This window comes from Leucopleurus acutus, assembly GCF_964270905.1.
Source record: "Leucopleurus acutus genome assembly, chromosome: 17".
NCBI classification, from domain to species: domain Eukaryota; kingdom Metazoa; phylum Chordata; class Mammalia; order Artiodactyla; family Delphinidae; genus Leucopleurus; species Leucopleurus acutus.
The window spans coordinates 68,307,871-68,362,098 of NC_139159.1; the positions used below are offsets into that span (position 1 = coordinate 68,307,871).

General features: G+C 43.4%; 2 protein-coding genes across 3 annotated transcripts in view; both read right to left on the reverse strand.

Annotated features, from left to right (window-relative positions):
- Nucleotides 1–11,778: 11,778 nt before the first annotated feature.
- Nucleotides 11,779–35,849, reverse strand: LOC309974048 (uncharacterized protein C8orf76-like). The gene is made up of 6 exons (XM_082858491.1): nucleotides 35,725–35,849; nucleotides 32,437–32,532; nucleotides 31,580–31,723; nucleotides 26,661–27,118; nucleotides 16,195–16,327; nucleotides 11,779–12,059 (listed from the first exon to the last, which is right to left on the reverse strand). Exons 1-6 carry the CDS (start codon nucleotides 35,839–35,841, stop codon nucleotides 11,862–11,864), a joined length of 1,146 nt encoding a protein of 381 aa, XP_082714617.1. The 5' UTR covers nucleotides 35,842–35,849; the 3' UTR covers nucleotides 11,779–11,861.
- Nucleotides 35,850–48,226: 12,377 nt separating this feature from the next.
- The window catches only part of ZHX1 (zinc fingers and homeoboxes 1), a 25,144-nt gene continuing 19,142 nt past the window's right edge, over nucleotides 48,227–54,228 (reverse strand). Inside the window, exons 3-5 of one of the 2 annotated variants that reach the window (XR_014326880.1) lie at nucleotides 52,588–54,228; nucleotides 52,105–52,201; nucleotides 48,227–50,073 (exon numbers count right to left, since the gene is read on the reverse strand). The exon at nucleotides 52,588–54,228 is cut by the window's right edge and continues 1,209 nt beyond it. Coding sequence is in view for 1 of the 2 variants with exons in the window: in XM_082858982.1 (XP_082715108.1) it covers nucleotides 52,591–54,228 (1,638 nt within the window). In the remaining variant the exon portion in view is untranslated. The remainder of the gene's footprint in view (nucleotides 50,074–52,104; nucleotides 52,202–52,587) is intronic. The other variant, XM_082858982.1, reaches the window with a different exon arrangement.

Below are 54,228 nucleotides of genomic sequence, written 5' to 3' on the forward strand. Positions count from 1 at the left end.
TTTAAGCCACTGAGAGTTGGGGCTGTTTCTTACTGCACCATGATCCAGCCTAGCCTGACTGAGAAAATCTTGGGACCCACTGATGTGAGGCTGGGCCATTCCTTTGTGGGACTGGACTCTCCAGGGCCCCCAGCCTTGGGCTCCTGTCCCAAAACATTATTTCCACCTGGGGACTACGTGGCTTTTACACACCTGGCAAGGCAGTGCTTGAAAGCCAAAGCAAGTCCTTATCCAAGTTTCCAATCCTCCCAAACCCAGTTTTGCCCAGCTTTAATTCTGCTCCAGGCGGGACTCACACCTGCAACTGCCTTGGCAGGCCTGTTTGCTAGGGGCCATCCTGAGACGTACAGAGTCTCTCCTACGGTGTGAAATTCAACAACAGCAGTGGAGTGCCCACCGTGTGCACTCAGCACACTCAGCAACAGGCAAAGAGACCCAGCCTCACATCAGTCCTGGAGAATGCCAGAGTCAGCTGGGGGCGGCGCCCACAAGAACCACCACCGTGAAAAACATGAGAGAATGGGAATTCCCTGGTGGTCCAGTGGTGAGGACTCTGCGCTCTCACTGCCGAGGGCCCGGGTTCGATCCCTCGTTGGGGAACTAAGATTCCACAAGCTGTGCGAGGCGCTGCCCCCCAAAAAAAGAACATAAGAGAATGAAATTGTATGATGGTCATGTTCAGGGGGGGACACGGTGGAAACACAGTCCCCAACCAGGGATCAGGGATACTATTACCCACCTGTAGGGTTATCAGCCAGGACTGGGGTGTTGATTGGAATGAGCATCCCTTCCCCTCAGGCCTCCCTCTCCTAGAAATGATCTGTGACATTCATTGGTCCTCACCAGATCTCCCTATCTGTATTGTAAAAGGCCCCCCATGGGTGGTCCCGCACACAATGGATGCTAACTGACTGGTCAAGGAGCTTTGCTCCTGAGGGGGTCAAACATTCAGACACCCCAGGATGACCTGTACTCGCCCTCACCTTGACCTGGGCTCCCTGCCTCTCCTCTGCTGGCCCTGCTGGCCTGGCCTAGAAGTGCTAGAGCCGCATCTTCACATGATTCATTTTCTGGACTCAGTCCAAAAAGCTGTTGGACACAGAGAAACTGTCACTCATTTTCTCAGCTTCCTCCTGAAGAGGAAAAACTGTCATCAGAGAATGCAAATATTGCAGACACACGTACGAGTATAAACGACCTTTTCCCTGGTTGCTCACTGCGTGTCCACTGAGATAGACATGCTGCCTCCCAGGGGCTCCATACTTCACTCCTCTGCAGGGTGTGGTGAGTGAGGGTGTCCACACGATGATGTGCCAGCCTGAGTGGACAGAGAGGCCCAGAGGAGGTGGCGTAGCATGAGGCTGCAGTGTGTGCACAAGGCCAAACGTGAGGGGAGGGTGGAATCCAGCTCTCATAAGTGTGCTTGCCAAGGCCACCTTCCTCCACTGCCTGCTCACCGCGCCAGGCAAATTCACACAGACACCTTCTAGGCCGGTGGGCTGGGCTCTGAGAACAGAGTTTCTAGACCCACCCACTGAAATGGTTGCTAATGAGGAAGCTCCAAGCTCTCTGAACCTCATTTTCCCTGTGATCCTGAAGTGCACAAGCCAGGCCTCTCCCCTGACTTTTCAGAAATGGTGAGGACCTGTCCATCGGGGCTGCTGTAACAAAATACCAAAGACTGGGTGGCTTATAAACCAGACATTTCTCACAGTTCTGGAGGCCGGGACTCCAAGATCAGGGTGCCGGCATGGTTGGGTTCTGGGGAAGGCCTTCTTCCTGGTTTGCAGGTGGTCACCTCTCACTGTGTCATCACGTGGTGGAAGGGACAACCTAGCTCTCTGGGGCCTCTTTTCTAAGAGAACAAATCCTACTAATGAGGGCTCCATGCTCATGACTTAATCACCTCTCAAAGGCCCTGCCTCCTAACACCATCACCTTGGGGATTATGTTTCAACATGAGAATTTTGGGAGGACACAAACATGCAATCTATAGCAAAAGGTCATAAGCATAGAAGGTATCTGAGAGGAAAAGAAATGAGTAAGAAGTCCTCTCAGGGGATGGGAACATCCCTTGTTTGGAAGAGAGTGTATTTATTTGCCAGGGCTGCAGTAACAAAATACCACGGACTCGGTGACTTAAACAGCAGACGTTTATATTCTCACAGTTGTGGAGGCTGAAGTCCGGGATCAAGGTGTCAGCAGGACTGGTTTCTCCTGAGGCCTCTCTCCTTGGCTCGCAGATGGCCATCCTCTTGCTGTGTGCTTATGTAGTCTTTCCTCTGTCCATATGCATCCCTAGTGTCTTTTTTTTTTTTTTTTTTTTTTTTTTTTGCGGTACGCGGGCCTCTCACTGCTGTGGCCTCTCCCGTTGCGGAGCACAGGCTCCGGATGCGCAGGCTCAGCAGCCACGGCTCACGAGCCCAGCCGCTCCGCGGCATGTGGGATCTTCCCGGACCGGGGCACGAACCCGTGTCCCCTGCATCGGCAGGCGTACTCTCAACCACTGCGCCACCAGGGAAGCCCCCTAGTGTCTTTTTGTGTGTGTCCAAATTTCTTTTCCTTATAAGGACACCAGTCAAATTGGATTATGAATTTAAGGAAATGAAGTTGACCAAGTATGGACTTTTGATGGCTTATTTTATGTGTCAACTTGACTGGACCATGGGGTGCCCATGTATTTGGCCGAACATTGTTCTGGGTGTTTCTGTGCGGGTGTTTTTGGATGAGATAAACATTTAAAATGGTAGTGTAAGTAAAGCAGATTGCCCTTGCGAACGCGGGTAGGCCTCCCCAATCAGCTGAAGACCTGACAACAAAAAGGCTGACTCTCCCTCAGGTAAGAGAGAGTTCCTCCTGCCTGACTGCCTTCAAACTGGGACATAGGTTTTTCCTGCCATCAGACTCAAACTGAAACACTGGCTCTTCCTGGGGCTTGAACCTGCTGGTCTTTAGAACTAGACCACTGGCTCTCCTGGGTCTCCAACTTGCCGACTCAACCTGTAGGTCTTGGAACTTGACAGCTTCCACAACTGTGTGAGCCAATTCCTCATAATAAATCTCTCTGTACATAAGTAGCTATAGATATAGACAGATAATATAGACACAGAGATGCAGATACACATACAGCTATAGATACACACATCCTATTGGTTCCGTTTCTCTGGAGAATCCTGACTAATACAGATTTTGGTGCCAGGAGCTTAAAGGTCTTATCTCCTAATACGGTCATATTCTGAGGTACTGGGTTAGGGCTTCAACGTATGCCTTTTAGGGGGACACAATCAGGCATAAGAGGCAGGCCTCCCGTGTCGGCCCACGTGGCCAGAGGAGCCCCGGCTCTGTACACCCACCTACAGCTGCTCGCCCTCCGCCCCCACACACTCCCCGGCCGCGCTGCAGGACAGCGGGCACCTGCGTCACCTCAGCTGGGCCTCCGGAGGTGGCCCTTCTCAATACAAACTGCTCCTCTCTACCAGCAGAGCCAGCACTTGCTTCTGGTGGCCGGCTGCTCTTCGAGAACGGCGGCCCTAAAGTGGAAAGGTCCCAGGGCCGGCTCCCCGATTTTTCCCCCCAACGCCCACAGCTGTGCTGTCCTCCCAGCGCAGCTCCTGTGAGAGGCACACCAGCACTGCTGCTCTGGGAGCCCTCCCTGTGGCCACGGTATGAAGCAGCATCCAGTTCAGAGTCCCCTGGCTGAATGATTCTGTCCCCCGTCCTTGGAGGCCAGCCCTGGCTTCCATTCCCAAAGGGCCTGAATTCATGTATTTAACCACACGCTTGCCCCCAACCCTGTCCCCCAGTATGCCAGGGGCTGGGCAGCCCGCATGGGTGGAAACAGCGGTGTCCCAGCTCCCAGAGGGCTTATGTGATGGTGCCAAGAGCCTCCCTGCCTCCAGCGTTTGCAGTTCCCTGATCGGTGGTTTGCTGGGTCTACAAGGGAATGAAGGCGGAAGGAGAGATCGAGCTGAGACCTGAAAGTAAGGAGGACTCACCTGTGCACAAGGCAGGAGGGGCAGTGGGCAAAGCCGTCAAGAGTTTGGCCTTTTCCAGGTGGGAAAGCCCTTCAGGGTAACAAACTCCGCAACAGTGTGGATTCCCCAAAGCGTTGGAAGCTCTCAGTGACTTGAGTTCACCTCCACCCTCCACGTTAGTGCTCGTTATCTCCTAGACCCAGAAAACACATATTGCACGAAGCTGAAAGGTTGTTTAACACGTAGAAAGTGAAACCAGATTTATCGGCTTAAAGCACAACCCTAAACCAGCCATTCCCGGGCTCAGAGACCTTTCACAGCTCAGTATATCCCACGCCAAGTCAAGTTTCCTACCAGGCACTCAAGATCATCCATCATTTGACACCGGTTTACCCGCCCAGCCTCATTACCCACCACATCCCTTCACACCACTAACCTGGATGACCAGCCTTCATGTCCTCCAGGCCTTGGCTGCTCTCATCCCTCCACTGCGAAACCTCGCGGGCCTGCCTTCCATTCTCTGCAGAGGCTGCTACAAACCACCCCCTCACCAGGTCCAGCTCAGATGTTACCGCCTTCGTGAAAACCCCCTTCCTCTGCACTCCTGCGCTGTCAAGTCCTCCCTCCTGACCCTTATTTGCCACTTATGTGGATGTCCTATTACGTCTACTAGAGATGGAAGCTCCTTGGAAATAGGTCTTGTCTAATATGTATAAAATGGATAACTAATAAGAACCTGCTGTATAAAAAAATAAAAATTAAAAAAAAAAAAAGATGAATTTCTCAAGCTTTTTCAGTCCATGATACCAAGCCAAGGCCCTTCCACAAACTTGGGCTCTATTAGATGACTTGCCAGAGACAGAATTATGAATTCCTGGTAATTACTAATGAAATCAGAAATGAAGTCCTTACCATTTGATTCAAGTCATTCCAATTCTGAAGACTAACACCAGTTATAAGAACAGATCAATGATATTCTGAAACTTTGTTTTTTTAAAAAAACAAAACCAAAAAACCTCAGTTACTAGGAGAAAACCGATCCCCTTTAGCCATGCAAAGCATGAGAAACGACCTTAAGTCCTTGGTTCTCTGTCAACCTTACTGTTCTCTAGCACACCCAGCAGTCTTTGTTCACAGCAAAGCTTAGACTCTTTACTTACAATCTCTCTCTCACCTGTGGATCACACCTGAGTAGGAAAACTCTTGCACCTTTTGTTTAGGATAAAGCAATTCTGTGGTCCTTCTCCCTAGGGATTCCATTCAAAGTCTCATTTCCCTCCAGCTTCTATAGAGATTGCCTTACTGTCAGTAAAATCATTCAGCTTTTGCCCTGGATTGATTATGTATCAAGGGCTATGTTTGATGATTCGGAAAGAAAGGAGACATTGTCACTATCCTCATGTAGCTCACTGCCTAATGAAAAGGACAGAAAAGTTAAACGTGTCACAGGTGGAATGTCACAGGTAAGCACAGGGGGCGTGTAGAAAGGGATCCAAACTGAGACTTAGAGAGACAGGAAGTATTCTGGAGAAAGGTGATGGCTAAAATAAATTCTAAAAAAAAAAAAAAAGGTATTGTGTCTTATCTTTGGTATCTCCTACAGCGATGCTCTATCAAGGTTTTACAAAAGAATGTCATTTAAAAAAGAAATAGCCTTCTGAGACACAATGTCTTATTCTAAAACCAAGATTGAAAGGACCCAAGTGGTCCATACCAGGATTCTTTGGTTGCAAGTAGCAGAAACTGAAACTAGCTCAAGCAATCTTAAGTTATGGGTAGGTTACTTTGTATATTGGTTTCCGATGGCGGCTATAACAAATGACCACAAACATCATGGCACAAAACAACACAAATGTATCACCTTATAGTTTCTAGTTCAGAACTCCCACATTGGTTTCACTGGACTGAAATTAAGGCATCAGCAGGGCTGTGTTCCCCCCTGGACACCCTAGGAGAGAATCTGTTTCCTTGCCTTTTCTAACTTCTACAGGCCGCCCGCACTCCTTGGCCCATGGCCTCTTCCTCCATCTTCAAAGCCAGCCGCACAGCATCTCTCTGACCCTGACCCACTCCTTCTGCCTCCGTGTGATGGCTAATTTTATGTCAACTTGACTGGCTAAGGGATGCCCAGATAACTACTAAAACATTATTCTGGGTGTGTCTTGAGAGTGTTTCTGGAGGAGATTGGCATTTGAGCTGGTGAATTAAGTAAGATCACCCTCCCCAGTGCAGGTGGGAACCATCCATTTGTCAAAGGCTTGAATGGAACAAAAAGGCAGAGGGAGGATGAATTTGCGTTCTCTGCTTGAGCTGGGACATCTACCTTCTGCCCTTGGACATCGGCACTCCTGGTTCTCGGGCTTTTGGACTCAGATCAAGACTTACCCCATCAGCCCCCTGATTTTCAGGCCTTCAGACTTCAACTGAATGGTATTATTGGTTTTCCCCGTTCTCCAGCTTGCAGAAGGCAGCTGGTGGGACTTCTTGGCCTCCATAACCACTTGAGCTAATTCCTATACTAAATCTCCTCTCACATGCATCTGTATCAGACCTATTGGGTCTGTTTCTCTGGCAAGTCCTAATACACTCCATCTTCCATTTGCTAAGATCTCAGTGACTACACTGGGCTCACCTGGGTAATACTCTCTATTTTAAGGTCAGTTGATAAGCAACCTTAATTCCCCTTTGCATTGTAACCTAACATATTCACAGGCTGGGACACCCTGGGGGACCAGGACACCTTCGGGAGCCATTATTTCGCCTGCCACACTCCAGGTGTTTCGTGGAGGCCTCAGCCAAGACTGTAGCTGGGCCTACAGAACAGGAAGGGCCTGGAATCAGGAGGCAGCAGAGCAGAGACTGTCCCTCTGCCCCTTTCTGGGCATCTCTTTCATCATCCTCTTTCTGCAGACCTGCTCTGTCTATCCCCCATTCCATTTGGCAAACACAGCCACCCCCCAGTTTTGACTCAGTTTCAGACACGAGAAGACTCACTTCTACATCTCTAGGGGAGATCCCGACTGGCTCAGCTTAGGTCAGGTAAACCCTGCTTCCTCTCTCCCATCATTAGGGTCAGTGAAGACAAATATGGCTGCCAGGTTCCCAGAGATCCCAGAGATGGGGGGCAGGGTGGTCGTCAGCTCAAGGGCTGAGCAGACACAACATCAAACTTTTAAGTGACCAAGTCATTCTGTGCCGAGGAAGGAGGAAAGGATAAGGAACAGTAGGCCCCAAGCAGACAAATGCCTGTCCTATTTCTCTGACCTCATTAGCAAAGTCACCTGGTGGAGACACTTCGATCACGAAGACAGGACTGGAGCAGCCCTAGGCTGTGACTCATCAGGACCATTGTTTCTCGAGCTTTGAATTCTTTTGTATAATCCTCTCTGGTTTTTGTTTGCTTGTTTGTTTTCACGATTAAGACCTTGGAAAGTCGTGTATAAATTACTTTTATAGATGAAATTTCAAAAGCACTAGAAAGCTGCTATTTAAAATAATCATTTTTATAAACAGCGGCCTTGGATTTGTTTCATAGAGATTTCTACCCTAGGTTTTCCTAAAATGAAGCCCATCTTTGTTGAAATGCGGTACCTCACAGACAGGGGGGTGCACCTGTGGCGCTGGCAGTGGAGCTCTGTACGGACTGGCTGCGGGCTCACTGGGCTTCAGGCCGTCTCTTCAAGTGCCTGGGGCTCCAGCAAAGCAGCACTGGGCAGAAGTCACGGCATGTCCAGGAAGCTGAGCTCCGCCATGAAGGGGCAAAGCAGAGACACAGTCCTGGAGCTTATGGCGTAGCCAGGATTCATACAAAGAATATTCAATTACAATTCCATTAAGCACCTTGCGGGGGGAATAAAAAAGCAGGCGCTCTGACAACATTTAAAGGGGGGACCTGAGCAAGTCTGGACTCAGAATCATCTTGTCTGAGAGTGACCTTTGCGCTGGGATCTGTAGGAAGGGCAAGTTTATGGCAGGGTTGAGGGACCACAGGGAGGAGTGTTCCAAGTAAAGGTAACTGGATGGGCATAGGGCTTGGGTGGGAGGACACTTGCCGAGTTCAAAGACATGAGAAGAAACCAGAGTGAGCTGGGGTGAAGTGGGCCAGGGCCAGACCACACGGGGCCTCCCAGGCCTCAGGGGAAATCACTGAAGGACTCTGAGAGCAATCTTTATTTGTATAAGATCTCTCTGGCTATAGTATAAGATTGCAGGGGTGTCAGCATATGAGAGACAAAGGACTCTCAACAGCTCAAATTCTGGGCATGGCCATGCCCCCTTGGGAGAAAACACTGAAGACAGGCCTTTTGAGTCAAGAGAGGCAAGAACTGCCCTTGGGTCCCCCCCCACCCACTGGAGGGCAGACAGACATCTCTGTGCTTCACATTTGCTCACCTTCTGAGTGATTCATTCACCAAGAGGGTGGGGTTAGGAGGCAGGCTCAAGGCGTCTTTACCATAATCATTGCTCAGTTAATTACCTTCACCATCTGTGCTGGAAATGATCAAGATGACTTGTGTGTGATGACACCCAGAGATGCCCAGGCTTCCTGGGTTGCCCTTTCCTGTCCTGCGTTACAGCTCCGGTATCGGGGTATAGGGGGCTGGGTTCTCACGTGGGTGGACGCGCTGCTGCCAGGAGAGTGAGGTGCGGCGGGAAGTGAGGGTGTGGGCAGATCCATGGAGACCACTCAGCGGTGCAGGACAGCGTTGATAGTGGGTCTGGGAGGAAAGCCAAGGGGCTGCAAGCCAGAGGTCTGGGCAAAGTTAGAAGGGGACTAGGATGAGACAGGAAACCTAGAGAAGTTACGAGGGAAAAGGGCATATCCAGGAGGCTGAGATGAACGGGAGGAAGGGCTTTCAGCTACAGAAAGAGAAATGGGCAACGTTTCTGAGCGGACTGCCTCAGCACTGTCAGACCTTTGAGGTATTAACCTTTTGTGCAAACAAAGATGCTGGCCGATTAATTCAGGGATTCTTCTCCACAAACATCTGGCGAGATGCCAGGTGTTCTGCCCTCGGGATACAAATATGAACAAGACAGTCCTGATTTTACAAAGTTTAAAGCATCTCATGGAAAACAAACAGGCTATGACAAGACAGCATAATAAGGGCCAATACGGGGGTCAAAGAGCAGCGCGAAACCTACCACCACTTGGGGATCAAGACTTCTGGAAGCTGAAACCAGGCGGAGGCCTGTGAGCCGAATATGAATTAGCCACATGAGGGCAGTGGGTGGGGAGAGGTTCCAGGCTGAGTTGCCGGCCTGAAAGCTTAAAGGTGACAAATAGGGCACATTCAAAGGTTGGGAGCGGGGAAAGACGAGAAGCCCCTGGGAGCCAAAGGCTGTGTCGTGAAGGGCTTGGCAACCACGGTCCCTTTGGGCTCTATCCTGCAGGCCACCCACAACCAGACCATAAACTCCACAGTAACCAGTGTCTCCATGGCAACCACACAATGCCTGTCCCCTAACAGGACCCAATAAGTGATTATTAATGACTCAATGAAGGGATGGGGGGCAGTGGGGAGCGGTAAAGGGGTTTCCATACTTTTTAATGGTTCCTAAAAATTGAAATGCCTGTTAAATATACAGTCTTTTGTTTCACATTAGAGATAAATGACTAAACCTGCAATTGCTAGTCATGTTCTCACTCATACTAAAAGAGTCTCAAACTGTAAACAAAACCAGACCTTCGTCTGTTTTGGGAAGGGGCCTGGGAAAGGGAGAAACGAGCTGGTGAAGTGGATGGGAAATCCTGATGACTTCACCTTTTTGCCCAGGGCTGGAATTTTCTTCCCTCTACTGAGAAAAAAAAAAAAAATTAAAAGCTGTGTGGGACTACTGGGCATATACCCTGACAAAACCATAATTCAAAGAGAGTCATGTACCACAATGTTCACTGCAGCTCTATTTACAATAGCCAGGACATGGAGACAACCTAAGTGTCCATCAACAGATGAGTGGATAAAGATGTGGCACATATACACAATGAAATATTACTCAGCCATAAAAAGAAACGAAATTGAGTTATTTGTAGTGAGGTGGATGGACCTAGAGACTGTCATAAAGAGTGAAGTAAGTCAGAAAGAGAAAAATAAATACCATGTGCTAACACATATATATAGTATCTTAAAACAATGTTTCTGAAGAATGTAGGGGCAGGACAGGAATAAAGACACAGACGTAGAGAATGGACGTGAGGACACAGGGAGGGGGAAGGGTAAGCTGGGACAAAGTAAGAGAGTGGCATGGACATACATACACTACCAAACAGATAGCTAGTGGGAAGCAGCTGCATAGCACAGGGAGATCAGCTCGGTGCTTTGTGACCACCTAGAGGGGTGGGATAGGGAGGGTGGGAGGGAGACGCAAGAGGGAGGAGATATGGGGATATATGTATACGTATAGCTGATTCACTTTGTTATAAAGCAGAAACTAACACACCACTGTAAAGCAATTATACTCCAATAAAGATGTTAACAAAAAGAATATAACATTGAAATGTAATTATAATAATTTACAAAGGCATAAACATTTTTATTTATTTTTATTTATTTATTTTTGGCTGCTTTTTGGTTCTTCGTGGTTGTGTGTGGCTTTCTCTAGTTGCGGCGAGCGGGGGCTACTCTTCGTTGCAGTGTGTGGGCTTCTCATTGCGGTGGCTTCTGTTGTTGCGGAGCACGGGCTCTAGGTGCACGGGCCCCAGCAGCTGTGGCACGTGGGCTCAGTAGTTGTGGCTCACAGGCTCTAGAGCGCAGGCTCAGTAATTGTGGCACACGGGCTTAGTTGCCCAGCGGCATGTGGGATCTTCCCAGGCCAGGGCTTGAACCTGTGTGCCCTGCACTGGCAGGCGGATTCTTATCCACTGTGCCACCAGGGAAGCCCATAAACATTTTTAAAGAAAATAAAATATTAGCCACGGGGGAAAAAAAAAGTTATGTGGGACAACACTTGATGAAGTTTTTGGTCTATTACTAAATTTCACTTCTCATAAGGGAGCTCTTCCACCCTGGATAATTCAAGTAAGCCTTTTGCATTTGAAGATGATGTGGCTGAAAGGAGAGGATAATCACCTGAGACAGAGCTCCATGGGTCTCGTGTTTCTGTACATCTTGTGAGCAAGGCACTTACAGCCCTTCATTCCAGACTATCCTCTCAACAATGCTTGCAAAGTAAACACCCTTAAAAAAGAGAGAGTGTTCTCCCCTGGAGCACACGGCAGGCCTGCTTACTGTTCGTTATAAAGGATCTGCGTCTCCTAAGCTCAGGGTTCCTCTCCTATAACGCACCCCACTGCACGTACACTCTTTCGTCTGGGCTCATGTGTGTCACGTGCCTTGGGACTTGGAGGCAAAGGAACTGATACAAATATGCTGAAGCTTATCCTGTTCCCTGGGCCACGAGTAATCAAGTCTCCTGCAGCATCTATGACACTGGCAGGTTAATGTGCGGGCTGACAGGCGTGGTAAAGTCTCGGAGCCTTCGCAGACCTCGACGCACCCTTCCTGGAAATGGTTTACTATCACACTGTAGCATTCTTGGTCATTCTTGATGGATTTACCTAAACAACGTAATACTTACATCGCTGATTATAATACAATAACTGTTTTTAAAAGACAATAAAATCTGTAAGTCTCTTTTATACACTTTCCCAACAGATTATCTTCTAAAGGGGCAGTAGGCCTCACGTAAGTGAATGACAAAAATCTAAAAAGAAAACAAAAAACCAAAAAACTGAACACAGTAGAAATAAGCTGGAAGAGAAGCCATTTTTATAAGACATAAATAATTGTTTTTAATTCAGTATATTCCATGATTAGCAGTGGATTCTGTCTGAAGTAAACCAGCACAATTAATACAAGATGTTTTGTTCTGTTTTGAAAGGGACCACTAAACCAACATCTGTATCTCTGTATGGAACTGATTTTCAAAGGGACAGAAGTGGTCTTTGATCTTTCTGAACCACTTGTCTTCAAATTCTTTCGAAGACGCGATCACCAAGGCAGTCAGGGCTGCAGGGCCAACACACTTCACCTCTGTGTGAACCTCATCTCTTATTTTTTCTGGGACGATATCTTCACCCATAACCTGCAGTAGGAGGGGAAAAAAAAAACAACCCTGTCCCAATAACAGGGGAAGCAGACACGGAATGACGGGATGAAGACCACGCTATTTATCAAGTGTAAATGATTTCGTACAGAAGGATTTCTTTAGCAGCCAGGTGACAACTCTAGCAATTCAACATATCGAAAGGATGTTTATTCAGAAGCAGTGATCCAAGACCACATTTGTAAAACATCCCCTACTTCCAGTCTCGTCTTCCCCTGAGCAAACAAATCACCAAAGCACTAGCATGGCAGCAGTACCGTTCAGGCTACAGGGAGAGAGAGTCAACCTTCTTATGTCATATTGAGCATCTGCAGCTGACAAGAATATGCACCACCAGTGATCCTTCCTCCTTGTAAACGACAGAAAAGCAGCGCTTGCACAGAATGTAACTGCTGCTGTGTAGAGAGCACAGATCCCTTCTCTTAGAAGTTCTCCAAAGAAGTCAAAGGCAGCAAACAGTCGAGCAGCAAGTAGCTGAGTCCACACTTCCCTGATCCAGAGAGACTCCATCCCTCCAGAAAGGTTACCACAGCAACCTCAGGGACTTAAGAGCATGCCCCGCACTCTAAAGGCACAATACTGCTCCCTACTGGTCAGATCCAGGTCCAGGTTCTGCGTTAGCTTCTCTTTGACAAGACACCCACAAAGTTAAGTTTGTAAGAAGCTTGCATCTGAACTCGCTAAGTGATCAGCCCACCTTTGGTAAAGGACAGTGAACTAAAATTAAGTCCCAAAACATTTCCCACGATTCGGCATGAAAAGTTAGGGAGCCATCTGGCAGGGATGTTGTAGAGGGAATCTGTCACTTGGATTTGGACTAGATGGTCCCTAGGTTTCCTACAAACCCTGAGGCCCTATGTGTCCATGAATACTCAAATTATAATGGATTAGAAACCCACTCAAAGAACAGGTTCCACTGGCTTTAAATCTTCAAAGACTACTTATTGTTTGAGGCTAGAGCTGACAGGATGAACAGCAAGCAACTGTCAGGATTTATTAAGGCATGTTATTTTCATCAATTCAAAGACAATTTTTGGTTTTGTATTTTAACATTTCTGAAATCAAGATGTATCTTATACTCACTGGTGTGTCACAGTGTAAAGAGCATCTTGTTTTTCTTTTAGTGGCACATCAAATAATTATGTTTCTTAATGACTGATGACTGCTTGGACTCAATGAAATACAGTATTTTAAAATCTGGGGTATAACACCAAAAGTGTTTTTTTTAATTAAAAAAAAAAAGAGGGGCTTCCCTGGTGGCGCAGTGGTCGAGAGTCTGCCTGCCAATGCAAGGGACATGGGTTCGTGCCCCGGTCCGGGAGGATCCCGCATGCCGCGGAGCGGCTAGGCCCGTGAGCCATGGCCACTGAGCCTGCGCGTCCGGAGCCTGTGCTCCGCAACAGGAGAGGCCACAACAGTGAGAGGCCCACGTACCGCAAAAAAAAAAAAAAAAAAAAAGAGAGAATTGAATAATAGTAATACTCAAACAATGCAATATTCCAAAACGCAGGCTCGGCAGGTATATCATTCACAGGTGTCAAAAAATCTGCAGAAGTCTTTGGCCAGATAAAAATTTAAACTTCTATATATCAAAAGTATCATAAACTTCAGAAAATACTGAAATACTGTATTTATAAATACAGTATTTATATAAACAACATATAAAAGGTTAGTAAGCCTAGTGTAGAAAGAGCTCTTAAAATTAATAAGAAAAGCAGAAACATATAAATAACGAAGAAAAAGCATGACTAGGTATTTCACAAAATATAAATGGCCAATGAATGTGTGAAAAAATTGTTCATTTTATTAGTAATCAAATAAACAGTAATATTAAAAAGCGCTATTTTTACCAATGAAAGTACAGATTTTAAAAAGTAATAATATTAAGTTGTTCAATATAAAATTCTGGTTTTATGGTCAAAATGATTGAATATTGACAATTTCACATGGTTCAACCTAATACCTAGGTTTGGAGAAGGAAAATCAGTATTCTCATATGCTGCTGGAGGATATATAAACAGAACCAACCTTTCTTCTCTTTTTTTTTTGGCCACACCGCGTGACTTACGGGATCTTAGTTCCCCAACCAGGGACAAACCCGAGCCCTCAGCAGTGAAAGCGCAGAGTCCTAACCACTGGACTGCCAGGGAATTCCCGGAACCAATCTTTCTCAATGACAATGTTTAAAATGTTCATATACTTTAACCCAGTGATTCTATTTCCAGTAATCTATTCTAAAACAAACACAAAAACTGATTTTTTTTTGCAAAGACTTATTAAAGTCAGTACTGAATATTTGTTAAATGTCCAATATAGGACTTAAGTAGATAAATGATAGCTCATCAAAAGCTGTAACTGGACTACTATCCAATCATTAAAAATTATGCACTCAAATAATATTTAAGGATACAGTGTCATGATCATACCAAAATGTTAGGTAAAAATATCAGCCTATAAAACAAAATGCAGTTTGGCAGTTCCTCAAAAAGTTAAACACAGAATTACCAGATGACCCAGCAACTCCATTCTTAGGTAGATGCCCAAAAGAATTGAAATCAGGAACTCAAACAGATACTTGTATGCCAATGTCCATAGCAGTATTATTCACAAAAGCCAAAAGGTAGAAAACAATGCAAGTGCCCATCAACAGATGATGAATGGACAAATAGGATGTGTGTGTGTGTGTGTGTGTGTGTGTGTGTGTGTGTGTGTACATACACACAATGGAATATTATTCAGCCATAAAAAGGAATGAAGTTCTGATACATATGGAAAAACCTTGAAAACATTACGCTAAGTGAAATAAGCCAGACATAAAAGGACAAATATTGTATGATTCCACTATTTGAAATATCTAGCACAGGCAAACTCATAGACACAAAAAGCAGATTAGAGGTTACCAGAGGTTGGGGTAGGGTTAAAGTGTTTCTATTTGGAGTGACGAAAACGTTTTGGAAATAGTGCTGGTGGTTGCACAACATCGTGAATGTAACTAACGCCACTGAATTGTACACTCAACAGCAATTAAGATGGCAAATTTTGTTAGATATATCTTTTATCACCAAAAAAAAAAGAGGGGGAAGGGGAACTGTTATAACATTAAAGAGATGTAAGAGACAAACATAGTATGTAGACCTTATATGGACCCTAATTCAAATAAAACAACTATAAAAAGAAAAAAGTATATAATTAAGAAATATTTAAGGATACAGGGTCATGCTCATGTCACAATGTTAAGTAAAAGTAACAGCACAAAATGAAATGCACATTATCATCCCAAAGAGGGCCCAGACATTTCCTTTTTAAAAAGCTATTTTAAATGCAGGTATTTCCCATGCATTGTCCAGGCAGAGGACTACTATTCCAGTCACACATGGGGAAGAATATGAAGATGTTTAAGACACCTTGTAAGGATGTCTCACTTATAAGGAACTTAAAATCTAGCTGAAAAGATAAGACATTTTTAAATTTTGGGGGGGCCCCACAGAGCTATCTAATTCCAGCAATCACTCTCTGAGTTCAGAGAGAAACTGCCACAGACCAAGTTAAAAAAAAAACCTGACATCTGAATTTCTCTGCAACCATCAAAGTAGTAACAGGGTGGAGCAGAGAGAAAATGGCCTTGGAGCTGGATGGGTTCCAAACTAGTTCTGCCACTTAAAATCTGACCTTAGGGCAAGTCACAGCCTCTATGAGTCTCACTCCAGCTCCCCCCATCCCCCAGGCTGTTCTGAGGATGAACAGGAGAAAAAACAGACAAAAGAGCTGCCCAGATGTCAAGTCACTCATTCATTCATTCATTCAGCAAGTCACTCATTCATTCATTTATTCAGCATTCACAAATCAATTACCAGGCATTTCTGATGTTCAAGCAGGCAGGTACTAACAAGCACTGAGAAGTAAACGAAACACAGCCCCTGCCTCACAGCACGCTACTGCTCAGAGGGGATGAAGAGGCCACTTTCGGGGGTTAAGTGATCAAAAGCACGTAAAGGAGGGAGACAGAAGTCCTTCAGAAGACGCGATTTGGCCCTGTTTTTTAAAAAATGGTCTCGGAGCCAGGAAAAATATCTATGATACTTTGTTTCACATAAACCCTAGAGGACACACTCACCTCTGCTATCAACAGCAAAGTGTCTTCTTTGAAGCTGAACCCTTTCATTTTAGCTTCAATTTCCTGCTGAGTCTTTAAGTTCCTCTCCAAAGCAAACGATGTTTGCTGAGATTGGGCGAGCTGAAGCAAAAGCCTGAAAAACAGAAAGTCCCAATGTGTAGGCTCACATAAAGGACAGCAGTGAGGACATGTTCATACGCAGCACTGGAACTGGGCTGGATGTGAGTCCAACTCGGCTAAAGAGAAGGTCCTCACCTTCATTTGAATCCTGAAAGCTCCTTACTCTCAACAAATTGCCCAACTTTACACTGGAGAGTTATCTGTTCTAAAATTCATAGACCAAAACTTCTCAAAGGAATCTTTAGAGAGCAAACCTCAAAAGAGCTTCCTGTGGAAGTCAAGTGATTGAAAAGCACAAACAATGCAGAGTGAAAAGAACAAACCTCCCCATCAAAGGCTCCTCCCAGAAGTGTCAGGATGTAGCTCTCTGAAGTCGGTGCTCTATGACCCTTCCATCTCCCTGGGCCTCAAGGACTAACAGGATCTCTAGCACGCTTCCGTTACCCACAGCAGGGCCATCCCCTCCACGGCCCTCGCAGGGCCACTCTGCACCTGGCTCACCCCGGTCTCCCCGTCACGGTCCTGGCCTGGTCTCCTCTTCTCTCCTCCCACACCTCCTGCTCTTCTCTGTTTTCTAAAATGCTGACTGCAGATTTTTCCAATTCCCCTCAGGCCTCACTGCTACGTCCAGAAGCACTCAGCTCTCCTGTTCACTCACTTCCTGCCTTGAGAAACGCCCCCCACACTACTCTAGGCATTGAGGGACGTTGGTGAGCAAAACAGACAGGTTTCTGCCTCAAGGAACAGAAGGAGAGCAAAGCACAAGCAAACAAGATCACCTCGGGCAGTGACGAAGACTATGAAACAAAAACTCAAGACGGGGGGACGAAGCGCCCACCTCAGACGGGGCAGTGATGGAAGGCTCTTCTGAGCTACCGCTCAAGCTGAGGCTCAGATGGTGAGCAGCCAGCCGCAGGCTCACGGCGGGAAGAGGGCTTGGCCAGGGGAAGGGGGCCCTGCCAGAAGAACCAGCTTGCCGAGTCTGGAAATCAGGAAGATCTCTGTGGCCGGAACACAGCCAAGAAGAAAACAAACTGTAGTGAAAGAGGAGAAAAAGACAGGCAGGGCCAACTCACATAAGCCCCTGCAGGCCACGGAAAGAAACGTGGAGCTTACCTAAGTGCAATGGGAAGCCGCTGGAGTTTTATAAAAGAACATGACCTCACTGGCCTTCACTCTGACTCTTCACATCACCTTACCTGGCCTCTGGAGGCACTTAGACGCGTGGCCTCTTTATGTCCTTGCTTTCTCTCTCTCGCTCCTGAAGTTACCTGAAAATACAGCTTACCCTTGCTGCCTCCATTTCATGTTCATTCACCCTCAGTCCTCTGCAGTCTGCCTTGTCACCGCATCGCTACTGAAAGTGCCTTCTCAAAGGTCTCACAAGACCTCTCGCCTTCAAAGCTTCTTCTCACTCCATCTGATCGCTGATCTTTCCTGGAGCTCAACCTCTACACTTCCCTTCTTCCGAGCTCAGCTCCCACTTCTAATGGAAAACTCCAGCTGGATTCCCACCCTCGATCCGCTCTGCTCTCCAGCCCTGTCCTGTCTCAGTGGAGGCACCAGCATCCACCCTCACCCACAAGGCAGACTCTTCAGGGTTGTCTGACTCTTCCGTCCTCCCCTCCCCACCCCGGCCTACCCACACATTCAGCTCGTCACCAAGTCCTGTCTGTTCCACCCTCAGTGCCATCCATTTCCCCTTTTGATTCTCAGCGCACTGTGCTAGGTCAGGGCCTCGGCACCATCCACTGATTGGTCCACAGCCCCTTCCCTTGTGTCCCTGGATCCAAACTCCTTCCTCTAATACGTCCTCCTAGCCACCAGATCTCCCTCGAAATCAGAGCTCTTGTCACGCCACTTAAACATTTAAATATTCTTCAGACCTTCGGCATAAGGACCAAACTCTTTAAGATGACACTTAACACCTTGTGCTAATAAAAACAAAACAGCAGAAGTACAACATTTACCAAATGTTTACGCACAATGCATACTACAATAAGTGCTTCAGATACTTTAAACCTCACAACTCTACAAAGTAGGCATTTCCCCCGTTTCTCCATCTGTCAAGATGAGGAAACTGGAGATCGGAGAGCTGAAGTAATTTGTGCAAAAAGGTCAGACGGTGAGCGAGCAAGCGCAGAAGTCCAGGCTAATTCCCTCAACAACAGCGATTTATTAGGTCCCTTAAAATGGGATCTGACTCCAAGGTCCTGCCTCCTGCTCGTGACGCTGTTCTGGTCTCGGGGTCCACAGCCCACCTCTCGGTCTCCTGCCACCAAAGCTGCTCTCACTGCACCGGACCACGTGACACCACCATGCTACACCAGCCCTTCCACTCCTTGGGCCGTGCTTTCTCTCTCGCAACATATCCTGGCAAGAACACAGGCTCTGGAGTCAAAGATCTGGGTCCAGATCCTGGCAGCACTTCACAGCTGCGCGACCTTGGGCATGATTCCAAATCAGCTCCCCAGTCTGTACACTGGGATCCCAACATGTACCCCAGAGAGTGGCGAGGGTTAAAATGAAATAATGTATACACAGCATCGAGTACATTCATCTACACAACTGACAAATGTTCCCAGGAGCCCCATTCCATCTGTGGAGGTCCTTCTTCCTGCCACTCTGCACAGCTCCCAGGTACTGGTCCCTGAAGGGTTCTCTGCCACTGACACACTGTTTAGCACCTGTGCTGCTGGTCACCGACTGCACATATGTTTTCCTCAATACACTGAGTAGTGTAAGGAAAGGGACTCTTTTTTGATGATCTTTATGATCCCAGGCCCCAGCAGGTGCCTGGAACCCAGACGTCGTTCAATGCACTTCTGAATTAAAGTGATATAGGCAATGCTAAATAAACATCCGCTGAAGGAAGTTTAAAATCTGCCAAATAGATAGCGCTTTTCAGTAAGACTCACTGTTAACATCAATACTTCTTGAATTCTTCAGAGTTAAATAAAAATAAACAAAACAAAACCCAATGCTATGTTTTTGGTATCATCTGAGACCTAAGAGAGTCTGTTTCTCTCATAAATTACAGAACTGGTCCAGTGTACTCTCCCCTCTCCCTAAACTCTTATACACTATGGATCCAAAACCATGGGAGTCCCTGAACCATGGGAATTCCCTGTAGAATGAATTAAACGTTGTTTATTTGTGTTATTATTAATGATTTTAACACACAAGCAGATTTCCTTCTTCGGTAGCTTTCTGTGGAATGTGAGTGAAAAATTCCTTCTTTAAAATATCGCTTCCCCTGTGTGCAAGCACAGGTCACTATCCACACCTCCCCTCCTGGGAGCCTGTGCAGCCCACCACTGCAAGGGTCCCGGGATCCAGGGACAACTTCCCCGGGAGAACACACAGTGCGCCTCACGCTGATGCAACGTCATGCTGGCCTCTGCCGCCCGCTCGCCCTGCAGCCGTACCCCTTCCTCCCCCACGGCCTGAGTGAGCCAGAGCCACCGAATCAGCTGCTCCTTTAACCCCGTCCTGTCTGAGCGAAGAATAGAAGCCTGAAGGCGACCTACACGCAGAGGCGGGGCCAAACCCAAAGCTGAACCCAGGGAGCTGTGAGAACAAAGAAGAGAAAGGGAAATCCCTCCCAGCAGCATCAGGAGCAGCGGATTAAAGCTCCACAATCAACTTGATGTACCCTGCATCTCTGGAATACATGAACAGACAACAAATCATCCCAAATTGAGGAGGTGGACTTTGGGAGCAATGATATATACATATTTTTCCCTTTTTCTCTCTTTGTGAGGGTATATGTGTATGCCTCTGTGTGTGATTTTGTCTGTATAGCTTTGTTTTTACCATTTGTCCTAGGGTTCTGTCCGTTTTTTGTTTTTTAATTACTTAAAAAATTTTTTTTAATAATTATTTTAATAACTTTATTTTATTTTATCCTCTTCCTTCTTCCTCTCTTTTTTTTCTCCTTTTTTATTCTGAGTCGTGTGGATGACAGGCTCTTGGTGCTCCAGCCAGGTGTCAGGGCTGTGCCTCTGAGGTGGGAGAGCCAAGTTCAGGACACTGGTCCACAAGAGACCTACCAGCTCCACGTAATATCAAACGGCGGAAATCTCCCAGAGATCTCCATCTCAACACCAAGACCCAGCTCCACTCAACGACCAGCAAGCTACAGTGCTGGACATCCTATGCCAAACAAGTAGCAAGACAGGAACACAAACCCACCCATTAGCAGAGAGGCTGCCTAAAATCATAATAAGGCCACAGACACCCCAAAACACACCACCAGATGTGGACCTGCCCACCAGAAAGACAAGATCCAGCCTCATCCACCAGAACACAGGCACTAGTCCCCTCCACCAGGAAGACTACACAACCCACTGAACCAACCTTAGCCACTGGGGACAGACACCAAAAACAACGGGAACTACCAACCTGCAGCCTGCAAAAAGGAGACCCCAAACACAGTAACTTAAGCAAAATGAGAAGACAGAGAAAAACACAGCAGATGAAGGAGCAAGGCAAAAACCAACCAGACCAAACAAATGAAGAGGAAATAGGCAGTCTACCTGAAAAAGAATTCAGAATAATGATAGTAAAGATGATCCAAAATCTTGAAAACAGAATGGAGAAAATAAAAGAAACGTTTAACAAGGACCTAGAAGAACTAAAGAGCAAACAAACAGTGATGAACAACACAATAAATGAAATTAAAAATTCTCTAGAAGGGATCAATAGCAGAATAACTGAGGCAGAAGAACGGATAAGTGACCTGGAAAATAAAATAGTGGAAATAACTACTGCAGAGCAGAATAAAGAAAAAAGAATGAAAAGAATTGAGGACAGTCTCAGAGACCTCTGGGACAACACTAAACACACCAACATTCGAATTATAGGGGTCCCAGAAGAAGAAGAGAAAAAGAAAGGGACTGAGAAAATATTTGAAGAGGTAATAGTTGAAAACTTCCCTGATATGTGAAAGGAAATAGTTAATCAAGTCCAGGAAGCGCAGAGAGTCCCACACAGGATAAATCCAAGGAGAAACATGCCAAAACACATATTAATCAAACTAACAAAAATTAAATACAAAGAAAACATATTAAAGGCAGCAAGGGAAAAACAACAAATAACACACAAGGGAATCCCCATAAGGTTAACAGCTGATCTTTCAGCAGAAACTCTGCAAGCCAGAAGGGACAGGCAGGACATATTTAAAGTGATGAAGGAGAAAAACCTACAACCAAGATTACTCTACCCAGCAAGGATCTCATTCAGACTTGACAGAGAAATTAAAACCTTTACAGACAAGCAAAAGCTAAGAGAATTCAGCACCACCAAACCAGCTTTACAACAAACGCTAAAGGAACTTCTCTAGGCAGGAAACACAAGAGAAGGAAAAGACCTACAATAACAAACCCAAAACAATTAAGAAAATGGTGACAGGATCATACCTATCAATAATTACCTTAAATGTAAATGGATTAAATGCTCCAACCAAAAGACATAGACTAGCCGAATGGACACAAAAACGAGACCCGTATATATGCTGTTTACAAGAGACCCACTTCAGACCTAGGGACACATACAGACTGAAAGTGAGGGGATGGGAAAAGATATTCCATGCAAATGGAAATCAAAAGAAAGCTGGACTAGCAATTCTCATATCAGACAAAATAGACTTTAAAACAAAGACTATTACAAAAGATAAAGAAGGACACTACATAATGATCAAGGGATCAATCCAAGAAGAAGATATAACAATTGTAAATATTTATGCACCCAACATAGGAGCACCTCAATACATAAGGCAAATGCTAACTGCCATAAAAGGGGAAATCAACAGTAACACAGTCATAGTAGGGGACTTTAACACCCCACTTTCACCCACGGACAGATCATCCAAAATGAAAATAAATAAGGAAACACAAACTTTAAATGATACATTAAACAAGATGGACTTAACTGATATTTATAGGACATTCCATCCAAAAACAACAGAATACACATTCTTCTCAAGTGCTCATGGAACATTCTCCAGGATAGATCATATCCTGGGTCACAAATCAAGCCTTGGTAAATGTAAGAAAATCGAAATTGTCTCAAGTATCTTCTCCAACCACAACGCTATAAGACTAAATATCAATTACAGGAAAAAATCTGTAAAAAATACAAACACATGGAGGCTAAACAATACAATACTAAATAACCAAGAGATCACTGAAGGAATCAAAGAGGAAGTCAAAAATTACCTAGAAACAAATGACAATGAAAACACGACAACCCAAAACCTACAGTATGCAGCAAAAGCAGTTCTAAGAGGGAAGTTTATAGCAATACAATCCTACCTCAAGAAACAAGAAACATCTCAAATAAACAATCTAACCTTACACCTAAAGCAATTAGAGAAAGAAGAACAGAAAAACCCCAAAGTTAGCAGAAGGAAAGAAATCATAAAGATCAGATCAGAAATAAATGAAAAAGAAACGAAGGAAACGATAACAAAGATCAATAAAACTAAAAGCTGGTTCTTTGAGAAGATAAACAAAATTGATAAACCATTAGGCAGACTCATCAAGAAAAAAAAAGGGATAAGACTCAAATCAATAGACTTAGAAATGAAAAAGGAGAAGTAACAACTGACACTGCAGAAATACAAAGGATCATGAGAGATTACTACAAGCAACTATATGCCAATAAAATGGAAAACCTGGAAGAAATGGACAAATTCTTAGAAATGCACAACGTTTTGAGACTGAACCAGGAAGAAATAGAAAATATGAACAGACCAATCACAAGCAATGATATTGAAACTGGGATTAAAAATCTTCCAACAAACAAAAGCCCAGGACCAGATGGCTTCACAGGGCAATTCTGTCAAATATTTAGAGAAGAGCTAACACCTATCCTTCTCAAACTCTTCCAAAATATAGCAGAGGGAGGAACACTCCCAAACTCATTCTACAAGGCCACCATCACCCTGATACCAAAACCAGACAAAGATGTCACAAAGAAAGAAAATTACAGGCCGGTATCACTGATGAACATAGATGCAAAAATCTTCAACAAAATACTAGCAAACAGAATCCAACAGCACAGTAAAAGGATCATACACCATGATGAAGTGGGGTTTATCCCAGGAATGCAAGGATTCTTCAATATACGCAAATCAATCAATGTGATACACAATATTAACAAACTGAAGGAGAAAAACCATATGATCATCTCAACAGATGCAGAGAAAGCTTTCGACAAAATTCAACACCCATTTATGATAAAAACCCTCCAGAAAGTAGGCACAGAGGGAACTTTCCTCAACATAATAAAGGCCATATATGACAAACCCATAGCCAACATCGTCTTCAATGGTGAAAAACTGAAACCATTTCCACTAAGATCAGGAACAAGACAAGGTTGCCCAATCTCACCACTATTATTCAACATAGTTTTGGAAGTTTTAGCCACAGCACTCAGAGAAGAAAAAGAAATAAAAGGAATCCAAATTGGAAAAGAAGAAGTAAAGCTGTCACTGTTTGCAGATGACGTGATAGTATACATAGAGAATCCTAAAGATGCTACCAGAGAACTACTAGAGCTAATCAATGAATTTGGTAAAGTAGCAGGATACAAAATTAATGCACAGAAATCTCTGGCATTCCTATACACTAATGATGAAAAATCTGAAAGTGAAATTAAGAAAACACTCTCATCTACCACTGCAACAAAAAGAATAAAATATCTAGGAATAGGACTTCCCTGGTGGCACAGTGGTTGAGAGTCCGCCTGCCAATGCAGGGGACACGGGTTCGTGCCCGGGTCCGGGAAGATCCCACATGCCGCGGAGTGGCTAGGCCCGTGAGCCATGGCCGCTGAGCCTGCGCGTCCGGAGCCTGTGCTCTGCAACGGGAGAGGCCACAACAGTGAGAGGCCCACGTATCGCCAAAAAAAAAAAAAAAAAAAAAAAAAAAAAAATCTAGGAATAAACCTACCTAAGGAGACAAAAGACCTATATGAAGAAAATGATAAGACACTGATGAAAGAAATTAAAGATGATACAAATGGAGAGATATACCATGTTCTTGGATTTGAAGAATCAACATTGTGAAAATGACTATACTACCCAAAGCAATCTACAGATTCAATGCAATCTCTATCAAACTACCACTGGCATTTTTCACAGAACTAGAACAAAAAATTTCACAATTTGTATGGAAACACAAAAGACCATGAATAACCACAGCAATCTTTTTTTTTTTTGCGGTACGCGGGCTTCTCACTGTTGTGGCCTCTCCTGTTGCGGAGCACAGGCTCCGGACACGCAGGCTCAGCGACCATGGCTCACGGGCCCAGCCGCTCCGCGGCATGTGGGATCTTCCCGGACCAGAGCACGAACCCGTGTCCCCTGCATCAGCAGGCGGACTCTCAACCACTGCGCCACCAGGGAAGCCCACCACAGCAATCTTGAGGAAGAAAAACGGAGCTGAAGGAATCAGGCTCCCTGACTTCAGACTATACTACAAAGCTACAGTAATCAAGACAGTATGGTACTGGCACAAAAACAGAAAAATAGATCAATGGAACAGGACAGAAAGCCCAGAGATAAACCCACGCACATATGGTCACCTTATCTTTGATAAAGGAGGCAACAATATACAGTGGAGAAAAGACAGCCTCTTCAATAAGCAGTACTGGGAAAACTGGACAGCTACATGTAAAAGAATGAAATTAGAACACTCCCTAACACCATACACAAAAATAAACTCAAAATGGGTTAAAGACCTAAATGTAAGGCCAGACACTATCAAACTCTTAGAGGAAAACATAGGTAGAACAGTCTATGACATAAATCACAGCAAGATCCTTTTTGACTCACCTCCTAGAGAAATGGAAATAAAAACAAAAATAAACAAATAGGACCTAATGAAACTTTAAAGCTTTTGCACAGCAAAGGAAACCATAAACAAGACGAAAAGACAACCCTCAGAATGGGAGAAAATATTTGCAAATGAAGCAACTGACAAAGGATTAATCTCCAAAATTTACAGCAGCTCAATATCAAAAAAACATACAACCCAATCCGAAAATGGGCAGAAGACCTAAATAGACATTTCTCCAAAGAAGATATACAGATTGCCAACAAACACATGAAAGAATGCTCAACATCATTAATCATTAGAGAAATGCAAATCAAAACTACAATGATATCATCTCACACTGGTCAGAATGGCCATCATCAAAAAATCTAAAAATAATAAATGCTGGAGAGGGTGTGGAGAAAAGGGAACACTCTTGCACTGTTGGTGGGAATGTAAATTGATACAGCCACTATGGAGAACAGTATGGACGTTCCTTAAAAAACTACAAATAGAACTACCATACGACCCAGCAATCCCACTACTGGGCATATACCCTGAGAAAACCATAATTCAAAAAGAGTCATGTACCAAAATGTTCACTGCAGCTCTATTTACAATAGCCAGGACATGGAAGCAACCTAAGTGTCCATCAACAGATGAATGGAGAAAGAAGATGTGGCACATATATACAATGGAATATTACTCAGCCATAAAAACAAACAAAATTGAGTTATTTGTAGTGAGGTGGATGGACCTAGAGTCTATCATACAGAGTGAAGTAAGTCAGAAAGAGAAAAACGAATACCATATGCTAACACATATATATGGAATCTAAAAAAAAAAAAAAAAAGGTCATGAAGAACCTAGGGGCAAGACGGGAATAAAGACACAGACCTACCAGAGAATGGACTTGAGGATATGGGGAGGGGGAAGGGTAAGCTGGGACAAAGTGAGAGAGTGGCGCAGACATATATACACTACCAAACGCAAAATAGATAGCTAGTGGGAAGCAGCCGCATAGCACAGGGAGATCAGCTCAGTGCTTTGTGACCACCTAGAGGGGTGGGATAGGGAGGGTGGGAGGGAGGGAGATGCAAGAGGGAAGAGATATGGGGACATATGTATATGTATAGCTGATTCACTTTGTTATAAAGCAGAAACTAACACACCATTGTAAAGCAATTATACTCCAATAAAGATGTTAAAAAAAAATATATATATGTATCGCTTCCCCCTTTGTCAATGTTTTATACATTTAATTTTCTTTCCTAATTTTAATGGCTGCCAATTTTAACCTTTTATCTTGAGTGATGATACAAGTTGTATTTTTGAGCAAACATAGTTTTGTTTTTAAATCTTACATGCTAAAAGGATGCATTCAAAGGATTCTATCTAGACCATGGGAAAAATCTTAAAAACATATACTAAGTGTGTGGCCTAGAATTTTTAGAAGCTTAAAATTAGAAAAATAAAACCTTTACTCTGAGCTTAGCACCATGTGTGTTTAATTCACTCTTAGCTTACCTGGTTCGTATAAAAGAGGCACAGGCTTTCATCTGAGTTTCTAGCAACACTGCTGCTCTCTCTTCTGCCATACAGTTTTGAATATTTTTTAAAGCTTTCTCATTCTTCTGGTTATTACCACTGCTCGTTTCCACAGATAACGCAGAGCTCTCGGGCAACATTTCAGGGAAACACAAAAGACAGTCTTTTCCTGAGTGGGGACAAGAGGATTTGATAGCCTTGTCACTCGAGGTGAAATTGTTCTGTTTCTGAGATGACGCAAGCAATGCTGCAAGCACTGGCTCCAGATTCAGGTAAGCCTCTCCCAATCTGCCCCAGTTCCAAGGATTAAAGGGATGCAAAGAAATCAGTTTCTGTAGGCAGAAAATTGTCTTCTCCAAGTTCTGCAAACTTGAACAAATAGCAAACTGGAGGTAGAGTACAGTGGTTAAATGGTCTGTGTTAGTTGCCTTATTTTCCTAAGGAGAAAAAAAAAAGATTAGGAAGTTTAAACTATGGAATGTTTCCCATATAAAAATGAAGATGCCTAAAAATCCAAGTTGTACATGTTAGAAATGACAAGTAGCCACACAAGTAGGGTGAACTAAATATTTTTCAATAGATCTCAGTTCAAAACCATAAACCTAGAGAAATATAAACTAACCTAACAAAATAATCACCAGTCATTCCCAAACACCCTAATGTCACAACAGTCACATAATCCAGGTGATAGTGGCCTGGCAAAGTTCAGCACCAAAAACCTCTGTGTCAGTTTATTTTCCATTTGTATTATAATCTTTATTGTCTTCAGCCAGATATCTGAAAGACTCAAGCCAACTTTTTTATACCCTGTGCTAATGGTTCCATTTTAATATTCCAGGCTTTCTAAAAATCCAAATCGTAATTTCCTTGAGGATTCAAATGGACTCTATTTCCAAATTTTACTTGGCCTAGATATCCTAAACAGGATGGCCCTGCAGCTCTCAGTGTTTCGTGATGCATAACTGAATCCAAATGCCCTCTCTGGTAACTATTAGCAGGGCCAATTATTTCTGGCTGGAGGGGATTGCTTGGTTTCCTTCTGATCAGAAAATCCTTTTCAAGTCTCCTTAATCAGAGCCATCACCTCTTGCCTAACTTGCCAAATGGCAAAAGCCCTGTGGGTTAGGGAAACAAGCCTCCTTTTTCTAAGTTAAAGTCTGTAGAGATTCAGTTCATTTTAAGTCTAAGGAAAACCTGGCCTACTAGTATTCAGATCAAGCCCCTGCATAGAACTGAGCAAGAAATATGAGTAAAACTACCCAGCATGGGGCTTCCCTGGTGGCACAGTGGTTGAGAGTCCGCCTGCCGATGCAGGGGACACGAGTTCATGCCCCGGTCCGGGAAGATCCCACATGCCGCGCAGTGGCTAGGCCCGTGAGCCACGGCCGCTGAGCCTGCGCGTGCGGAGCCTGTGCTCCGCAACGGGAGAGGCCACAACAGTGAGAGGCCCGCGTACCACAAAAAAAAAAAAAAAAAAAACCTACCCAGCATGCAGCTGGAAGAAGCTGGCTGACCAGTGAGTGAAAGCTTGAGGAGGATTCTAAGTATTCATATATTGAGTGAAAAGACAGGAAATAAAGCCTCATGTAACCTATTCAGTCATACTATACCTTCCCGATGACAGATCTGATCTGGTTTTATTATTACTATTGTTCAGTATTCTGTCCTTCCCCAGAGACCATTAAGTTCCAGAAGTTTTTGTTCAATGCTGAATACCTAGTAGAGAGCACAGCACCTCAGACATAGCAGATGTCTAATAACTGTTGAGTAACACATCTTTATGTTTTTTATTTATAATAGTGAAAGCAACACGTATAAACTACCTACAGCAAACGCCACCTTTCCTCTACAGTCTATAGCGCTCTATACTGTTTACAAACATTTTCAGATTGCGGAAGCAAGTATGTGGTGGGGTAGGGTGGAGCACGCAGACCATGGTTTTGATGGCCTAGCTAGTAAAGAACTCTCTGGAAACTACATTCCATTTAAACGAGTTTGTGTGCACAGTACTGCAACTCCTTCTATAATGCAATGATGATGACGAGAGTTAACATTTACAGAGTGCTTACCATATGCCAGACACTACTCTAAGTGCTTTACTCATTTACTCCTCAAGACAATCCTTTAAAATAGACTCTACCACTATCCCCATTTTATAGTTGAGGCAACTGAGTCCTAAGAGAGAAGTCAGATAAGCTGCCTGACGTCACACAGCTAGTAAGTAGCAGAGCTACAATCGGTCCCACTAGAAGTCACAGAATAAAGGTACTTCAGAAGAGCTGACGCGTGTTAGCTGGCTTAGGATTCTCCCACTAGACACTAGGCCAGCAATGTATGGGCAGGGTATGGACATGGTTTTCTGTCTCCTTAGCACCGAACCCAGAACTGCACACATGGTAAGACTGAAATAAATGTTTGTGAAGTGATAAATGGAAAAAAAAAGTCAGTAACTGTCAAAAAGCAGTTTCCTTACCACAGTTTATCACATGAGCCTATCAGCCGCTATAAGATGTATAAACTGTTTGTTTAAGAAATAAGTTCCAGGGCTTCCCTGGTGGCGCAGTGGTTAAGAACCCACCTGCCAATGCAGGGGACATGGGTTTGAGCCCTGGCAGGGAAGATCCCACATGTGGGGCAACTAAGCCCGTGCGCCACAACTACTGAAGCCCGCGAGCCTACAGCCCGTGCTCTGCAACAAGAGAAGCCACTGCAGTAAGAAGCCCGTGCACTGCAACAAAGAGTAGCCCCTGCTCGCCGCAGCTAGAGAAAGCCTGCACACAGCAACAAAGAACAAAATTTTGGCTGCACTGGCAGCCAAAATAAAATAAAAGAAAAAGAAAGAAATAAGTTCCATTACAAATTTTATCCAAAAATGATTAAGAAGAGAGGTGAATAAACTTCAGTAGAAGTTGTGAGCATAAAGTGTTTATATCCTGCTGGGCACTCCAAGACTCACTGTGTTTTGTTCAATGCTGGGTCATGACCTGCCCACTCCAGAGCACGAGGGGGCAATAACCACTGGGACAAAACCCAGAAATGGGCCGGAGCGAGTAACAAGAAGAGGGCCTACAAGTAGGGAAAAAGAAAACAAAACACAGGGCATCAGGAAATGAGAAAACCATGCAAATGGGCAGGCTCCACTGAGATCATGTGAAGAGACCCAAAGAAAGGGGTGAGACCTATTAGCCTATGCTGCCATTTCTTCCCCAACACTCCTGCCCACCAGGGTGCCCAGCAGCCCAAGGACCAGTTCTCAAAGTCCTGACAGAGGAGCTGAAGGTCTTCTGACTGGTCCTTCCTCCTGCCTGGTAACTATCCCAAGCTCTGGATGGCATCTGCTGGCAACAAATCCTTCTCTGAGCCACAACAGCAGAGACTCACTAAGCTAGAAGAAACCAGAGAGCCAGTCCAGCCCCTGACACTAATCCACCTGTCACTGCTTTCGGTGGTCTAGGGGGGGGAGACAAAGCACAACAGTGATATGGAGGTGATGTGAGGAAGAGAGAGGCGATGGGAGAGCAGAACAGTGAGGAAGGACGGGTGACTGATGTCTAGAAAAAGCAACTGAAAGAACCGAAGTTGCTGTTAATTTTCAGACCAGGGAGACTGAACACCATTAAACCCCGCCAAGTTCACTGTGTTCATGCCATGTGCTTCCTTAACAGGGTAATCTTATCTCCCAGCTTAAGAATTAACCCACAATTAGTAGAGGGGAGAAAAAGAGTGAACAAAACACAGCTGTTTTCCATGTTCCGAAGACAATTACCACCAAGGGTTCCTCTCACTGCAAGAGGCTGAGGTCCTATGCAATGAACCCCGGCAAGCAAACTGTGGGATTTCTCTTAGTTAATGAAACGGAGGAGGACAACTCAACTGGCTGCGTACTTCAGGCTGACCTCTGGTCAACGAGATCCACAGGATTCAAGATCAGAGCCTCAGTGCCTCATGAAGTCCCTCTGAGGAAGAAAACTGGTCATCTACAAACTAGGACTGGTCGACTTAGACTCGTCCCCATATAAAATTTACACTGAAAACTGTAGGTGCTTTAATCTGAAAACAAAAACAAGCAGGATACAGAATTGCAAAAAACCCTGCTTTTATTAAATTCCTTAAAAAAAATTCTGCAGACTCCATTTAAGAATAAAAAGGATTAAGCTTGGCCTAGTATGATATTTAGTCATTTTTTGGTAAACTTTTTTCCTGTTTATAAAAGTAATATATGTTCATTGTAGAAATTTTAGAAAATAAAAATCTAAACAACAACAAAACACCTAAAGAAGAAAACACATCACATAATCCTTCCACTCTGAGTATTTACTCCTAACAAGAGTAAAAACCTTTGCAAGTGAGACTTCCACGGTGGTCCAGTGCTAAAAAGTCTGCCTTCCAGTGCAGGGAATGTGGGTTCGATCCCTGGTCGGGGAACCAGGATCCCACATGCCGCGGGGCAACTAAGCCCGCACACCGCAACTACTGAGCCCGCGCTCCTCAACTAGAGCCCAGATGCTCTGAAGCCTGTGTGATACAACTAGAAAGAGAAAAAAACTGCACACCACAACTAAAGAGAAGTCCGCACACCTCAATGAAAGATCCTGCATGCCGCAACTAAGACCCGACACAGCCAAAAAAAAAAAAAAAACCTTTGCAAGTGAGATTTTCAGGCAACGAAAAATTTTGAGCATAACACAGGAAAAAATATTACAAGCAAATGATTATGTCTAGACCTCCAAACTGTTCATCATAATAAAGTTCTTCCACCACTGACAATTTTCTTCTGCTTATCCAAACACACAGATTTAGCTGCAACAAGTTGTCTTTTGTTTTGTTTTGTTTTTTACAAAATAAACCATTCAGCCATCCTAGGGAAGCAAATGGAAATACACACAGAAACCACTCACCAAGTTTGTAGCAATCTCCAGGGCTTCCTCGTGCCTCCCCAGGTGAACGAGACACCGAGCCTGGCCTTCCTGGACATCCCTTTTCATGGCAAAATTCGTAGACGGCAGTTTTTCTGAGATACTGGAATACTCCTGCAGTGCTTTCTGGCAAATATTTGTTAAATAAAGGAAAATGAAGGGAAGGGATGAAAAGAAAGGCAGAAAACACAGTAGAAAAAAGAATTCAGTCATGGGGGTGACATGTTTCCTAGGCAGAAGGTAATGTTATAACTGACCCTACAATGAACTAAAGGAAGACTTGAGCATTTTAGTCAATACTCTTTTTCTGAAAGGTAGAGAAAAAATGGCTGGAGACTATAAATAAAGCATTCTGGAGCCCAAAAGACCAGAACTTGAATCCTGGGTTTGCCACTAACTTGCTGTATAACCTTTTCACCTCAGCAAAATAACAACAGGACTCTTGTGAAGATGACATGAAGTCTCTAAATAAAGCAAGCTGACAACTAATCTAGTTGTTAGTTCTTTCCTTTCCTTACACATTTTCGGGTGCTTTGTTCCTGTGGCCCCATGAGGTATCTGTGCTAGAGGTTCCCACATAATTAGGAGATACAGAACCTGGGGAAACAGACCTACAAGGATCCCAACAAGCTCTCTATACTGGAGTTACAGGAAACAAAACAAATTATACAGAGCTAGAAACTTGGGATTCTAAGATTACAAACACATATCACAAAAGATTAAATTCATCTTCACAAACAACACACTCCTAACTTAGTATACTCTTATTTAAATATACTGTAATGGACAGAACAAAAGTCCATTTCAAGTAGTGCAGTCTTCTATATGTTAAATTCTACCTGATACTCCTGCCGTCTGTAGGCCAGGTCCCCTTTGAATTTCTGGATAGTCAGAGCTTCCACATCATCACTGCTCCCCGTTTCTTCATAAAACCACTAGAAATTGTGAAAACAGCATATTATAGAGAATGAAACTACACTTTTCCACCCCCTACTCAGAAGCAATTTCCCATATATAATTAATTAAACCTCAAAAAAGACATAATTCTTCAGGATAAGACTCAGGAAAACATCTGACAAAGAAGAATGACAATTCTAATGGTGGCCCAGTTTTTATGAAAATTATCACAAGTAGTAAATATAGCATTAATACAATACCTCTTAACTAAAACACAAAAGTATATGGTTTTATCTACAGCATTTCCAATTTGGGGTTGTGATGCTTGGGAACCTACATTTAACTAGCACAGTTCACAATGGTTCTTTAGACTGAGATGTTTTCCTGCTGAGAAATTTTTAGGGTGGATGGAATAGGGATTGACAACTCTTTACGGAGAGGACACAGAAAAGAAGAACTGTCATTATAGTGCTATTATGAAAGTGTAAAAGCCAAAAGTAGAATCGACGCAAAGAGGAAATAGAGATGAAGGCTGAAAGGTGGCTTCCGTGCAATCAAATGCCAAAGTGCTATAGGAGAAAAGTCTCAGGAAATGCCCATCTGGAATATTTTATTCACTTTTCTACTGATTTAAACCCTATGGATAGAAAGATCTTTTTTGATTATTGCATAAAGAACATTAAGATGAGAAAACACGAATGACGAGAAGCACTGTGTGCCAGTTTTCCAGCTCCAAAGAAGTATCTCATCCTCCCCTCCTCCCACCTTTTTAAAAAAATGTTTTTATTTCTGGCTGCATTGGGTCTTTGTTGCTGTGCATGGGCTTTCTCTAGTTGCAGCGAGCAGGGGCTACTCTTCGTTGCAGAGCACAGGCTCTAGGCGCGCGGGCTCCAGTAGTTGTGGCTCACGGGCTCTAGAGCGCAGGTTCAGTAGCTGTGGCACACGGGCTTAGTTGCTCTGCAGCATGTGGGATCTTCCCAGATGAGGGACTGAACCCGTGTCCCCTGCATTGGCAGGCAGATTCTCAACCACTGTGACCTCAGGAAAGTCCCCCATCCCCCCATTTACTCAGAGTAAAACACACTGAGGCTGAATGAAGTCAGTTACACACTATTTTTTTTTTTTTTTTTTTTTTGCGGTGCGCGGGCCTCTCACTGCTGTGGCCCCTCCCGTTGCGGAGCCCAGGCTCCGGACGCGCAGGCTCAGCGGCCATGGCTCACGGGCCCAGCCGCTCCGCGGCATGTGGGATCTTCCCGGACCGGGGCACGAACCCGCGTCCCCTGCGTCGGCAGGCGGACTCTCAACCACTGCGCCACCAGGGAAGCCCCCACACTATTATTAATTCAAACGTAACTGCATTTGTGATGGTTCCACCATCACATCAACATTTCTTGGTTCTATTTCTAAAAGAGTTACTTGGGTATCACTGCCCCCTGTTAATTAGTAATATCGTTAATTAGTAAGCGTTTCCCTCCTTAGCCTGATTCATCGTTGTGGAGAAAGCTGGCAACCACTGTTTTTCTGTTCCCCCTGAAGTACTGTGTAACCCAACAACAGCCTATACACTGAACCCGTAATTTTCCTTTGCACTTTATTGCTCTCCAGTCACATACGCTATTAGATTATCAGCCAATCCCAACTTCTTGAACAATAACTGAATAACTGCAAACCTCCATCCAATGTTCATCATCCTACTGGGAAATGATCAAGCAAAACTGGCTTTCAAACGCAAGAGCGCAGATGGGGATGGCTTTAAATACCCCATTCTGGTAAGAGTAGGAGGGAAAAGCTGTGAACAAGGGTGAGACTAAGAAGGGAAGTGCTGGTAAGGCAAAACACCTGGTCCCACACCAAATAGGTAGGGAACACAGATCTTCTAACCCAAACTCCTGGTTTTACACTTGGGGAAACCAAGAGGACTTGAATGGGGCCTGAATTTATGAGCAGTTACCATTTACCAAGTAAATTCTAATGACAAGTGATTTTGGGATTTTACTTTATAAGTATACAGCATACCACACCTGGCGACGTATTATCTCATTCCACTCTCACAATAAACCTGGGAGCCAGCAAACGTTATTTTTTCTCAAATGACAAATAAGGAACTGACACTTTGAAAGGCAACCGGTAAAGCCAGCGCTGGAACACAAGGGTCCTATCTCACACCCGTGGCTTTTTAATGCGGTACCCCATGACTTTGAAAGCCCATTCCCCGCTTTTAGTCTACACGATCAAGTACTAAAGGTCACTCTGAAAGACTGCATGTGGCAAGGAGAAAATGTAAGTGAAATAAAGCAAGCATACAATTCAGTAATTTCTGAGTGCCTGACATCTGTAAGTACAAGGGTTTTAAGGAAAAATGAGACAATACGTGTCAAGGAGCCCTGCCCAGTGCCTGGAACACTACCTGATAAAAAGGAATTATTATTGGTGAGATGACATTTACACACATGAAAGAATACCAGGTTAATAGTCTACTTATTTAAAATATTCACGGAGTTCCCACTATGAACAAAAACTGCCAGGCACTGTGGAGGACATAAAGTTAAGCACGCACGCTCCTGTGATCATTAAGCATTCTGGGTCTAAGAGTTTTATGAGATACTGACAAGTGCTTTAATAGGTAAAAGAGGGAAAAGGAGTCAAAACAAAAATATGTGGTTGGAAGGGGGAATCAGAAAAGACTTCTTGGAGGAGGTGGCATTTAAGGTGCGCCTTGAGAAATGTCTATAATTGAACGATTGTGACCATCTGAACGGGGTTAACATGGGCAGGGGGAACTTAGTGAACAAGGGCAGGCCCGTGGATGGGACGTCACGGTTCAGGGAGCAGACAACACTGAGGTCTGAAAAGTAGGCGGGGGCTGGATTTCTGGGGGCCCTGACTGCCCGGCAGCAGAAGCAGCGAAGCTCCACGGGAGCTACTACAGATTTTAGAGCAGGGGCGTGAGGCCAGCGAGCCTCCGGGAGGCAGGCCGAACGCCAGGTGCGAGTTGATGGCCGACGGCGCGGGGATTCCCTCGGGGGCAGAGGGGGCCGGGCCCAGCCGGCTGCGGCTCGAGTAGGGGAAGGGACACCAGGGAGTCCGCGTGGACGCAGGACTCGTGCCGGGAGGGTTCGGGTTCGGGGGTAGGCCACGCGGCCTTGGGGCGTCTGAAGCGCTGTCGGGCCGGGACCCGGGAGCGCGAGGCCCGGGGGCTGGGATGAGGCCGAGAGGTCCCGCTTTCTCACCTGCGGCTCGCAGAGCTTGGCGCGGTAGGACGCAAGCGGTCCAGGCCGCCTCTCCCGCCTCTCCTCGAACACCGAGTCCTCGAACTCGCCGCCAAGCAACCAGCAGCCGGTTTCCATTGCGCGCCCAGGACAGGAGCATCGAGAGGAGGCGGTGCCTAGAGCGGCGCCCACGTGCGGGCCAACGCGGAAGGGGCGGGGCCGTCGAGGCCCGGCGAGCGGCATGCTGGGACTTGTAGTCTTTGGGCGGGAGCCAGACCAGGACTTGGCCCACGGCAAGTTGGGAGTCGTTGAGCTATTTTATCTGGTTCACGACGCGAGGACAGAACTTGACTTCTCTGTTTCTGGAGATGGACAGAGCGATCCTTACGTGCACGCATGAAAAAGCACTAGCCTCAGGGTAGCTGTTCAAAACTGGTAGGTACCAGTTTTTCACTATTGACCATACTCCTAGCACTGTGTTAAGCACTTTTTTTTTCTTCCATTTTACTGTATCCTTTCCTAACAACCTCTGAACGGCACGATGATTCTCATTAAAAACTGGGGCTTAGAGAGGTTACGTATCTTGCTCAGGATCAATTATTACATGGCAAAGAGCTGGGAAAAAAAGAATTCAGTCAGTAATACCCCCGTGTCTCCATAGAAGAGACACACCAATAATAAAGACCAGGGTACAGTAATTCACGCACTTGTAAAACAGAGGACATGGAGATTTACTCTGGGGACTCCATCAGGGAGCATTAATTCTGCCTAGAAAAACACTAAATCCCAGAATTCTAACACCAACATTTACTAGAATTCTTATACCTTCAAGATGTTCCTTGAGACAAGAAGGTAGAGATTGTTGACAAAATACCGGCCAGTATTCCACAGCACAGTATTACTGTGCCATTATTACACAGAAGGTAATAGACATGGAGGTTTTCTCTGGTTTTCCTCCTGTTTCTCCTCACTCTCACCAGCTCCTCTTCCACCAACTGTCTTCCAGGATTCTTTCCTCAACCCAAATTTCTACTCCACACATTCACCCTAGGGGAACCTAATTCACTCCCTGATTTTTCAGAATCCATCTCTCTGCCGATGACTCCCCAAATCTAGAAGCAGCTCATATATCCTTGGTGGAAAGCTCCACCAGAACAGCCTCCAGACATTAACTACTGATGAATCCATCCATAGAAAAGCCATTAAGAAAAAGTTCCTAGGAAAAATTTAGAACTTATAGAAAAGTGAAGGAAAAAAGGTATCTATAATATTGTCACCGAGAAGCAATGACGTCTAAAGAAGGTAAACCTATTTGCCCTAATTCTAATATGCCCTTGTCCTACCAAAAGGCAATACAGTATAGTGTCAAAGGGCCTCAAGCACCAGATTTGTCTGGATTCGTGGTCCTGGTTCAGTTATTCGCCCACTGTGTGACCTGATCCGTGAAGTGGGCATTGATTAAAATAATGCATGTAAGGTGCCTGTCAGCGAGTGAGTAATACATGTTCATTCAAAATTCCTGTTCCAAGTGCAAAGAGAAAAGCAAAGGCGGGCAGGGAGATTTTTTTCAGCTTTCTCTTTTTGAAGGCTCCTTGGTTTTGGAACTTCCACCCTCTCTTGTTCTGAGGTGCCCCCAGGTCTGACCTCCTCCTGGCCCAACAACTAACTGAGGTAGATATTTTGCTGAAATGGTCAGGAAGTCACGGAAGGGCAGTTTACGGGTAAAAGAGAGTTCTTTGCCCTTTGAACTCAGGCTTCCTGAGCTAAGGGGTTTCCAGCTTTTTTACCACTAAGAACCCTTTTAGTTATTTTCCCCCAGAGTAGTGGAGGATTTGTGTATGCAATAAAACTGTATTTATTAACCAATGCTTGCTTCATTTTCCTTTACAAAAATAATTGAATCCAAATCCTGTATAACAGCCAATCCAAGCCTCTGACCAGCCTGAGCCTATCAGCATTGCCTCGCTGTGTGTTAGAATTCTATGAAAGTGAAGAAGTAACTGCCAAAGGACCCTGGGAAGCCTGAGGAAAGGTTAAACGTGATTGATGTTGAGTCTTTGGCAATAATGAAAAGAGCTCAAAGACCCCTATCACTGTTGAGGACCCGGGGTCTGGGACCCCAGCTTGTAAACCACCACCTCAATTGATAGGCCCTGGAATACTTTTTTAAAAGAGGAGAGCACTCTGTAACTGTTAAATATATCTTACATACCTAGGAAATGCCAGGTGTTAGGGAGTAGATGGAAATTCTGTAAGCATCTAAAATGGTATGGATGGTGATAAAAGTTGCTTTCTATAGATTTGTATCTATAAAAATCTGAATTTAGATAGAGGGGTGTGATTGAGTTTCCCCAGGCAAGGTAGCTATCACCTCCTCGAGGCAGCCCGCCTTCCTCTTTCCTGTAATTTCCCCATGCTTCTATCCACTGTGGCATTAATCACACCGTGGACTGTTGGAGATTGGAGACTGTGTCTTTTTCACTCTTGTAAACTCAGCCCCCAGACAGGGCTTGGCCCAGAGCAGCTCAATCAATGCCTGTTGCATGGATAGAAATGGCAGAAGGAGAAGACAGGAGCATTTCTCAGTTGTAAGTCACATGTTCATGTCCTCTCTATGAGTGGGGGAGGGGAGAACATTTATTGAGCATCTGTGACGAACTAGGTTGTGCTATGGGCAACCTATTAGCTTTATTTTAATTAATCCTCACAAGCTCCCTCTCTCTGAATTAGACGTTATTATTTCCATTCAAAGAGCTGAAGGCTCTGGTGCTTTGCTGGTTGCTCAGAAGAGGCTGTGGGGCTGGGAGGTGACAGGGAAGCCAAATAGACATAGATGCGTAGTCTACAGGATTTACAACCACTGGGATCTTTGCCTTGGCCTAGGCTGGGAGGCCCTGAGCACATCACTCTTAGGGGTGCTTCCAGGGACAGGACTGTTCTCACTGTACTTAGCAATTGCAGTCCTTCACGCCCCTCCCAGTATCGGGACCCTCTCAATTTCCACCTCTGCCTCTCAAAGGCACTCCCCTGCAGAACACCAAAATATCATCTTTAATCAAAGGTGGGAAGACTGGTTGTCTTCAGAGCACTTCTGGAATTGCCCAGAAATACAGACCTTCTGTGAGGCAAGAGGGAGCCTGAGGAAGTTCTTATCCAGCCCTCAAGGATGGGTGTCTGAGGTTAGCACTTTCCTCCCTGGCCCAAAGGAGATGTTGGAGGTGCTTTGAAAAAGCCTGACACCTTTCTAACTACGCACCCCTTAGCTAGGCAATCAAAGCCATCTACAACCTGTTGCCAACCTAACCAATACTGTTTCATTATTATTATTTTAGTGTTTTAGTTTTTACAACTTTATTGAGGTATAATTGAGGAACAGTAAACTTCACACATTGAAAGTGAGGAGTTTATATAAGTATACACCTGTGAAACCTTTCCCAAAGTCAAGGTGATGAACACGTGCATCACCCCTGAAAACTTATCCCCGCCCGCCTCTTCCCCATCCCCTTAACTGAATCATTGCTCTACACCCAGGCTGGTCCTACCCAGACTCCGCCTCCCAGATTCTTCTCCCTGAGTCTTTCCCTCATCCTGCAACCTTCCCTGCTTACCAGGTTTCGGCTCACCATTTCCTTTATCAGGGAAGTCCCTCCCAGTGCCCTCCATCTGGCTGACTCCCTGGAAGCCTTTCCTGGTCCCCTAGTCTGGGCTACATGGCCCCTATCTGGGTTCACATAGTGCCGCGTGCTTTCCTCTGACAGGGCGCCTCTCATCCCGGAGAGCTCTTGTCCAAGCTTGCTTTCTGGCCCTTGCTCACTTGTCCATCACCTGCAGGAGACGGTGAGCTCGTTCTACGCAGGGACTGCGTCATTCTCTCTGTGTGTGGCACCGAGCAGTGTCTGGCACCCAGTAGGCCCTCACTCCATGTTTGTTAAATGGATTAATCATTAGCTGTTTGCACAGAATTCTCTCCCCTGTACACTGTCCCCTCGTCCTCTAGGGAAACACTTGGTCCACAGTATTCACTTCTGCATTCTGTGTGCCACCCAATATATTGTTGAGGGCCTGCTCCGTGCCAGGGGCTGAGGATACCACCCATGGTCCCTGCTCTTAACGAGCCTAAATTAAAGTGGGGAAGACAGGTGATAAACATGTAAGCAAGCAAATTATTTAATTACAGGTTGTGGCAAAGTGCTAGGATAGAGAATAACAGGGCTTAGCAGGTGTAAAACATCTTCCATGATGAAATCACATCTCTTCCTCTCCTTTTCTTACCCAAGCAGTTTACCTCTGACCTCCCTTTCTCAGTTTCCATGGATATTTGTAAATATTGCTTTTCCTCCTTTTCCATCTCTTTTGGTTTCTTTTGAGCAAAGCATACCCTTCCATTACTGTTATGAGTTCCAGCCCACTAATTCTCAAGTATTTATTAATTTATATTACCATATTGAGCTTGCTCATTTATTTCCCATATTCTGTAAGTTTTTATAGTTGGTACATTCATTGATTCAACTAAAATGTATTGAGTACCTGCTATAAGCAAGGACTGTTTTCAGAGTGGAGGATACAGTGATAAATAAGACAGATGAGATCCTTGCTCTCATGGAACTTCAGTTGTAGTGGGCAGACAAATAATAAACAAGGAAGTAAACGAACAAGGTAGTTTTAGACCATGTTAAGCACTACAAAGAAAATTTGAGGGATGATGTATAAGGGACTCCTTCATGTAGGGTGGCCAGGGAAGAGGTGCCTCTGAAGAGCTGAGCCTGGAGTGAAGAGAAGGAGCTGGCCAAGAGGACATCTGGAGCAAGAGTATCTGAAAAACTGCAAGGCAAGAATGAGTGGGAGGCGAGCCACGGCGCCGAGGCCGGGCGAGCGTGCAGCAGAGCTTGCTGTGTGGCCTGAGACGGGAGGGTGGGTAGCCAGGCAGGGAGCAAATCGTGTGCACAACACATGTTTATTGAAAGAACGAATGATCTAATGATCCCAGACTTCAAGTATTGCATCTTACTAGCTTCTTGGCTGTATTTTTTTTTTTTCAGTTTTAAAATTTTTAAATTTGTTTCAAAGTTAAACCCAAGACACATTGACTTCATAGGAAATCCACTGAGAAATGTTTTTCTAGGCCGAACACCTCTTTCCCTTTAGTCTCCCCCAACAGAGCATGTACATGTTACTTTCATTTTATAATCACTGCTGTCCTACCACTATACCAAGATCAACTAAACTCTGTGTGTAGTATTCTGAATGTTCTTAGTTATACCGTAAGTTCACTGATTGCAAAAGATTTTCTGGGATAACGTGTCACTTGAATTCTCTGGCTACTTTTGAAGATGAAGTCCAAAGAACTGTTAAATGATTCTCCTTTTTGGGGGTGCGTGGTATTTTATAGGCATTAGCAACTAGCACCTGGGGCTGTGCTGATCCCATCTGGCATCACTGGGAGACCCTATAAAGCCGAAGAATCATTTGATGCAGCAGCCAACTAAGTGACTCAAAACTGAAGGTTAAATTTAAAGAGAAAACTAACTTAGAGAAAAAACGGTAATCCTAGAGGAGCCCATTCTAAGCAGTCAATCATTATGCGTGTGTGTGTGTGTAAGGCACAACCAGATCGATTCAGTGCAGCCCGGTAGGTCCCAGATGACACTTCTTTTTGGGAGACAGTGGTCTGGGGGAGCAGAATCTGGCAAGTGGCCAGTACCCATAAGCTTCTTGGCTGTACTTTATTGTATTTACTGTGTCTGGTGCCCATGATGTCGCATTATTTTGCCATCACTCCCTCGGTTGTCATATGATCTGACTCTGTAGCTGAATTTTGGCCTCTTTCCTCTTTCCCTCTACAAAACTCAATTTCATGCCCTTTTATTCAGGTCAGCAACTCCTGAGCCAAATGAAATTTTCTCAGGACTTGTGGAGTGTACTGTCTCTTGCTGAGATCATTTCATTCCAGTATCACAGGCTGTTGCCCCAAAGACAAACACTGCCTGCCAACACCGGCTATGTGCACAACCAGCCGGCATTGCTTTTTTCTCTCCTGGCTCCCAAACTTGCAATCTTCAGTGCAATTTGATGAACATTTACTGAGCAACAATTTTGTGAAGACAAGGCTAGGCACTAGAGGCAGTGGTTAAGGGTGAGAGCTCTGGAGACAGTTCATGTTTTATGCCTCCAACACTTACTAGGTATGTGAATTTGAGCCTTTGTGAGGCTTGCTTTCCTTATTTATACCGTGGGGGTAATAATAATATCTACCTCATGGATCATCCATGGATTGAAATAAATCATGTAACTCTCTCAATCCAGTGCTTGACACATACTGTTCAATAAATGTTAGCTTAAAAAAATTTTTTTTTAAAATGTGGTTTCTGCCTTCAAAGTGCTATAAGCTAGTGAAATAGATGTACATACAGAGTCAACTAGGACCTGCTGGGTAGATGTAGGGGGAGCAGTCAGTATTGACTAGAGCAGGAAGGGAATGAGGGAGGCCTCAAGGGGGCAGCAACTGTGGTGGTGACGTCAGAAGAACAAGCCAGACAGAAGGAATAACATAAATGTATTATTTCAGTCAAAGCAGCTGTGTACCTGTGTAAAAAACAGTTAATGAACAAGGGCCTGAATATAATACAAGATTGAAAGTAATGAACCCCTTAAGAGAAATATAAAGTGCAAAGGAAGTCAAGGAGAAAGAGAGCTTAATTCCACTAAGGTACTTTGTATTTCAAGATAGTCTTCAACAAATGGTGCTGGAATAACTGGACATCCACAAGCAAAAAAAAAAAAAAAAAAAAGTAGACACACACCTTACACCCTTCACAAAAAGTAACACAAAATGGATCATAGATCTAAATGTAAAATGCAAAACTATTAAACTCCTAGAAAATAACATGGGGAAAACCAAGATGACCTTCAGTATGGCAATGGCTTTTTAGATACAACACCAAAGGCATAATCCATGAAAGAAATAATTGATGAAATGGACTTCATTAAAATTAAAAACTTCTGCTCTATGAAAGACAGTTTCAAAAGGATGAGAAGACAAGCCATAACCTGGGTGAAAATATTTGCAAAAGGCAAATCTGATAAAGGACTGTTATCCTGGGACTTCCCCGGTGGCACAGTGGTTGAGAATCCACCTGCCAATGCAGGGGGGGCACAGGTTCGATTCCTGGTCCGGGAAGATCCCACATGCCGCGGAGCGGCTGGGCCCGTGAGCCATGGCCACTGAGCCTGCGCGTCCAGAGCCTGTGCTCGGCAACGGGAGAGGCCACAACAGTGAGAGGCCCGCGTACCACAAAAAAAATAAAAATAAAAGCATGCCGAAGACCTTAACAGAAATCTCACCAAGGAAGATATACAGATGGCAAATAAGCACATGAAAAGATGCTCAACACCATATGTCATCAAGGAAACGTAAATTAAAACAACAGTGAGATACCGCTACATACCTATTAGAATGGCCCAAATCCAGGATGTTGACAACACCAAATGCTGGTGAGAATGCGGAGCTACAGGAACTCTCATTCATTCCTGGTGGGAGTGCAAAATGGTATAACCACTTTGGAGGATAGTTTGGCAGTCTCTTACAAAACTAAACATACTTTTACCATATGTCATAAAGACATCACAAGAAGAGATACGTATAGACCAATATCCCTTATGAATGTAAGTGTGAAAATCCTCAACAAAATACTAGCAAATGTAATACAACAGCATATCAAAAGTATGGCACACCATAACCAAGTGGGATTTATCCTAGGAATATGAGTGACTCAGCAAAAGAAAATGAATCAATGTACTACATCATGTTAACAGAACGAAGGGGAAAAAAAGTAAGCTTAGGGCTTCCCTGGTGGTGCAGCAGTTAAGAATCCACCTGCCCATGCAGGGGACACGGGTTCGATCCCTGGTCCAGGAAGATCCCACATGCTGCAGAGCAACTAAGCCTGTGTGCCACAACTACTGAGCCTGTGCTCTAGAGCCCGCGAGCCACAACTACTGAGTCCACATGCCACAACTACTTAAGCCTGCGTGCCCAGAGCCTGTGCTCCACAACAAGAGAAGCCAACACAGTGAGAAGCCCGTGCTCTGCAACAAAGAGTAGCCCCCACTCATCACAGCTAAAGAAAGCCCGCGTGGGGCTTCCCTGGTGGCGCGGTGGTTGAGAGTCCGCCTGCCGATGCAGGGGACACGGGTTCGTGCCCTGGTCCGGGAAGATCCCACATGCCACGGAGCAGCTGGGCCCGTGAGCCATGGCCACTGAGCCTGCGCATCCGGAGCCTGTGCTCCGCAACGGGAGAGGCCACAACAGTGAGAGGCCCGCGTACCGCAAAAAAAAAAACCAAAACCAAAACCAAAAACAAACCAAAAAGAGAAAGCCCGCGTGCAGCAACTAAGACCCAATGCAGCCAAAAATAAATGAATAAATAAATTTAATTAAAAAAAAAGTAAGCTCATTTCAATCGATGCAGAAAAGGCATTTGACAAAAGCCAAAACTCTTTCATGATAAAACCTCTTAGAGGGCTTCCCTGGTGGTGCAGTGGTTAAGAATCTGCCTGCTGGGCTTCCCTGGTGGCGCCGCCTGCCAATGCAGGGGACATGGGTTCGAGCCTTGGTCCGGGAATATGCCACATGCCACGGAGCTACTAAGCCTGTGCGCCACAACTACTGAGCCTGTGCTCTAGAGCCCGCGAGCCACAGCTACTGAAGCCCGTGCGTCTAGAGCCTGTGCTCTGCAACAAGAGAAGCCACCACAATGAGAAGCCCACGCACTGCAACGAAGAGTAGCCCCTGCTCACCGCAACTAGAGAAAGCCCGTGTGCAGCAACGAAGACCCAACACAGCCAAAAAATAAATAAATTAAATAAATAAGTTTTAAAAAATACCTCTTAGAAAACTAGGAGTAGAACTTCCTCAACATGATAAACAGCATTTAATAAAAACCCACAGAGAACATCATATTTGATGGTGAGACTGAAAGCTTTCTTTTATGATCAAGAACAAGACAAGGATGCCCTCTTTCACTATTGCTATTCAACACAGTACTAGAAGTTCTAGCCAGAACCATTAGAGAAGAAAAAGAATAATAGGCATCCAAATTGGAAAGGAGTAAAACAACATCTATTTATGATTCTTTAGAATTTCCTATATATAGAAAATTCTAAAGAATCCACAAGAAATCTACTAGGGCTAATAAACAAGTTCAGAGAAGTTGCAGGTTACAAGATCAACAAAAAAAATTTGTTGTGTTTCTATATACCAGCAATGAACAATCTGAAAAGGAAATTAAGAAAGCAATTCTAATTAACAATAACATCCTAAAAGAATAAAATACCTATCAATAAATGTAACCAAGAAGGTGAAAGAAAGACTTGTACACTGAAAACTACAAAACATTGCTGAAAGAAATTAAATAAGACCTAAATAAGTGGAAAAACATCTTGTGTTCATATATAGGAATACTTAATATTGTCAAGATGTTAGTACTACCCAAAGCAATCTAAAGATTCAACATAATTCCTTCTATAATTCATAATTCAAACTTTCAACAACTTTTTTTGCATAAATGTAAAAACCAACCCTCAAATTCATATGGAATTCCTAGGGACCCCAAATAAACAAAACAGTCTTGAAAAACAAGAAAGCTGAAGGACTCGTACTCCTGATTTGAAAATGCACTACAAACCTAAAATAGTCAAAACAGTGTGGTACTGGCATAAGGCTAGACATATAGACCAATGGAGTGGAACTGAGAGCCCAGAAATAAACCTTTACATATATGGCCAACTGGTTTTTGACAAGGGCGCCAGGTCCATTCAAAGGGGAAAAGATAGGTGCCTCAACAGATGGTGCTGGGATAACTGGATTGCCACATACTAAAGAATGAAGTTGGACCCCTACCTCACAGCATATACAAAAATTTACTCAAACTGGATTAACCTAAATATTAGAGCTACAACCATAAAATCTTAGAAGAAAATATAGGGGTCAATCTTCATGACCTTGGATTTGGCAATGGATTCTTAGATGACACCAAAAGCATAAGCAACAACAAAGAAAAATAAACTGGACTTCACCAAAATTAAAACTGTGCGTGCATCAATTTTTCTGTGTGCACTATCAATAAAGTGAAAAAGACAACCCAAAGAAGGGGATAAAGTACAGTCAATTCTCATTACTTACAGTAGTTATGTTCTATAAAGTCACCACGAATACTGAACAGATGCTCCTAGGGTTAAGATCCTGGGATCTGGACTTCCCTGGTAGTGCAGTGGTTAAGAATCCACCTGCCAATGCAGGGGATATGGGTTCGAGCCCCGGTTGGTGAAGATCCCACATGCCGTGGGGCAACTTAAGCCTGTGCACCACAACTACTGAGCCTGCGCTCTAGAACCCATGAGCCACAACTACTGAACCCTCATGCCACAGCTTCTGAAGCCCGTGTGCCTAGAGCCTGTGCTCCACAACAAGAGAAGCCGCCACAATGAGAAGCCCACGCACCACTACCAAGAGTAGCCCCCGCTCGCTGCAACTAGAGAAAGTCCACACGCAGCAACAAAGACCCAACGCAGCCATAAATTAATTAACTAACTAATTAATTTAAAAAGATCCTGGGATCTTCTGGTCATAAGTTTCATCAGTCAATACATAACCTTGCTTCATGTGTTTTTGCTTAAAGACACCTTTTTAAATATATATTGATATATACTATTTACTCATTAACGTTGAATTCACGGCCAAGAGCACTAGTCCTCATGTCTGAATGAAGCTTATCTAACACACATTTTCTCCACAAGGCACCCCACAGCCTTCTTGAGTTTAGGAATGCTAGACAACACTTTGGTACTACACTTGGGGGATCATTTTAAACAGTGAAATCACCAACAAAAAACACAAAAGTGGCACTAAACATTACAAAAAGGATGCTTCTTTACAGTCTGAGAGCTGAAACAAGAGGCAAAACGTCACCTTTTTTGACCTCAGCTGGGAATGTACACACTGGGCAACTCAAATATTTTTGCCACTATGCACAAGCACATGAATGAGCACTAAAGTGCCATGAATATTGATTCGGGGGTTACAGTTAAGTTTTAACGAGTAAAATTTGCATATATAGAATCTGTAAATGAGGACTGACTGTATTTACGAATCGTATATCTGATAAGAGTGTAACATCCAGAATATATGAAAAACTCCTAAAACTCACCAACAAAAAGGCAACCCAATTAAAAACTTAGCAAAGGACTCGGACAGACATTTTTCCAAAGACGATATACAAATGGTCGTTAACCACATAAAAGATGCTCAACATCATTAGCCATTAGAGAAATGCAAATCAAAGCCACAGTGAGATATCACTTCACACCTACTAGGATGGTGATAACAATAATTTTAAAAACTGAAAATAAAAGGTGTTGGTGAGGATACTGAGAAATTAGAACCCTTGTATATTGCTGGTGGAATGTAAAATGGCTACAGACCACTGTGGAAAACAGTTTGATGGTTCCTCAAAAAGTTAAACACAGAATTGCCATAAGATTCAGCAATTCCACTCCTAGATACATACCCAAAAGAACTGAAAATAGGGACTCACACTGTGAGTTGTATGCTGATGTTCACTGTAGCATTTTTCTAGCCAAAAGGTGACAACAACCCAAGTGTCCATCCATAAACAGATGAATACACACACACGTGGGCATACACACTGGAATATTATTCAGCCATAAAAAAGAATGAGGGCTTCCCTGGTGGCTCAGTGCTTAAGAATGCCTGCCAATGCAGGGGATATGGGTTCGAGCCCTGGTCCGGGAAGATCTCCCATGCCGTGGAGCAACTAAGCCCGAGCGCCACAACTACTGAGCCTGTGCTCTAGAGCCCACAAGCCACGACTGCTCAGCCCACATGCCTCAACTACTGAAGCCCGAACACCTACAGCCCATACTCTGCAACAAGAGAACCCACCACAATGAGAAGCCCACGCACCGCAATGAAGAGTAGCCCCCACTCGCCGCAACTAGAGAAAGCCCGCACGCAGCAACGAAGACCCAACACAGCCCCCCAAATAAAAATAAATTTATTAAAAAAAGAATGAAATTCTGCTATATGCTACCATATGAATGAACTTTGAAAACACTATGCTAAATGAAATAATTCCGACATAAAAGGACAAGGATTGTATGATTCCACTTATTTGAAATATCAAGAATAGGCAAATTCATAGAAACAGAAAGTAGATGAAAAGTTACCAGGGGTTGTAGGGAGGGGGCAATGGAGAGTTATTGCTTAACAGTTACAGAGTTCTGTTTGGGATGATGAAAAGTTTTGGAAATAGTGGATACTGTTGCCCAACACTGTATATATAATTAATGCCATTGAACTGTACACTTAAAAATGGATATAATGGCAACTTTTGTTATATTTTACCATGATTTTTTGAAAATTCAGTTAATAAAATGAAAAAAAATCACTGAAAACTACTAATCACTGCTAACTTTTATTTTGTATTCAAGGACACAGTTAACCAGGAGAAGAGGGTTCTTTGCTCTGTCAAATAAATATATTTAAAAGCTAGCAAACATCAGAGCAGATTTAAGTGTCAAGTCTTAAGAGACTGGGGAAAAATTACTAATAGTTATTTACAGTTATACAAAGTTAACATATTGCAAGGGAAACATAATATAAATATATTCAAAGGTTTCATTTCCAATACTTGACATTTCAAATTTTGAAAACATTAAAATTATTGTCAAACAAAACTCAGACCACATTAGCAATGATTTAAAAAAGGGAGCAATTTAATCATTATAATACAGAGTGCTTTAAGAAGTTTTTAAACGTGTAAAAGAAAGAACAGTTTAGTGCATTAAATCGTTACTGTCTTTACATTGCTTCTCTTAAAAAAAGTTAACAGTAGTATGAAAAAGCCACCCACAAAGCCAGCTGTTTGAATGAAGAAATAAGCTAAATTGCAGCATTTTGGAATTACTAATAAAGCTATAGTTAAAAAATGAAAAGTTTATAAAAATGAAAGCAGCATGCATAGTCAAGGCTTTTTCATAACATTTTCATTAGATGACAAACATTTAGGTAAAAACAAGAGCTTAATATTTATTATTCATTAAATTAGATAAAATAAACTGGCCAAGCCCACTACATCTGGTCATTCAGAAAAACATTTTAAAATCCAAAGCTAAAGAAACTGAACATTTCTTCTATGAAGAAAGCACATTTTGAAAAATGGTCCTGTAGTCACAAAGGAAAGGGTCCTTCTCAACACGAATGAACAGCACCGGTCTTTACAAAGTTTGAGTTAGGAGGAACTTTCAGTCTCCTGAAATGGCAAGAGTTAACAGTGAACACTGCCGTGTTCATAAGTGAGAAGCTAAGTTTTACCTCATTCTGATCAGTTCAGAATTTTTTTCTTTATTCATTGAAGTTGTTACACAAAGTAGAATTTCACCAAAAGATAATTCTTGAAAATTCTGATCTGTCACCTGTACAAAATTTCTGATTTCTATACGATTGTAAGAAAACACTAAGTTAATATTTACTACATGGTTCTTTTTCACATTTTTGGTACAATATTTATTTCAGAGTTTCACCCTATTCAAATTCTTATGCCAGTTTCTTTCCCTTCTTCAGTACTGATTATGTTCGGTTTAAGAAAAAGCTAATTCAATTTCTAATGACAAAAAGTAACAGAGTATTACAAGTAGTAATAGTGGTATCCATGAATGTGTTCAATGAAAGATCCAATCATTAAGCGCCAATGATACCACAAAACCTTCTTGCTCCAATATGTCCACAGCCTGTTTTTCACTTACGCTGTAATTACATAAACCCACGCACAACTCCTTAATCTTAGTGCAGGGCCTGAGAAATGAGACATAGAAATAAATCAGATTTTTCTTTTTCCTGCTTCAAACAAGTTTTACTCTGTAAAATGTTTGGTCACTCAAAGCTATAATCTTAATCATATATCAAAGAATACAGGCAATAAGGCCCATCTTACGAGACATACAGTATTAAGCTGAACAGAATATGAGGACAAGCTCTAGTGGTCATTAAACCCCCTCAGAAAGTCTAAGAATCAGAATGTCTCCATCATATCAGAATAAAAATGCACTTCATTGAAATGTGACTGCTTACAAGTTGTTTTAATTAGTGTCCTGTGTGCGCTGCAGGACTTCTGCCGTCTGCAGCAGTTTAACTTTGACACAACATTGAGTCCCACTGTTTTTGGGTATTGGATCCTATTTTTTGAGATTGTGTATGCCCCCAAACGTTTTCAGTGTCATCAAAGATTGAGCCCATTCACAGTAAACCAGACATCTGGAGTTGAAGAATTGATTCTCCTCCAACGTTTTAGGCAGCTATAAAAGAAAAACATAATAAAAAACTAAAATTTTAAAGATAACCATATTTTAACATTTACCACTTTTAGAAACAAAAACGATTAAAATACATCCTCTGTATTTGCTTATTAATCCTGAGATCACTTGCCATATGTATCTTGTGTAATGCAGATTTTGTGTGCAACTCCAGTGTATATGTTCTGCATATACCAGATTTGCTTATAGACGTTTTTTACCTACATGTAATAATTTATAAAAAAATATTAGTTGGAAGTATATATTTCATTGTATTCATAATAGACTATGAAATCTAAAGACTTTTATATATGGGGCTAGCTTGTGCAAAAGACATATGTGTTTATCACTTTTTTGCAGTAGCTGTTTTGGAAAGGTTTTGGTTACTTTTTTTTTTTGGTAAATTAAACCGTATCTAAATGAAGAAGTAACTGTTTAGAGGAAATTTATGGTGAATCCTTTTATAAGATGAAAAATTATTTTGTTAAGCCAGTGATAACTTGGTAATTAATGAGTTTTATAATTTTAGACTTTTGCGTATTTTAAAATTAGAGCATGCCAATATAGGTACCACAAAAGTACATGTATAACATATACGATACAATTTTTAAAAAACCATGCATGGCTTTGTGTGAATTTTCTGACCCTAGTGTCCATTAGCGTATTGATATATAACTTAAGAATTACCCACACAAACTTAAAGTAAGGTCAAACTAAGCTGTACAACAAAGTTCACATTATTTTTAGAATGAGATTACAACTTCCTCCAAAATCACTGCAGAGCTTACTACTACAACAATGACAACAATTCACTGCAGCAACAAATTTGTTGATTCAGTCTTGGCCGAGTGCACATTCTTGTGTTTAGCAACAACAACAAAAAAGCCTGTAAAAAATATTTTCTGCATCTGGGTCAGAAGAAAGCCTGTCCTGAAGATTTCTGACATAAGGAAATGGAGGGCTGCGTTTCAGGATAAAGCCATACAAGACTGTTTAACTTCTTGTGACTCACAAGGATACATTATGCTCTATAACCTGGAGTGAGATTCATTCTAAAATAAGTGCATTTTTAGTCTCATCTGTTTTTCTGCCTGAAAAAAAAAAACTGTTAATGAAAAGAATATCTGGAAAAAAAGAATATCTTGCTTACTGCCAAGCAATAAGAATAGTGCCTGGTACATATTAAGCTCTCTATAAATAATTGTTAAAACAAAATAAATAAAACCAGGGAGGAAGGCATGGGGGAATTAAAGAAATTCTGTGTAGAATAAGAGAGCATAAAAGTAGCAGATGGGGTAGGGATGCAAAAAGCTATGGAAGTAAGTATAATAAATATGCTCACATGATGAGGGTCTAAGCCTCTTTTCCTCCCCTGCTGTTTCAGAACACTGCAGTGATTTCTGACAACAAGGTGCTTTTGGACTGATGGACAGATACAAACACTTCATGACAATTGCACTGTTTTTAAAAAAAGTACAGTCTTATCCTAGAACACTCTAAAACAGAGAGTAGAAAAGAAGCAAACTATGCTACTGAATTCCAAAAGTATTAAGAATTCAAGTTCTAACTCCAAATCAGGTATCTGGATTTGCAACTACAGTGAAATTTTAATTAATCCAATCTATAAAAGAATTAAGAGTTAAGGAACAGGCCAAACCTTTCAAATTTAAAGCATATATACTTGCACTTTTATGCCTACAGAGAGATATTTTTAACTTAATAATGTGTTTCTGCTGGTAGCAGGTTTGTTTTATATCAAATAAGGAAAAGACATTTTAGGCAATTGAGTTAATTTAATATAAAATCTGTTATTTACCACTGATCCCTAAAACAGAAATAATTTATATCACAGTTTTCAAAGACAGATGCCACCTAAGCAAACATGAATTTATATATTGCTTAAAACAGACCTTTGGCTTTTAATAGAAAAAAATTGAATAATTTTAATACTTCAAGCATTTTAAACTCTAGTTAAAAATCTAATAGTTTGGGGGGCAATACAATGAATAAAGAAAGAGAGATAGCCATTTTCACCTAGTTTCCTAAAACTGAGCAATCTTCACCCCTGTGGTAAGTCTTTCCTTCGGTATACTTTTCCCCTTCTTTTTAGTTTTCGTTTTTGAATTCTTTCCTTAAACAGGCAAAAAATGAAGCTTTAGTGAAGGAGGGTTGCAAGAAATACATTTTAGTTATCTTTAGTATGTGTGAATCCCCAACCCGCCCACCAGTCTTCCTTCTTCGAGAATGGGTAACTTTCCCTTAAAACAAAGTAAAGAACATTTCACATAAAAAATAATTAAGGCAACATTAAACTCTACATAATAAACATAACCATCACAAGAATCAGACTACACATGATAATCGTATCTCTTGGCTATACTCATGGCACCTAGTCCTCTTATGAGGCATAAGAGAAACTATTTTAGAAAAAATCCGTCAAAAGTGACGATGACAAATACGAGGTGACTGTGCTAAATGTATGTGGTTGGTGAATGCACACGCAGCTTAACAACTTACATTTCAGTCATCTGATTTAGAAAGCTTCCGCTTCACATGTCGTGGGGGTTCCCAAGTGTCACTGTCATCTGTTTCTTCTTCATCCTCTTCCTGATCATCAATAACTTCATCTTCCTCCTCATTTTCCTCAAATAATTCTATACCTAACTCTGATCTTCTCTGTCTTTCAGCAAACCATTCTCTGACCTGCTCGTAGCCCATATGTGATTTGTTAACAAGTTCATCGAGGTCTTGCTCATTAAGAAATTTGTGCTTCAGGTAATAATCCTTAAGTATTGCAGTTCCAGTTTTAAATTTGATGAGGGACGGCCCCCTGTCCCAGTTGTTCATTCTCTTGCTTCCTCTGGGCCGCCCGCGAGGTCTTCCTCTTCCCCTTCCTTTGGGTCTCCCTCTCCCCCTTTTTCTAAGAGAAGACAGACCGTTCATACTGCTTGAATTGGCGCTTTGATAGTAGTAGTACCATTTTAAGTTTCCATTTTTCCAAGCATAACGGGTGTCCCCAAACCAACTAACTATGTCTGTTCTAGCAAGCCCACTTTCTTCAGCCAACTTGTCATACTCTTCTGGTGACGGCCACTGTGTTCGGACAAATGCGCTTTTAAGCATGTGCAACTGCTCGGGTGTTTTTTTACATATTTTGCCTGTACTCCCTGACTTAGGTGCACTAGACTCATCTCCAGGAGAAGTTTCTCCAGTTTCTTCTTTGGAACTACCTGCATTGCTTTCCTCTATTTCTCCTTTCTCTTCCTTTAAAGCTTTTGATTTCTTCTTCTCTGTAAACCAAGCATCAATTTCCCTTCTGGTAAGTTTGGTTTGCGCTCTTAACCTATTTAATTCTTCTTCTGTAAGTACGGAGCTGTTGAGAAAACTTGCCTGTAGGGCACGAAGCTGCTCTGCCGTCTTCTCTTTAAACTTTTGGGGAGTAAAGTCTGGAAAAGGATTCCAGGATTGTTTCTGCTGTGAAGTAACAACAGTTGGGGATTCCGTGGTTTCATCACTGGAGTCTATGATAATAGTGGCGGAGGAATCATTGTTGAGATGTAAGCACTGATTACTCTTTGAATTTCTCTGGTTGTACCTTGTGTCACTAAACCATTTTTTAATCTCTCCTTTTGTCAGCCCTGTGATTTTCATAAGTCTGATAATTTCGGAATCATGGGGAAACTGATTCTTTAGGTAGCTAACTTTTAATTCTGCCAGTTGCTCTTTAGTCTTTTTTGCCCGAACGCTGAACGCATCAGGGTTCGCCACTGCAGTCTCATTTTTTACAAGCTGAGAGGATGGGGCTCCTGCTGCTGCTGGCTTGGTCTCTGCAGTAGGCTGAGTGGCTGGGAGCTGACTTTTCTGTGCGTTTGTTTGATTTGGAACCCCTGCCACTGTCAAGGCTATAGGTGCTGCTACTGGCAAGGTATTCGTGCCAGCCACTTGGGTAAGGACCAGACCTGGCTGGCCAACTATTTGGCATGTCTGTAAGATAGATGGTAAACCATTACTCCCTGTGGAAATGTGGGTGGGGATGACAGTTATGGTCTGAGGTACAGTGTGGACTGTTCCGTTGAATTGTTTTCTTCTCGCCTCCTCTACTTCCTCGGGAGTCCAGCTAACACCATGTTTTAGACGTTGGGCTGAAAACCATATCTT

What these genes read in the sequence shown, in the direction of transcription:
- LOC309974048 (XM_082858491.1), bottom strand. Translation starts at nt 35,841, where the DNA reads ATGGAAACCGGCTGCTGGTTGCTTGGCGGCGAGTTCGAGGACTCGGTG. An exon ending in TGGAGATTGCTACAAACTTG is followed by an intron (nt 27,119 to 31,579) that starts GTGAGTGGTTTC and finishes TTTTCTCCTTAG; the next exon opens with GAAAATAAGGCAACTAACAC. An exon ending in GCCTCTTTTATACGAACCAG is followed by an intron (nt 16,328 to 26,660) that starts GTAAGCTAAGAG and finishes TCTGTTTTTCAG; the next exon opens with GCTTTTGCTTCAGCTCGCCC.